Here is a 72,089-nt window from a genome sequence, read left to right on the forward strand (position 1 = left end):
ATGTCTACGAATTCCCACGACTATTTCGACGCCCTCCTCTCGAGTAAAAAGTTGCAATTTCTTTCATCCCGACCATTTTTTTACTCGTGGACATTTTTATCGGGCTGGAAAAGACGTCCCGACTTAGCTGATGCCACGAGTACCTACGGCTGGCATAACGAGCCGCTACGATATATCTACAAACTCCTACGATCTCCTACGGACTCGTTACGAACATTCTGCGAGTTTGAATCAAGGGGAAAACTCGGGAGAATTCGTGAATTACCTCGTGAAAGTGGGACAGGCCCTTAACACCACCCTACACACTAGGGACAATTTACAATCTTTACTGAAGCCAATTAACCTACAAACCTGGCCAACACCCTTCCTCAGACTGGAGGTGGACTTCTCCAAGTGAGGGCAAAACCTTGAGGAGATTTCACAGTGGAGCAGTCAACATGTAGAACTCAATCAAAACGATAGCAGGCAGCCTTGGAAGCCTTACCCCATTACTCAAACCTCACGTCAAAAACCTTGGCGTGATATTTGACTCAGCACTGAAATTTGACAAACAAGTCAATGCCGTGGTAAAAGCTAGCTTCTTTCAGCTTCGGACGATAGCTAAAATAAAACAATTCCTCCAGTTTGATGACCTCGAAAAGACCATCCACACATTTATCTCCTCCCGCCTCGATTACTGCAACTCCCTTTACACTGCTTTCAGCCAATCTTCCCAGTCCCACCTGCAACTGGTCCAAAACACTGCAGCACGACTCCTGACGGGCACCCGAAAAAGGGACCACATCACCCCGATTCTGGCTTCTCTCCACTGGCTCCCTGTGCGGTTCCAAATAACTTTCAAGATCCTTCTTTATGTTTACAAAGCCCTTAACGGGCTTGCCCCCACCTACATCAAAAATCTGCTAACCCACCACACCACCTCCAGGTCCCACAGATCGGCCAACTTGGGGTTATTGAACATCCCGCGGTCTAGGCATAAGCTCAGGGGCGACCGCACCTTTGCGGTTGCAGCTCCTAGACTGTGGAACAGCATCCCCCTTCCCATCAGAACTGCCCCCTCCATCGACTCTTTTAAGTCTAGACTGTATGTGTTTATGTATGTACTTAATCTATGAACCAATGTTGTATAACATTAGTACCTCCGCCAATGTAAAGCACTTTGGTCGACGAGAGTTGTTTTTTAAATGTGCTATAGAAATATAAGTGACTTGACTTGACTTGAACAAAGCAACCAAACAGGGTATTATTATTGTGTATTTTAGTGTACCTTCGATTTTCCAGCATCTGCAGTTCCTTCTTAAACACAAGGTATTATTATTGTATGTAGAAGAATGAAAGAACTGCAGATGCTGGTTAATACACAAAAGGACACACACACACACACACACACACACACACACACACACACACACACACACACACACACACACACACACACAAAGCGCTGAAGTAACTCGATGAGTCGGGCAGTATCTCTGGAGAGAAGGTGCGGGTGATGTTAGGGGTGGAGACCTCTCTTCACACCATTCTTTCCAATTCCTTCCATTCTATTGCTATGGCCCCAAACGCGCAAACAAGGGACAGGCAGGCAGGGTCCTGACACTCTCTACATCAGAGGTAGACACAAAGCGCTGGAGTAACTCAGCGGGTCAGGCTGCATCTCTGGAGAGAAGGGACGGGTGACGTTTCGGGTCAATAGACAATAGACAATAGGTGCAGGAGTAGGCCATTCGGCCCTTCGAGCCAGCACCGCCATTCAATGTGATCATGGCTGATCATCCCCACTCAGTACCCCGTTCCTGCCTTCTCCCCATATCCCCTGACTCCGTTATTTTTAAGAGCCCTATCTAGCTCTCTCTTGAAAGCATCCAGAGAACCTGCCTCCACCGCCCTCTGAGGCAGAGGATTCCACAGATCCTAAAGCGACTCCAGTATTTCGTGTCTACCTTCGGCGTAAACCAGCGTGTGTAGTAGCTTCCAACACGCTCTCTGCATCAGCCCAGGCAACTGGAGTGCGCCAGGAACAAGACGTGTTATGGAACATCTGAACACACACACACACACACACAGTTTGGAACCAGTAGGGACATTCATTCCAAAAAATGTTTCAACATACAAACGATGGTTGTGGAGCTCAGATGGGAGGGCTCATGATTTGGACGGGGGAGGCGAGGTTCTCGCCGTCTTCCCGGCTGATGCAATTGGAGGCAGGTCGGATCCACCTTAAATAGAAGAGCGAAAGGCAACACACAACAAACGCTGCAAACGTGTCACCTATCGCTCGCCAGCCCGTCCGCTCGCTCGCTCGCTCGCTCGCTGCCGCACCGCCAGAGAGGGAGCTCTGTCTTGCAGTCTGTCTCGCAACTGGTCGTTCCGTTCTCCAGCTTCTCCACAGCAACATGGAGGTAAAGACCAGTCGTGCTGGCTACGCGCGGTTTCAACAAAGCCTTCCTTGCCTTAGCACCGCTCGGCTTAACGCGAATGAATGTCAGATGCATGTTGTTGCAATCTGCAAGGGAGCCGCAGTAATTGTACTGTAACTAAAAAATTGTAGAATTCAAAACAATCGAATCGTTTTAGGCGCTAACATGCAAAATATAAAATTGCAGGATTAAAAATGATTGCACAGTTTTAAAGGCGAACATGCAAATATATAAATGGCAGGGTTCAACGTTATTGCATAGTTTTAGACGCTAACATGCACAAAATAACATTAAATTGAAATGTTAAAAATTGTTGCATAGTTTTAGACTCTATGGTGCAAATAAATAATATAAAATTTCAGGGCTTGAAAATTATTGCCGTTTTAGGCGCTAACATGCCCAATATAACATTAAATTGAAACGTTAGAAAATAATATAACGTAATAACGCAGGGTTACGAATTATTGCATCGTTTTTAGGGGCTAGGGTGAAAAATATAACGTCAAATTGCAGGGTTAGAAAAAAAGACTGCATGTGTGAAATATAGAATGGGCTCATTTTAATCCCCCTCCTAATCATCTCCATTGGTGTGTGGCAGTGTGCCTGGAATGCATGGTTCCAGATGACGTTAGGATGTTGTACTCTTATCCACTCTGCTGTGCGCCATCCGCCTCTGACAGCTGTGTTTTCGCAGCTCCGTGAGCTGGCCAAGCATATTACGCCTGGGCAGCTCACAAACAAGTAACCCTTGCTCTCCCTCTCTTTCACCATCCCAGTTCTCCGACTATTTTGACTGACCCCCCGATTACATTTTACTTGGTGTGTCTCTTTGTCAGCTTCCCCGAGCTAACAATGAACCATTCCACATGTTTCATGATCCCCCCTCCCCTTTGATCTCACGTTTTCACGCCTTACCCTTCCATATCTCTGTGTCTCCCTATCCCCTGATTCTCAGTCTGAAGAAGGGTCTCGGCCCGAAACGTCGCCCATTCCTTCTATCCGGAGATGCTGCCTGTCCCGCTGAGTAAAGGGGCTGTCCCACTGCGGCGACCTAATCAGCGAGTTTAGAAGAGTTTAGGAGAGTTTGAAAAAGTGTCATGTTGAAGACCTCCTTCAACCTCCGTCGACTATGTTGAAGACTAGCTACGACTACTAGGCACTAGCTAGGGACGTGAGACTAAACAGGTAATTCCCATGAATGAAACATATCTGGGTTGTAAAATTAACTTTGTTTTAATTTCCTTGCTTTAATTAGTTTGTGTGTCAGGGGTTACGGGGAGAAGGAGAATGGGCTTGAGAGGGAAAGATAGATCATGCATGATTGAATGGCAGAGTAGGGCCGAATGGCCTAATTCAGCTCCAATCACATGAACTTCTGGACTTTAACAAATACCATTCCCTTCCCCCTTCTTTCCGTTGCCACTTGCGACCATTCAAGTCAATCTTTTACCCAGGATAGGGGAATCACAAATTTAACATGAGCCTGAGGGGTAATTTATTTCATTCAGAGAGTGGTGTGAATTTGGAATGAGCTGCTAGAGGAGGTAGTTGAGGCAAGTATTATAACATCATTTAAAAGGTTGACACAGTGGCACAGCGGTAGAGTTGCTGCCTTACAGCGCCAGAGACCCGGGTTCATTCCTGACCACGGGTGCTGTTTGTACGGAGTTTGTACCTTCTCCCCGTGACCGGTTGGGTTTTCCCCGGGTGCTCCAGTTTCCTCCCTCACCCTAAAGACGTACAGCTTTGTAGGCTAATTGGCTTCGGTAACAGATCGTAAATTGTCCCTAGTGTGTCGGATAGTGTGCATGTAAGGGGGATCGATGGTCGGTGCGGACTCAGTGGGCCGCAGGGCCTGTTTCCACCTTAAAAAAAGACACTTGGCAAAGTGCATGGATCGCAAAGGATTTAGTAAGTCTTCCTAAAGATCAAGTTTTTTTAAAGAAATGATGAAAGTGAGTGATACTGGTCGGGTGGTTGGATGTTGTCTACATGGATTATGGTAAGGCATTTGATAAAGTTCCCCATGGTAGACTGTTCCAGAAGATTACAATGATCTAATTCATAGTGACTAGGTCACATGAAAGGACCTACCTTTAGAAAGGAGATGAGGAAGAATTTCTTAAGCCAAAGGGTGGTGAATCTGTGGATTTTGTTACCACAGATGACAGTGGAGGCCAAGACAAGGGCCAACAAGGTTATGTGGAGAATGGGGATGAGATGGATAAGTAGATCAGCCATGACTGAATGGCAGAGTAGACTCGATGGGCCGAATGCCCTAATTCTACTCCTATGTTATATGGAATCAGAATTGGCTTGCTGATAGAAGACAGAAGGTTGTGGTGGAAGGACAATATTCAGGCAGGAGGTCCGTGACCAGTGGAGTCCGGCAGGGGTCTGTGCTGGGACCAGGGTTGCCACCTGTCCCGTATTAGCCGGGATATCCCATATATTGGGCTAAAATGGTTTGTCCCATACGGGGCTGCCCTTGTCCTATACGGGGCTGCCCTAATCTGTAATCACCAGAGGGGACACTTACAGACAGATCCTAGATCTGATACAACAGTGTGCGTGCGTGTGTGTTGCATGTGCCGTTGATGTCATGCACGAGTGATTCACCTGTCATTCAATCACAGGCCCCCTTACGCGCATCAGTTGTACGCTATATTTTGCCCGTCCCTGTAACCCCCCCATCCAGTCACCCTCCCCTCCACTCCCCCCCCTCCATGTTCCCTCCCCATCCCCCTCAATATCCCCTCCCCTTTAATGTCCCCTCCCCCCCCCCCTCCCGTCCCCTCCCCCCTCAATCTCATCCCGTCACCTCCCCGTCCCCTCTCCTCCACTCATCCTACCCACTGTGCCCCTCACGGCCCCGTCCCATCTCCCAATCCCCCCTCCTCTCCGCCCCCTCTCCCTGAATATCCCCTCTCCTCCATTCTCCTCCTCACCACGCCCCTCACGGCACTGTCCAATCTCCCCCCCTCTCTCCTCTCCTCCCCAGCCTTCCCGACCCTCTCTCCCCCATCCCCGTAACCCTCCCTCCCTCCACGTCCCCTCTCCCCCACCCCTCGCATTCCCTCCCGTCCCATCGAATCAGTCCTGGGATACAGAGTCACACAGAGTGGAAAGAGGCCCATCGGCCCAACGTGCCCGCAGCAACCAACATGCCCTGTCTACACCAGTCCCTAATTGCCCCTTAGATACGCCGTTCTTTTTGCCCCTTATTTGGGAGTTAGAAAGTTGGCCGCTCTAGCTGGGACCTCTGCTGTTTGTGGTAACATGGAAATGACTTTGCAGTTGACGCCAAGATTGCTGGGGTCACAGACTGTGTGAGGAAGGCTGTCAACGTTTACAGCGGGATATAGATCAGCTGCAGAAATGGGCGGAGTAATGGCAGATGGAGTTTAATCCGAGCAAGTGTGAGGCGTGGCACTCGGGAGGTCAAATGTAAGGAAAAAAATAAACAATTATTATTAAGACTCTGAACAGCATTGATGTACAGAGGGATCGTGTGGTCCAAGTCCATAAGTCCCTGAAAGTGGCAACACAGGTAAATAGTGTGGTAAAGAAGACATGTAATATGTTTGCTTTCATAGGTTGGGCCATTGAGTACAAGAGGCAGGAAGTTACAATGCAGCTTTGGTTAGACTGTATTTGGAGTATTACATGCTGTTGTGGTTACCCCATTTCAGGCTTTGGAAAGTCGTTTAGTCAGAATGGTGCCTTAATTAGGGGGTATTATCTACTGGGCCAGGTTGGACAGACTTGGATTGTTTTCTCTGGAATGTCGGAGTGTATGGGGAGACCTGATAATGCAGGCACTCCCCGGCATGTGTAATATGTGACTTACATAAACTCTAACTTGCCTAACCAATTCTATAATCGCACTAATGCCTCGTGGTCCCCACCTCGGAGCTCCTCCTGTGGTCTCCACGTTGGAGCTCCGTCGTGGGCTCCACCTCGGAGCTCCCATCCCCCGTGGTCTCTGCCTAGGAGCTCATCCCCCTGGTCTCTGTGTCGGAGCTCCCTCTGTTGTCCCAGTGTCGAACATTAAACTCACGCTTGCACATTAGGGACTTCCGTTTCTGAGTTACGTAACATATAACTTACACAAGGGTCCGTGGAACGTATCCCTTACGTAAGTCGAGAGCGTCTGTATATAAAACTATGAGAGGCATAGATAGGATGGACAGTAGACAATAGGTGCAGCAGTCGGCCATTCGGCCCTTCGAGCCAGCACCGTCATTCAATTTGATCATGGCTGATCATCCTCAATCAGTACCCCGTTCCTGCCTTCTCCCCATATCCCCTGACTCCGCTATTTTTAAGAGCCCTATCTAGCTCTCTCTTGAAAGCATCCAGAGAACCCGCCTCCACTGCCCTCTGAGGCTGAGAATTCTACAGACAGTCAAAATATTTTTCCCACGATTAAAATAATCAAAGACCAGAGGGTATGGCCTTAAGATGAGAGGGGCAAAGATTAAAGGAGATGTGTGGGGCAGGTTTTCTTACACAGCGCTGCCAGGGGTGGTGGTTAATGCAGGTATGTAAGTAATATTCAAAGGACTTTTGAAAAGACACATGGATTTACCGTGTACGGAGGGATATGGATTATGTAAAGTACAAAATGCTGGAGTAACTCAGCGGGTCAGGCAGCAGCTCTGCAGAGTAGGAATGAGTGATGTTTCTGGTCGAGACCATTCTTCAGTCAGCGAGTGAGAGGAGAGGGAAGCGGGAGATTTGGAAGGAAACGAGAGATCAAAGGGGACTTAGATCAAGGAAAATGTAAAGTGGATCATTGTGAACACGGGGAAGGTGACAACGAGGCATACAAAGATAACATTTAATCAGGAGGACAGTCAAACTATTCGGAGAACTAGGATGGAGGAGGGATGGAGGGGGTGGGGGGGGAAAACAAGTTAGAGAAGTCAACACTGAATGGATTGGTGATGTTTCACGTCGGGATCCTTCTTCAGCTCGCTGAGTTCCTTTCCATAAATTGGAGTCGGGTAGCAGTCTCATCAGAAGGTTATTATTTCTTTTAGACATAGGGAGACATTGACTGGTGGAGATGCCGGAATAATAAAATAGTTTTAAATGTTTTTAAAAAAAGTTTATTTATAAAATCTGCAAAGATACCTCACGTGTCCCAGTACATCACATCAACCAGCCTGCTTAGGTTATCTGAAGGAGGGTCTCGACCCGAAACGTCACCTAATCCTTTTCTCCAGAGATGCTGCCTGACCCGCTGAGCTACTCTAGTTTTTTGTGTCTACCTGAGGTGTCTTAACATTGGATCCAGCCCCTCAGTGTGCAATGGGAGGAGGATCAAGTGAAAAGAGAAACCTGGACATTCTATAAAGGGGGCGCCACACTGGCGCAGCGGGTAGAGCTGCTGCCTCACCGCGCCAGAGACCCAGGTTCGATTCTGACTTCGGGTGCTGCCCATATGCGGGATTTGCACGTTCTCCCTGTGGACCGCGTGGGTTTCCTCCGGTTGCTCCGGTTTCCCCCCAACATTCCCAAAGACTGCTGTAAATTGTAAATTGTCCCTCGTGTGCAGAGAGTGGGATAACACAGAACTAGTGTGAACGGGTGATCGATGGTCGGCGTGGACTCGGTGAATGAAGAAACTGGTTCAATGTTGTATTTTTGTTATTTAAAAAATATATATAACGAGCACAGGAGTTTCCCTTTGAGGATCAGGAGGAGATCAGAGGATCAGAGTGAGCGGAATGGTAGAAAATGGTTATTGTCATCTCAAGATTCAAGATTCAAGATTCAAGAGATTCAAGAGAGTTTATTGTCATGTGTCCCAGATAGGACAATGGAATTCTTGCTTTGCTTCAGCACAACAGAATATAGTAGGCATGAATAAATACAGAACAGATCAGTGTGTCCATATACCATTGAATATATATATATACACACACACACATAAATAAACAGATAAAGTGCAATAGGCTATTAAATTTCAGATTTTTGTTTGTGTTGAGTTTAATAGCCTGATGGTTGTGGGGAAGTAGCTATTCCTGAACCTGGATGTTGTAGATTTCAGGCTCCTGAAGGCAGCGGGGAGATGAGTGTGTGGCCAGGATGGTGTGGGTCCTTGATGATGCTGAGCCAGCGACTGTGATAGATCCCCTCGATGGAAGGGAGGTCAGAGCCGATGATGGACTGGGCAGTGTTTACAACTTTTTGCAGTCTTTTCCGCTCCTGGGCGCTCAAGTTGCCGAACCAAGCCACGATGCAACCGGTCAGCATGCTCTCTACTGTATTTGCTGGAGAGAGGGACATGGAACAGACGGGATGCGAGGATGGTGTGCTGCCTTCCCGGTGCCAGGATCCAGGATGTCACGGACAGAGTGCAGAAAATCCTCAAGGGCGAAGGTGAACATCCGGAAGTGGTAGTGCATGTCGGCACAAACGATGTCGGAAAGAAGGGGATGAATATTCTGCAGCGTGACTTTAGAGAGCTCGGAAAAATGTTGAAAAGCAGGACCTCCAGGGTTGTTATCTCCGGTTTGCTTCCAGTTCCCCGTGCTGGCGAGAGCAGGAACAGGGAGATACGGGACCTGAACGTGTGGCTGAGGATCTGGTGCACGGGGCAGGGATTTAGATTCTTAGATCACTGGGATCTGTTTTGGGGTAAGGGGGAACTGTACAAAAGGGACGGATTGCATCTTAACAGGTGTGGGACCAGCATTCTGGCAGGCAGGTTTGCCACTGCTACACGGGTGGCTTTAAACTGAATAAGGGGGGTGGGGTGTTGAATGGGACAGTGGAGGATGGAGTTAAAGGGAAAGGGTTTCTTAAAGGTGTGAGCGTAGAGACCGGAGGGTGTAAAATGAGGGTAGAAGAAATAGGTAGCAAGGTGAAAAGTAAAAGTGGCAGGCAGACAAAACCAGGGCAAAAATCAAAAAGGGCCACTTTTCAACATAATTGTGTAAGGGGTAAGAGTGTTGTAAAAACAAGCCTGAAGGCTTTGTGTCTCAATGCAAGGAGCATTCGTAATAAGGTGGATGAGTTGAATGTGCAGATAGCTATTAATGACTATGATATAGTTGGGATCACGGAGACATGGCTCCAGGGTGACCAAGGCTGGGAGCTGAACATGCAGGGATATTCAATATTCAGGAGGGATAGACAGAAAGGAAAAGGAGGTGGGGTAGCGTTACTGATTAGAGAGGGGATTAATGCAATGGAAAGGAAGGACATTAGTTTGGAGGATGTGGAATCGGTATGGGTAGAGCTGCAAAACACTAAGGGGCAGAAAACGCTGGTGGGTGTTGTGTACAGGCCACCTAACAGTAGTAGTGAAGTTGGAGATGGTATCAAACAGGAAATTAGAAATGCGTGCGACAAAGGCAAAACGGTTATAATGGGTGACTTCAATCTACATATAGATTGGGTGAATCAAATTGGCAGGGGTGCTGAGGAAGAGGATTTCTTGGAATGTATGCGGGATAGTTATCTAAATCAACATGTAGAGGAACCAACGAGAGAGCAGGCTATTTTAGACTGGGTATTCAGTAATGAGGAAGGGTTAGTTAGCAATCTTGTTGTACGTGCCCCCTTGGGCAAGAGTGACCATAATATGGTTGAGTTCTTCATTAGGATGGAGAGTGACATTGTTAATTCAGAAACAATGGTTCTGAACTTACAGAAAGGTAACTTTGAGGGTATGAGACGTGAATTGGCCAAGATTGACTGGCAATTAATTCTAAAAGGGTTGACGGTGGATATGCAATGGAAGACATTTAAAGACTGCATGGATGAACTACAAAAATTGTTCATCCCAGTTTGGCAAAAGAATAAATCAGGGAAGGTAGTACATCCATGGATAACAAGGGAAATCAGGGATAGTATCAAAGCGAAGGATGATGCGTACAAATTAGCCAGAAAAAAGCAGCATACCGGAGGACTGGGAGAAATTCAATGACCAGCAGAGGAGGACAAAGGGCTTAATTAGGAAAGGAAAAATAGATTATGAAAGAAAACTGGCAGGGAACATAAAAACTGACTGCAAACGTTTTTATAGATATGTGAAAAGAAAGAGATTAGTTAAAACAAATGTAGGTCCCTTGCAGTCAGAAACAGGGGAGTTGATCATGGGGAACAAGGATATGGCGGACCAATTGAATAACTACTTTGGTTCCGTCTTCACTAAGGAAGACATAAATAATTTGCCGGAAATAGCAGGGGACCGCGGGTCAAAGGAGTTGGAGGAATTGAGTGAAATCCAGGTTAGCCGGGAAGTGGTGTTGGGTAAATTGAATGGATTAAAGGCCGATAAATCCCCAGGGCCAGATAGGCTGCATCCCAGAGTACTTAAGGAAGTAGCTCCAGAAATAGTGGATGCATTAGTAATAATCTTTCAAAACTCTTTAGATTCTGGAGTAGTTCCTGAAGATTGGTGGGTAGCAAACGTAACCCCACTTTTTAAGAAGGGAGGGAGAGAGAAAATGGGGAATTACAGACCAGTTAGTCTAACATCGGTAGTGGGGAAACTGCTAGAGTCAGTTATTAAAGATGGGATAGCAGCACATTTGGAAAGTGGTGAAATCATTGGACAAAGTCAGCATGGATTTACGAAAGGTAAATCATGTCTGACGAATCTTATAGAATTTTTCGAGGATGTAACTAGTAGCGTGGATAGGGGAGTACCAGTGGATGTGGTGTATCTGGACTTCCAGAAGGCTTTCGACAAGGTCCCACATAAGAAATTAGTATACAAACTTAAAGCACAAGGCATTGGGGGTTCAGTATTGATGTGGATAGAGAACTGGCTGGCAAACAGGAAGCAAAGAGTAGGAGTAAACGGGTCCTTTTCACAATGGCAGGCAGTGACTAGTGGGGTACCCCAAGGCTCAGTACTGGGACCCCAGCTATTTACAATATATATTAATGATCTGGATGAGGGAATTGAAGGCAATATCTCCAAGTTTGCGGATGACACTAAGCTGGGGGGCAGTGTTAGCTGTGAGGAGGATGCTAGGAGACTGCAGGGTGACTTGGATAGGCTGGGTGAGTGGGCAAATGTAATGCAGATGCAGATGCAGTATAATGTGGATAAATGTGAGGTTATCCATTTTGGTGGCAAAAACAGGAAAGCAGACTATTATCTAAATGGTGGCCGATTGGGAAAGGGGGAGATGCAGCGAGACTTGGGTGTCATGGTACACCAGTCATTGAAGGTAGGCATGCAGGTGCAGCAGGCAGTAAAGAAAGCGAATGGTATGTTAGCTTTCATTGCTAAAGGATTTGAGTATAGGAGCAGAGAGGTTCTACTGCAGTTGTACAGGGTCTTGGTGAGACCACACCTGGAGTATTGCGTACAGTTTTGGTCTCCAAATCTGAGGAAGGACATTATTGCCATAGAGGGAGTGCAGAGACGGTTCACCAGACTGATTCCTGGGATGTCAGGACTGTCTTATGAAGAAAGACTGGATAGACTTGGTTTATACTCTCTAGAATTTAGAAGATTGAGAGGGGATCTTATAGAAACTTACAAAATTCTTAAGGGGTTGGACAGGCTAGATGCAGGAAGATTGTTCCCGATGTTAGGGAAGTCCAGGACAAGGGGTCACAGCTTAAGGATAAAGGGGAAATCCTTTAAAAAAACCGAGATGAGAAGAACTTTTTTCACGCAGAGAGTGGTGAATCTCTGGAACTCTCTGCCACAGAGGGTAGTTGAGGCCACTTCATTGGCTATATTTAAGAGGGAGTTAGATGTGGCCCTTGTGGCTAAGGGGATCAGGGGTATGGAGAGAAGGCAGGTACGGGATACTGAGTTGGATGATCAGCCATGATCATATTGAATGGCGGTGCAGGCTCGAAGGGCCGAATGGCCTACTCCTGCACCTAATTTCTATGTTTCTATGTTTCTATGGAAGCTGGTATGTTTAGGAGAGGGGACAGGGATATCCTGGATCATATCAACATTAGGAGGAGGTGTGCAGTGTTTTCAAGTGCATACAGTTGGGTAAATCCCCTGGGTAGGTGTTTCCTAGGATGTTATGGGACTCAAGAGAGGAAATTACTGGAGCCGAGGGACAGATCTTTCTATCTTTCCATCTGCCTGACACACAAAGTTACTCCAGCACTTTGTGACTATCTCTACCTGACCCGCTGAGTTACTCCAGCACTTTGTGTCTATTGGTATAAGCCAGCATCTGCAGTTCCTTCCCACACATCTCTCGATCTTTGTTAGCCACTTCGTTAGATGAGGTACCAGAAGACTGGGGGGTGGCTAATGCTGTTCCTTTGTTAAAGAAGGGCAGCAGGGATAAGCCAGGGAACTATCGGCCGCTGAACCTTGCGTCAGCGATGAGAAAGTTACTGATTGACAACATTTATTTGCATTTGTAAAAGCGAGTTCTTGGGGTGAGGAGGGTACAGGGGGGAAGGTCAGACGTGTGTGTATGAGGTGGAAAAGCAAGGACAGATTCGGGATGTCGGCTTGGCTTTGTGGTGGGGGTAATGACACATTTGATTGATACAGTGGGGCAGTGACATCAGTGTGCTGCAGTTCCTCAGAGCTGTGTCTTTGGGCAAGGTCACTGACATATTTGGGTCTTGGCATGGGTACTTGGACTCAGTCCCACTCTGCACTCAGTGTTTGGCTCAGCTGACTCTCTGAGCAGCAGACCCGGGCTTCTGCAGTTGTTCTGCTCATCTAGTGCCAGCATGTGACGTCTCCGCGTCTCTGCCGCCATCTACCGAGAACCCTCGCGCTGAGAACCGCCTGCCGCAGACAGAAAAAAGCCGGCCGCCATCGCCGTCTCCTGCGCACAGCGGCGGCGCAGCAGCGCAGCGGGTAGAGCCGCTGCCTCACAGCGCCAGAGACCCGGGTTCCATCCTGACCTCGGTGCACTGTCTGCGTGGAGTTTGGGAACGCACTATGGGAACTTCACTCGCCCCCTCTGCAGGAACTATACATCAGAAGGTATCACTCGAGAGCCAATAAGATCATGGGAGACCCCTTCCACCCCTGCAACAGACTGTTCCAGCTGCTACGGTCAGGCAAACTCTGACCCTAGTGTGTGGGACAGGCATGGGTTGGGCACTGGGTCTCTGAACCTAGAGTTGAGCTGGCATAAAGTGGGCACATGGTCCCTGACCTTTGTGTTGAGCGGGCATGAACTGGGCACTAGATCTTTGACCCCAGTGTGGGACAGGCATAATGTGTAGGAAGGAACTGCAGATGCTGGTTTAAACCGAAGATAGACACAAAATGCTGGAGTAACTCCGCGGGTCAGGCAGTATCTCTGGAGAGATGGAATGGGTGACGTTTCGGGTCTAGAGACAGGCATGGGTTGGCAGTGTGCCTCTGAGCCCACTGTTGGACAGGCATGAAGTGGGTACTGGGTCTCTGACCTGATGTTGAGCTGAATACGAGACAGCCACCCACCCATTGAAACAAACACCAGATCTCTTCCTTTCCGTCAGTTCTTGATGCCTCTTCCATTAGATCAATGTCTGCTCATCTTGCAGAGGGAAGAATAGCCAGAGGCTTTTAGATAGGCACATGGATAATGTCTATGATTCATTCCGTGTCTATGATTCGCTGAGTTACTCCAGCACTTTGTGGCTATATTCTGTACTATGGTGTGTTATGTTCTCTTGCACCCACCCATAATGGAATAATTGCTACTGATTGTAATGCCCTCAACACTGAAGGGCAAGTGATGGTACAAATCCTTGTTCGGGTTATTTCATCAGTACGTAGTGTATGCATTTCATGGCCAGAACATGATGAACAAGTCCTTTCTCATGTGAAGGATGCAAAGAGAACATTTATTATCTCTGCGCCACCGAATTGAGCAAGAAAATGTAATATAATAATTAGGGTCGGCACAGTGGCCCTCCGGTAGAGTTCCTGCTGCACAGCGCTTCACTTCGATGCTGACTACGGGCGCTGTCTGTACAGAGTTTGTACCTTCTCCCCGTGACCTGCGTGGGTTTTCTCCGGGTGCTCTGGTTTCCTCCCACACTCCAAAAACGTACAGGTTTGTAGGTTGATTGGCTTCGGTAACATGGTAAATTGTCCCTAGTGGGTGTAGGTGAGTGCTAATGTACGGGGTGATCGCTGGTCGGCACGGTCTCAGTGGGACCGAAGGGCCTGTTTCAGCGCTGTATCTCGAAACAAAACTTATTTATTTGAACACTGTGAGCATGGGTGGATGTTTTGAAGCCGGTCAGACAGTTTTGGGTGACAGTGAATCTTGAATCAGCCCTTTGAACGGTTTCTGAAAGTTCCATAAACGCACCCAGTCCCCTTCCATCTACTCCTCGGGGCGGCACGGTGGCGCAGCGGTAGAGTCGCTGCTATATAACGAATGCAGTGCCGGAGACCCGGGTTCGATCCCGACTGCGGGTGCTGTCTGTACGGAGTATGTACGTTCTCCCCGTGACCTGCGTGGGTTTTCTCCGAGATCTTCGATTTTGCTCCCACACTCCAAAGACTTACATGTTTGTAGGTTAATTGGCTTGGTAAAATGGACAAATTGTCCATGGTGGGTGTAGGATAGTGTTAGTGTGCGGGGATCGCTGGGCAGCGCGGACCCGGTGGGCCGAAAGGGCCTGTTTCCGCGCTGTATCTTTAAACTAAACTAAACTAAACTTACATACTGGGGCAAGGTGGTTACATGGACAGTTGGTATTAACTAATCTGGTTCGGTAATATGCTGACCATGCATTTTCCAAGGTGGAGGGTACAGCTGTTTTATGCATTGCCCTGAATGTGAAAGCAGATATTTTATCTAAAAGAACACACAGTGCTGGAGTCACTCAGCAGGTCAGGCAGCATCTCTGGAGAACATAGATCGGTGATGTTTTTGGGTCAGGGCCTTTTTTCCCCTGAAACGCCACCTATCCATGTTCTCCGCAGATGCTGTCAGACATGTTGAGCTATTGCAACACTTTGTGCCCTTTTGTGTATTAACCAGCATCTGCAGTTCCTTATTTCCACACAATTTGCCTAACTCGATTTCAGATAGCAGTGATCAGATAACTAATCTCACATGCCCTTGCCTAAATGTGTTTCTGTGCTGTCAGATGTAATCTCCCCAGATGCCCTTGATGTTAAATTTCATACAGAAAGTGGCATTGTTTAAATGGTAACGGCCAGATCTGGGTCTCCTTCATAACGTCCATAATCAGTAATCAGATTAGTTAATGTTAAAGGGAAACAAAATCAGCGTGAGTCTAATAACACAGGAGATATTTTTAGGTCACATCAAGTAGCCACGGTGGATAGGCAATCTCGGGGTAGACTGCAAGGAGATGTTGAGAGTGTGGGCGTCTTAATGTTCCGTGACTCAGTGGTTCATTCACAGAACAGATATCACATCAGCAAAAACCACTGAGCTATGGGTGTGGCTAATCGGAGAGGGACTTCAGTATCTATTTAGCAGGAAGACTTCAGGCTTTAGAGATTCAACAAGGAAACAGGCCCTTTGGCCCACCGAGTCCACGCCGACCAGCGATCACCCCGTACACTAGCACCATCCTATATACAATGTTGAATAATGAATCTGGGGACAATTTACAATTCACCTACAAACCTGAACGCCTCTTGGATGGGCGAGGAAACTGGAGCAGCTGGAAAAAACCCACGCAGGTCGCAGGGTGAACGTACAAACTCCACAGAGACAGCACCAGTGGTCAGGGTCGCACCCAGGTCTCTGGCACTATAAGGCAGTGACTCTACTGCTGCGCCACCGTGCCACCAATGAATGAATGATGAGGGCAGGTCATTGATTCATTCAGCATGGAAATAGGCCCTTCAGCCCATCTTGTTTCTGCTGACCTATATAGGCCATCCAAGATAGTCCCATTTAGCCCATATCCCCCTAAGCCTTTCCTAGTATCTGTCTAAGTGTAGTTCTAGTACCTGCCTCAACTACCCCCTCTGGCATCTTGTTCCATATATCCACCACCCTCTGAGTGGAAATGTTACTCTTCAGCTTTCTATTAAACCTTGTCCCTCTCACCGTAAACCTATGTCCTTGTATTTTTGAATCTCCCACCCTGGGTAAATGTGGAACTGTTTCAACTTGCATGGAGATGCAAGTTCTGAAATAGTCACAGTGGTGGAGTAGCTCAGCTGGTCAGGCAGCAACTCTGGTGAAAAATAATAGGTGACGTTTTTGTGTTGAGACCCTTCCTCAGAGTCAGGGGAGAGGGAGCCGAGAGATATGAAATGCTGCATTGTGGAAATTAATGAAAATATATGCAAAAAGACAGATCAAAGCCAGCTACAATGATCAAGGAATGGTGGAGCCCACAATGATCCATTGTTGGCTGCGGAGAAGGTTGAGCGATACATACAGTGAAACACAGCAAGACGACAGTGAAACTAGTACGACAACTTGGGTGGGGGAGGGACGGAGAGAGAGGGGATGCAAAAGGTTACTTGAAGTTAGAGAAATCAATATATCATACTGCTGTGGTGTAAGCTGCCCAGGCGAAATATGAGATGCTGTTCCTCCAATTTGCGTTTCGTGGTGGAGGAGGCCCAGGACTGACAGGGGAATAGGAAGGGGAGTTAGTGTTTCAGTTCAGTTTACTGCAGAATTACAGCTACAGAATTTCTGATAAGAAATATTACCCAATGGAAAAACTAATGCGAAGGAGAAGTGAAATGGAAATCAGTCGTTAAATAATAAGCATTATTGGCACCTGGAGGAAACCCATGCAGGTCACGGGGAGAACGTGCAAACTCCGTACCGACAGCACCCGTAGTCTCTGGTACTGTAAGGCAGCAACTCTACCGCTGCGCCACCGTGCCGCCCTGGAATGGTGTGGAACCAAGGGTATTCGGTAAAATAAAATCAACGAGTGTGGCCACGCCGCCTTACAGCGCTTGCAACGCCGGAGACCCAGGTTCAATCTCGACCACAGGTGCTGTCTGCACCGTGTTTGTACGTTCTCCCTGTGACCACGTGGGTTTTCTCCGAGATCTTCAGTTTCCTCCCACACTCCCAAGCCGTACAGGTTTTGTAGGTTAATTGTCTTGGTATAAGGGTAAATTGTCCCTAGTCTGTGTAGGATAGTGTTAATGTGCGGGGATCGCTGGTTGGTGCGGACCTGGTGGGCCGAAGGGCCTGTTCCTGCGCTATATCTCTAAACTAAATGAAACTAAAGGTCCCCCCTCATTAGGTCCCCTCAAATAGAGTGATTGACTTTACTGCTGTATGTGTATACAGTGTTAATGCTTGATGCGTCTCTAATGTTCCTCTGTGGTTGTTTGTGCATGTCGTTACAAAATGCCTGGTGCAATGTGTGTTGACACATGCTCTCCTCCAGCCAGTGAGAATCATGCATTTCAGTCCTCTTCTGAGATGCAGCATTTACGTTGCCCTGGGTGAACGAGTTTAAAGAAATTGTGAGTGACGGAGACAGTAAATTGTCAGCAGATCTCGGTGAAGTGTCAATTGGACTTGACAAGGCTTGTTGCAATAGCCTCAGAATTTAGTTTTGAGATACAGCATAGAAACCTGCCGCTTCAGCCCACCGAGTCCACGCCGATCTTCGATCACCCATCCACATCAGTTCTATGCGTAGGAAGGAACTGCAGATGCTGGTTTAAACCGGAGATAGACACAACAGCTGGAGTAACTCAGCCGGACAGGCAGCATCTCTGGAGAGAAAGAATGGGTGACGTTTCGGGTCGAGACCCTTCTTTAGACCTTTTTGTGTCACACTCGCTCCATGTTCATTGTCACAGGGAAAAGTGTTTGTTGAGTGCTAACCAGTCAGCAGCAAGATGTTATATGATTACAATTGAGCCATTTACAGTGTATAAGGGGATACATGTAAGGGAATAACGTTTAGTGCAAGGTAAAGTCAGCAAAGTCTGATCCAGGATAGTCCGAGGGTCACCAATGAGGTCGATAATAGTTCAGCACAGCTTTCTGGTTGTGGTTGGATGGTTCAGTTGCCTGATAACAGCTGGGAAGAAACTGTCCCTGAATCTGGTGTGCGTTTCCGCACTCATCCACTCTGTACATTCACCGTATCTTTTTAGTTTAGTTTGGAGATAGAGCATTGAAGCAGGCCCTTCGGCCCACCGAGTCTGCACCGACACGCAATACACTATACACTAGTTCTATCCGACACACTAGGGACAATTTACAGGAACCAATTAACCCGCAAACCTGCACGTATTTGAGATGTGGGAGGAAACCGCAGCTCCCGATAAAAGTTCCACGTGATCACGGGGAGGATGTGCAAACTCCACACAGACAGCTCCCGACGTCAGGATCGAACCTGGGTCTCCGGCACTGTGAGGCTGCAACTCTACCGCTGCGCCACCGTGCCGCCCGAATTACTTCCTCTTTAATTTAGTTTAGTTTAGAGATACAGCGCGGAAACTGAAGATCTCGGAGAAAACCCACGCGGTCACGGGGAGAATGTACAAACAACTCCGTACAGACAGCATCCATCGAACCCAGGTCTCTGGTGCTGCAAGTGCTGTAAGGCAGCAACTCTACCGCTGCGCCACCGTGCTGCCCTCTTGAAAGCAAGATAGAATTATTGAAGTGTATTTTCCAACTATTTACTGATTTATTTTCTTCTCTGCAGACCACCAAACTCCCACAGACTGCTGCTGACACGTTCAAGGTATGGATTGAATCTTAGTCACCATATGTATTCAGTGTGTAAGAGTCAGAAAGTCATGATCCAGTTTTTACAGGACTTTGATTAGATGCCATTTGGAGTTGACAATAGACAATAGACAACAGGTGCAGGAGTAGGCCATTCGGCCCTTCGAGCCAGCACTGCCATTCAAAGTGATCATGGCTGATCATCCCCAATCAGTACCCTGTTCCTGCCTTCCCCCCATATCCCCTGACTCCGCTATTTTTAAGAGCCCTATCTAGCTCTCTCTTGAAAGCATCCAGAGAACCTGCCTCCACCGCCCTCTGACGCAGATAATTCCACAGACTCACCATTCTCTGTGAGAAAAAGTGTTTCCTCGTCTCCGTTCTAAATGGCTTACTCCTTATTCTTAAACTGTGGCCCCTGGTTCTGGACTGTGGCCCCTGGTTCTGGTTCTGGACTCCCCCAACATCGGGAACATGGTTCCTGCCTCTAGCGTGTCCAAACCCTTAACAATCTTACATGTTTCAATGAGAATCCCTCTCATCCTTCTAAACTCCAGAGTGTACAAGCCCAGCCGCTTCTCTCAGCATATGACAGTCCCGCCATCCTGGGAATTAACCGAGTATTGCGTGCAGTTCTGGCAGCCCCCATACAGGACGGATGGGGAAGCTTTGCAGATGTTGCAGAGGAGGTTGGTGATGTCTCGGGTCTGATCTCTTCTTCAGACTACAGAACAAAACAGCGCCGGCAACAGATGACCTCTGTCAGGATGGAGTCCATAATGGCCCATTGTTTGCTGGGGAAGATGTGCTAATGACAGGGAAACAAGGATGCGGCAGTGGAATTAGTAGGACGACTAGGGTGGGGGACATAAGGGGAGGAAATGCAGAAGTGGCTTGAAATTATAGACATTAACATTAACTCCACGGGTCCGCCTGCCCTGGAAGACATCTATAGCTCCCGTTGCCTGCGGCAGGCAAGAGTTGCTGCCTTACAGCACTTGCAGCTCTAGAGACCCGGGTTTGATCCCGACGACGGGTGCTGTCTGTACGGAGTTTGTATGTTCTCCCTGTGACCGTGTGGGTTTGTTCCAAGATCTTCGGTTTCCTCCCACTCTCCAAAGACGTACAGGTTTTGTAGATTAATTGGCTCGGGTTTGTACACGTGGTATAAGTGTAAATTGTCCCCAGTGTGTGTAGGCTTGTGTTAATGTGTGGGGATCGCTGGAAAGCTAGAAGGCATAGCTATACGGTGAGAGGGGCAAAGTTCAAAGGAGATGTGTGGGGCAGGTGTTTTTGCACAGAGAGTGAATGAATGAATGAATGAATGAATGTATGTATCAATGAAATGTATGTATGAATGAATGAACGATACTATATTGTCACATGTGGCAAGTGACAATGTTATTCTTTGTTTTGTGTACCCAAGGTATGCAAAGAGTCGCTACATAAAGGGCACCGACAAAGTCACAAAGTATCCCGTGCCTGGTCCTCCTTTGTTTCCCCGCCTCTCACGGCAGAATGAATGAATGAATGAATGAATGAATGAATGAATGAAAGTATTGGGTTCCTGGCATACGATGTAGTGAGTGCGGTGGATGCAGGTGGCGGTGATGGGCCGAATGGCCTGCTCCTGCACCTATTGTTACAATAATGGCGTTGAAGAGGCTTTTAGATAGGCACATAGAAATGGAGGAATGTGGGACACATGCAGGCAGTGGTGATTAGTGTAATTTACTTTAGATACTGTGTGTAGCGCGGAAACAAGTCCTTCCACCCACCAAGCCTGCGCCAACCAGCGATCCCTGCATAATAACACTATCCTACACACACCATGGATAAACTGCACGGTGACACAGCGGTAGAGTTGCTGCCTCACAGCGCCAGAGACCCGGATTGGATCCTGATTATGGATTCTGTACGGAGTTTGTACGTTCTCCCCACGTGGGTTTCCCCGGGTGCTCTGGTTTCCTCCCACATTCCAAAGACATTAAGGTTTGTTGGTTAATTGGCTTGGTATAATTTGTAAATTCTCCCTAGAGTGTAGGATAGTGTTAGTTTGCGGCATGGTCTGCATGGACTCGGTGGGCCGAAGGGCCTATTTCCGTGCTTTATCTCTAAACTAACCTGAAACTAAAGCATGGGCCAGTGGGCTGAAGTGCCTGTTTCTATCCTGTGCTTTCTCCGTTGTGTTACACACCAGCTCAGTTTAGTTTAGTTTGGTTCAGAGATACAGCGCGGAAACAGGCCTTTTAGCCCACCAGGTCCACGCCGACCAGTGATCCCCGCACGCCGACAGTATCCTACACACACCAGGGACAATTTATACATATATCAAGCCATTTATTTTACAAACCTGTATGTCTTTGGGGTGTAGGAGGAAGCCGGAGATCTCGGAGAAAACCAACGCTGGTCACGGGGGGAACGTATAAACTTGCGTTCGCATGCGCTGAGAGGCAGCACCTCTACCGCTGCGCCACTGTTTCGGCCTTTTGTTGAGTCGAAGCTTTTCATATTTCTGATTGTATGTGTCTTATGTCTTGTAGGCCTCGGACCTGGATATTGAGTTGGTTCAAAGTGTGGCGGAGAAACCGGATGTGAAGCACCTGGCGTTTGGCACGGTGTTCACTGACCACATGCTCGTCATTCACTGGACGTTGGCAGGAGGCTGGGAGAGACCACGCATCCAGCCGCTGCAGAACCTCTCGCTGCATCCCGCCACCTCCGCCCTCCATTACTCAGTGGAGGTGAGTTAGACTCATACGGTCATAGAGTGACCCAGCGTGGAAACAGGCCCTTCAGCCCAACTTGCCCACACAGGCCAGCATGACCAGCGACCCGCGCACATTAACACTATCCTTCACCCACTGGGGACAATTGTTCCATTTACCAAAGTCAATTAACCTACAAACCCGTACGTCTTTGGAGTGTGGGAGGAAACCGAAGATCTTGGAAAAAATCCACACAGGTCACGGGGAGAACGTACAAACTCCGTACAGACAATCATTTACAGTCAATGAGAAAATCAGTTTTTACATAAGAGAGTGGCGAATCTGTGGAATTCTCTGCCACGGAAGGTAGTTGAGGCCAGTTCATTGACTAGATTTAAGAGGGAGTAAGATGTGGCCCTTGTGGCTAAAGGGATCAGGGGTTATGGAGAGAAGGCAGGTACGGGATACTGAGTTGGATGATCAGCCATTATCATATTGAATGGCGGTGCAGGCTCGAAGGGCCGAATGGCCAACTCCTGCACCTATTTTCTATGTTTCTATGACAGCACCCGTGGTCGGGATCGAACCCGGGTCTCCGGCGCTGCCTTTCGCTGTAAGGCAGCAACTCTACCGCTGCGCCACCGTGACCAGGGTTACTTGAAGTTAGAGAAGACTCATGGTTTGAATTTGTTAGTCTTCTGGTTTAGGAGTCCCAGTAAGTTAGTCTAACACACAGTGATCAATGATACTAGGGCAGTTACAGGGTATGATGAGACAACTGTTGGTCGGTGTGGGCAAGATGAGCCAAAGGGCCTGTCTCACGTTGTACAACTCGATGCCTGTATGACTTTGAGATTCTGTGGCTCACTGCATCCTCTAGTGGCTATTAGCAGGCAGTGCAAGAGTGCTGCTCTCCTGAAGGAAGAGACTTGTCATAGAGTCATACAGCATGGAAACAGGCCCTTCGGCCCAACTTACCCACGCCAACCAACATGCCCCATCAATACTAGTCACACCTGCCCACATTTGGCCCATATTCTGCTAAACCTAGATGTAGAAACAAAGAACTGCAGATGCTGGTTTATTTCAATGATATCCATAAAGTTTGTGAAGAATTGTCCCGACCCGAAACATCACCTGTCCATTTCCTCCAGAGATGCTGCCTGACCTGCTGAGTTACTCCAGCACTTTATGTCTATTATCCCTCTAAACCTATCCTATCTATGTACATGTTCAAATGTTTTTAAACGTTGTGTTAGCTCCTTCCTCAACTGCCTCATAGAAACATAGAAATTAGGTGCAGGAGTAGGCCATTCGGCCCTTCGAGCCTGCACCGCCATTCAATATGATCATGGCTGATCATCCAACTCAGTATCCCGTACCTGCCTTCACTCCATACCCTCTGATCCCCTTAGCCACAAGGGCCACATCTAACTCCCTCTTAAATATAGCCAATGAACTGGCCTCGACTACCCTCTGTGGCAGAGAGTTCCAGAGATTCACCACTCTCTATGTGAAAAAAGTTCTTCTCATCTCAGTTTTAAAGGATTTCCCCCTTATCCTTAAGCTGTGACCCCTTGTCCTGGACTTCCCCAACATCGGGAACAATCTTCCTGCATCTAGCCTGTCCAACCCCTTAAGAATTTTGTAAGTTTCTATAAGATCCCCTCTCAGTCTCCTAAATTCTAGAGAGTATAAACCAAGTCTATCCAGTCTTTCTTCATAAGACAGTCCTGACATCCCAGGAATCAGTCTGGTGAACCTTCTCTGCACTCCCTCTATGGCAAGAATGTCCTTCCTCAGATTTGGAGACCAAAACTGTACGCAATACTCCAGGTGTGGTCTCATCTGGCAGCTCGTTCCGTTTACCCACCACTCTTTGGGTGTAGAAAAGTTGCCCATCAGGTTTCTATTAAATCTTTCCCTCCTCACCGTAAACATATGTCCTCTGGTTCTCGATTGCCCTACTCTGGGTGAAAGAGGAAGGTTATCACAAGTGCTGGAGAAACTCAGCGGGTGAGGCAGCATCAATGGAGCGAAGGAAATAGGCAACGTTTCGGGCCGATACCCAAAGACTCTGAGCGTCTGTCTTATTAATTCCCCTCATGATCTATACACCTTTATAAGATCACCAAAGATACACCTCTGTAGATAGATCTCTATAAGATCACCCCTCATCCCCCTGCGCTCCAAAGAATAAAGTCCTAGTCTGACGAACCTCCCCCTATAGCTCAGGGCCTCAGGTCCTGGCAACATCCTTCTAAATCTTCTCAGTACTTCTCTGTTCCAGCTTAACAACATCTTTTCTATAGCAGGGTGACCAAAACTGAACACAATCCTCCATGTGCATCCTCACCAACCTCTTGTACAACTGTAACATAACATCCCAACTCTGTAGACAATAGGTGCAGGAGTAGGCCATTCGGCCCCTCGAGCCAGCCATGGCTGATCATCCCCAATCAGCACCCCGTTCCTGCCTTCTCCCCTTATCCCCTGACTCCGCTATTTTTAAGAGCCCTATCTAACTCTCTCTTGAAAGTATCCAGAGACAGAGAGTTGTGAGTCTGTGGAATTCTCTGCCTCCACACCACTCTCTGAGGCAGAGAATTCCACAGACTCACAACTCTCGGTGTGAAAAAGGTCACTCAGTACCCTGACTGAGGAAGTGCCAAAAACCTTCTTGATGACCCTATCTATGTGACTCCACTTTGAAGGAACTAAGGCGCTGGACTCCCCAGACACTCCCCAGAGCCCCGCGATTCACTGTGAAGGTCCTGCCCTGATTTGACTTGTCAAAATGCAACAACTCACACTTATCCTATTGACCCGAAGAGCTAAATCTAACTCCCTCTTGTAAACTCCATTGACCATTCCTCAGCTCACTTGCCCATCCTGCTGCAAACTGTGATAACCATCTTCACTATCTACAATACCTCCCACTTTAGTGTCATCTGCAAACTTACTAATCATGCCCTGTATATTCTCATCCAAGTGGTTGATAAGAAACAGAAACAGCAATGGGCCCAGCCCTGATCCCTGAGGCATAGCACTAGTCACAGGCTGAAAGCAGAGCTCATCACAACCTCAGCTTCACCCCCCCCTGAAGCAGCCTGTGACAGGTAACATTGGAAGTGGCCAGTTTGTGCAGGGCAAGATCCCACAGTCAACTTACCGAATAGTGAAAGGCCTGGATAGAGTGGATGTGGACAGGATGTTTCCACCAGGGGGAGAGTTCAGGACTAGAGGTCATAGCCACAGAATAAAAGGCCTTTGGGAAGATGAGGAGGATTTTGTCAGAGGGTGATGAATCTGTGGAATTCATAGAAACATAGAGAATAGATGCAGGAGTAGGCCATTTGGCAATTCGAGCCAGCACCGCCATCCAATATGATCATGGCTGATCATCCAAGATCATCCAATTCTGCCTTTTCCCCCATATCCCATTGACTCCCTTATCTCTAAGAGCTAAATCTAACTCTCTCTTGCAAACTCTCTCTCTCATTGCCAAGCCAATGGATATTTTTAAGTCAGAGATAGATAGATTTGTGATCTGTAGGGGTGTCAGGGGTTATGGGGAGAAGGCAGGAGAATGGGTTTTTGAGAGGGAGAGATAGATCAGTAATGATTGAATGTTGTAGTCGACTTGATGGGCCAAATGGCCTAATACTGCTTCTATCACTTAGGAATGTGAAAGGAGATGAGGAGGAATTTCCTCAGCGAGTGGGTGGTGAAACTGTGGAATTCATTGCCACAGAGGCTACGAAGACCAAGTTAGTGGATATTCTGTACGTCCTGCCGGTCGGAAGTAAGCAGAAGGAAATGGGACTGGGGTGGGACAAGTCTTTGATTATGTTGGCTGCTTTTCCGAGGCAGCACGAAATGTAGATGGTGTTAATGATGTGACGTCTTGTCTGTGTGATGGACCGGGCCACGTGTACGACTCTCTGCAATCTATGTGAACACTTGGGAGATCAGCTTTTCTTGATTACGGTTTGTGGCTTTGACGTCATGGTTTGGATTCATATCTTTTTTAATTTTCTTTTATTTGAAGCAATGTACAGTCATATAAACCATGGTATACAACATAATACATTTTGTGTACATCTTCTGGTTTTAAATTTAACAATATAAAAATAATAGATGCAAGAAAAGAAGAAAGAAGAAGAGATTAAGGAAAGTAGTGATGTGTAGGCCCCAAAAGTTAACAATTGGTAATTTGTGGATAGATAGAGAGAAGGATAGCAACATAGAACATAGACAATAGGTGCAGGAGTAGGCCATTTGGCCCTTCGAGCCTGCACCGCCATTCAATATGATCATGGCTGATCTTCCAACTCAGTATCCTGTACCTGCCTTCTCTCCATGCCCCCTGATGCCTTTAGCCACAAGGGCCACATCTTAAATATAGCCAATGAACTGGCCTCAACTACCTTCTGTGGCAGAGAATTCCACAGATTCACCACACGAAAGAGCCCATAGAGATGTAGAAAAAAAGAGCCCAGAAAAGAGGAGCAAAAATAAGAAATATATAAAGATTAAAAAAAAGGCGAGAAAAGAAAAGGAAAAAAAGAAAACAGAACAGAAAAGAAAAGGGATATATATACCTACTTCATGTCTTTCCACACACCTCACCTAGATAATGGTTAATTACCAGAGTTATGTTGCACCATATTATACTTGTAATATATCGATGAAAGGAGACCATATCTTTGTTGACCATTGTTCTGATTTTCTGGATTCATATCTTACCTGGCAATATCTGCCCACAGCTCTTCGAGGGATTGAAAGCGTATCGAGGAGTGGACAGCAAGATACGGCTGTTTCGACCCATGCTGAACATGGACCGGATGCTGAGATCTACCATCAGGGTGGCTTTACCAGTGAGTACGTAGACCGATCATGTGAATCATCCCGGGAATGAGTGCGTTAACATAAGATGAGCGTTTGACGGCACTGGGCCTGTACTCGCTGGAGTTTGGAAGGATGAGGGGGCACCTCATTGTGATAATTGCTCGTTTGTAAGCTTCACCCCCAGTCTAGTTTCAGTAAAAACACCGAATCGAGCACTTGAATCAACTAGATTTTATTTTACCAAAAGCACGTCACAGATCACACACTGTACCTATCCCACCGCGGGTTCGATCCCTGCGTCTGCTTGTTCAAGCCCTCTAGGCCTCGCTCAAACAGAGACACTCCAGAAGGGTATGCGGTCCTGAGCACTCTTCCAGAAGATCGACGTTGAGCCTCGTGGTCTCGAGGGGCCGAACCACATGGGGTGGTCTCTTAATCACCCAATTACACATATCAACTAACCCCATACATATCAGGCATTCCGCTAACCCAATAATACAACAGTTCAACACATTGTATTCACAACGGACTTCGAGATGAAGTCAACTTGGAAAAATTAACCCGGATTAACAGAAAACCCACACAAGGCTCAACACTTCATCCAATCAACACTTAGCAGAGTCAGACTCTGCAACATTATTTACAAGCTATTTAAGGTATATGTCTGGTTTGCAGCCATCCAATCCATTCTATGCATTTTGCACCAGATTGACAGGGTTTGCAGGCATTCCCATTCTTTGCTTGCAAATTGTATCTAAGCTCCAGACTCCCTGCCACCTCTCTCAGCCTGTCCCAGCTCTGCAAAGAGTAATTCCAATTTGACCAAATATCCCAGCAACCCTGAAACGTAACCCCATTTTGAAGTCCGAGTTGGTCCAATTTAGCCAGGATTAACAATTGAAGCTTAAGAGTGAAAGGCCTGGATAGAGTGGATGTGGAGAGGATGTGTCCACTAGTGGGAGAGTCTAGGAACAGAGGTCAGAGCCTCAGAATAAATGGACACCTTTAGCTGATCTACATCGGTGAGACCATGTGTAGACTTGGCGATCATTTCGCCCAACACCGCTCAGTTCGCAATTACCAACCTGATCTCCCTGTGGCTCAGCACTTCAACACCCCCTCCCATTCCGAATCCGACCTTTCTGTCCTGGGCCTCCTCCATTGCCAGAGGGAGCACCACCGGAAATTGGAGGAACAGCACCTCATATTCCGCTTGGGCAGTCTGCACCCCAGCCGTATGAACATTGAATTCTCCAATTTCCGGTAGACTTCACTGTCTCCTCCCCTTCTCAGCTCTCCCTCAGCCCTTGGGCTCCTCCTCTTCCTTTCTTCTTCCCGCCCCTCCCCCGCCCTTAATCAGTCTGAAGAAGGGATTTGGTCCGAAACGTTGCCTATTTCCTTCGCTCCATAGATACTGAGTTTCTCCCGCATTTTTGTCTACCTTTGGAATGGAGATGAGGAGCAACCTTTTTATTCGGAGGGTGGTGAATCTGTGGAATTCGTTGCCACAGACGGCTGTGGCAATGATTTTAAGGCGGTTTGTTGATTAGTAAGGGTGTCGAAGGGGAGAAGGCTGGAGAATGGGGTTGTGGAGGAAAGATAGATCAGCCATGATCTCCACACCGACAGCACCCAAGGTCTGGATTAAACCTGGGTAGTTAATTTAATTTTGTTTTGTTTATTGTCATTCACAAAAGGTGCGGTGAAATTCCTTGTGAAGTCATGTGGAGTTTATTGCCACATATACAAGTACAGTGAAATACAGGTTCAATGGACATCTTGCTTGCAGCAGCAGCAGCACAGACACATAGACTCAGACAACACACAAAACCATAGCTTACACCTAAATTCCACAAGACAGTAAAAATAAAAAAAAGACAGGAGCTAGAAACAAGACATTAGCGAGAAAAACACAATTAGAAACCAACTCCAATAAAATCACGAGAGGAATAGATTGGGTAAAAGCACAGAGTCTCTCACCCAGAGTAGGGGAATCGAGGGCCAGAGGACACAGGGTCAAGGTGAAGGGGAAAAGATTTAATAGGAATCTGAGGGGTAACTTTTTCCACACAAAAGGGTGGTGGGTGTATGGAATGAACTGCCAGAGGATATAGTTGAGGCTGGGACTATCCCAATGTTTAAGAAACAGTTAGACAGGTACATGGATAGGACAGGTTTGGAGGGATATGGACCAAGCGCAGGCAGGTGGGACTAGTTTAGCTGGGACTATGTTGGCCAGTGTGGGCAAGTTGGGCCGAGGGGCCTGTTTCCACACCGTTTCACTCCATGACTAAGTTGGAAGGGGGGGGGGGGGGGGCAGAGAAGGATGTGGCCATGACCCGAGGGCTTCAGTTACAGGGTGAGGTTGAGCAGGCTAGAAGTTTATTCCTTGGGGCACAGAAAGCTTTTCCCTGTACCTCTGTGCACGTGACAATAACATTAGTAAACTAACTGAATTAAAACAAATGTTTCTTTGCCTAGACTTTTGATCGGGCCGAGCTGTTGGAATGCATCAAAAAGCTGGTGGAGGTGGACAAAGAGTGGGTGCCGTACAGCACCGAGGGAAGCTTGTACATTCGTCCGACGTTTATTGGGACAGAGGTGTGAATTTATGGTCGCCCGCGCACGCATGTGTGCGTGTATGTGAGTGTGTGCTCACAAGTCTGTGTGCACTTGTGCTTGTACCTGCATGCTTATCTTGGTGCGCCTGTATGTGTGTGTTCGCACACACCCGTATATTTGTTTCTCTACATGTTCAGGTGTGTGTCTGCTGTGCACGCGCCCCTGGGTGTGTACGGAACCGCAAATCACGAAGTGCTGGAGGAACTCAGCAGGTCAGGCAGCATCTGCGGAGGGAATGGACAGGCGACGTTCTGGGTCAGGACCAAAGGTCCTACAGCGAGCAAGATAGTCGACTCAACGAAAAAGACGTAGTACGGTCATGGGCAGATTCATGGGTAATTTTCGGCCCCATTTCCGTAACCGGCTTCCGTCTCCGCACCAAAGATCCCGTAGGATACTAGTGCGGAGACGGAAGCCAGTTACGGAAACATCCTCGTAAAAATAAAAGTTATTTGGGAAAAATCTTCTCATTTTCAGAATTTTAATTTATGTACACAAACTGTTCTCCCGCAACAAAAGCTTTTCACTGCGAGTCGGGTCGGGTCGGGTCGGGTCGGGTCGCGTCGGGTCGGGTTACTGAAATGGATGAAAAAAAGGCCCATGTTCCACTCCGTTGCGTACTACACGTCAGCCCATTGCATTTAGCAGGAGTGGTCTATCTTGCTCCGCCATAGGATCTTTGGTCAGGACTGTCCGCACGCACATACACTTAGATGCGTACACGTGTGGGGTTTTTTTTAGTTTAGAGATGCAGCATGAAAACAGGCCCTTCTACCCACCGAGTCCACACCGACCATCGATCACCTCTTCACACTAGTTCTATGTTATCCCACTTTCTCATCCACTCCCTGCACACCAGGGGCAATTTACAGAGGGCCAATTAACCTACAAACCCGCGTGACTTTGGGATGTGGGAGGGAAGTGGAGCACCCGGAGAAAACCCACGCGGTCACAGGGAGAACGTGTAAACTCCACACACACAGGCAGCACCCGAGGTCAGGATCGAACCCGGGTCTCCGGCGTTGTGAGGCAGCGGCTCTACCAGCTGTGCCACTGTGCCGCCATTGTATAAATGCATGTCTCTTACAGGTTTGTCTGTCAATTCTTGGAGAGCAGTCTAGCAGAGTGTTGCTGCTAGTAAACCTGGATTCAATCCTGACCTCTGACACTGTGTGTGGAGTTTGCATGTTCCCGTGGCCTGGGTGCTCCGGTTTCCACCTCATCCCAAGGGATTAATAAATCAGCCCCTGGAGTATAGGGGGAACTATACGATCTCCTCCATAGTTTAGTTTATTGCCATGTGTACTGAGGTACAGTGAAATGCTTTTGTTGCGGGCTTTTTCCCCCCACGCAGCAACAGGGAGAGCGTGCAAACTACACACAGACAGCACCCGAGGTCAGGATCGAACCCGGGTCTCCAGCACTGTGAGGCGGTGGCTCTACCAGCTGTGCCACATGGGCCCCATATCTGATGAGGAAGGATGTGCTGGCTCTGGGGAGGGCCCAGAGGAGGTTTACAAGAATGATTCCAGGAATGAGTGGGTTAGCATATGATGAGCGTTTGTCGGCACTGGGCCTGTACTCGCTGGAGTTTAGATGGTTGAGGAGGGGACCTCAGAAAGGCACATTATCCAGTGGATGTGGAGAGGATGTTTCCACTGGTGGGAGAGTCTAGGACCAGAGGTCACAGCCTCAGAATTAAAGGGCGCTCTTTTAAAAAGGAGATGAGGAGGAACTTCTTTAGTCAGAGGGTAGTTAATCTGTGGAACTCATTGGCGCAGAGGGCTGTGGAGGCCAAGTCAGTGGATATTTTTCGGGCAGAGATGGACAAATTCCTGATTCGAACGGGTGTCAAGGGTTTTGAGGAGAAGGCAGGAAGAGGGATTGGGTGGCAGAGGTCAGCCATGATAGAATGGCTAAGTTGATTCGATGGGCCGAATGGCCTAATTCTACTCTTGTAACTTGTGTGAACTTGTGAACATGTCTCCCCTGGGCTCCCCCAGTGTCTGCAGCGGCCAGCTCTGAGGGAGATAATAAAGACTCAACTGCAGGGCACGTTTTCCTCAGTTCCTTATCCCGCTCTCATTAATCCAGAAATACAGACAGTAACGCCATTTGAAGAAGGGTCTCGACCCGAAACGTCACCCATTCCAAAACTTCCAGAGATGCTTCCTGTCCCGCTGAGTTAAGGGCCTGTCCCACTGTACGAGGTAATTCAAGAGCTCTCCCAAGTTTAAAAATAAATCAAACTCGTGGTAAGCACGTAGAATGTACGTAGCGGGTACGTCGGAGCTCGGGGACGTCTCTTAGCGGCTCGTAACGCTAACGACAGGTACTCGGGAAATGCGGTAAGCTCGTGAAGACTCGTGAAGATTTTTCAGCATGTTTTGTTGCGGGCTTGTTGAACACGTTGAAAAATGTCCACGAGAGCCCCGAGTACCGACGAGCGGCCATTACCGTAAATCTCCGAGTTCGAATCAGGGCAAACTCCGGAGAGCTCTTGAATCAGCTCGTACAGTGGGACAGGCCCTTTACTCCAGCTTTTTGTGTCGATCTAACGCTGTTTAATTGACCGGCAATGGCCATCCGATCTCCACAAATTCTATTAACACAAAGATTGTTCAAACTTAATCACAGGGTTTAGATTTGCATCGACTGAATTTAGCGCTCAGTGGCGCCACCCAAAGGTCGGTGTGAACAATTACCACTAGCTGGAATATTGGATCAGCAACTTAAGAGCACAGTGTCATACAGCGTAGAAACAGGCCCTTCGGACCAACTCGTCCCTGCCGACCAAGATACCGCATCTATGCTAGTCCCACCTGCCCATGTTTGGCCCATATCCCTCTAAACCTTTCCTATCTATCTACCTGCCCAGATGTCTTTTAAATGTTGTTATCATACCTGCCTCAACTACCTCCACAGGGCAACTGGCTCCATATACCCACTACTCTATGTGCTAAAATGTTGCCCCTCAGGTTACTCCAGCACTTTGTGTCTATCTTTGGTATAAACCAGCATCTGCAGTTCCTTCTGACACATTACCTAGGGATGCTGCCTGACCCGCTGAGTTACTCCAGCTCCTGTGAGTCCTATCATTCTCGTTAATCTCTCCTACGCCCTCCCCCAAACCCCAGCCTGCTTACTTTAGTTTAGTTTAGAGACACAGGGCGGAATCAGGCCCTTCGGCCCACCGAGTCCCTGCCGGCCAGCGATCCCCGCACACTAACACCAGGGACAAGTTACTATTTTACCAAAGCCAATTAACCGACAAACCTGTACGTCTTTGGAGTGCGGGGAGGAAACCGGAGATCCCGGAGGAAAACCCACGCAGGTCACGGGGAGAACGTGCAAACTCCGTACAGACAGCACCCATTGTCGGGATGGAACGCGGGTCTCTGGCGCTGTAAGGCAGCGACTCTACCGCTGCGCCTCCGTGCCGCCCACTCACCATTTGACTCTCATTCCCTTCAGGCTTCCCTGGGCCTGAAGAAGTCGACCAAAGCCATGCTCTACGTCATCCTGAGCCCAGTCGGACCGTACTTCAGCACGGGCATGTTCAATGCCGTGTCCCTCTGGGCCAACCCAGAGTACGTTCGTGCCTGGAGGGGAGGAACCGGAGACTGCAAACTCGGCGGGTACGTACACAGATACATATATACAATAGGTGCAGGAGTAGGCCATTCAGCCCTTCGAGCCAGCAGCGCCATTCAATACGATCATGGCTGATCATCCACAATCAGTACACCCGTTCCTGCCTTCTCCCCATACCCCTTGATTCCCCGAAGAGCTCTATCTAACTCGTAGGTCAACTCAAGGTCACTCAGGTCAACTCACGGCAAGCACGAACACAGGACTTGCTTCGACCCTTCGACCCCGATGTTTCCACTAGTGGGAGAGTCTCAGAATTAAGGGGCGCTCTTTTAGAAAGGATGAGAAATACTTAAATAACTTCTTTAGTCAGAGGGTAGTTAATCTGTGGAATATACATAGTATAGGATGGCGAATCTGTGGGACTCATTGCCACAGAGGGCTGTGGAGGCCAAGTCAATGGGTATTTTTAAGGCAGAGATACACAAATTATTGATTAGAACGGGTGTCAAGGGGTATGGAGAGAAGGCAGGAAAATGGGATTAGGAGGCAGAGATCCATGATTGAATGGCGGAGCAGACTCGATGGACTGAATGGCCTGATTCTACTCCTATGAACTTGTAAACTGAATTAAATGCGGGCAGAAACTAGGTGGAAGACATCACAGGCACCAGTCACCAGTCAGGAAGCGTGTAGAGCACGGAGAGTGAGCTGCAGAGATAAGCACTAGTGGATAAGCAATGAGGGCAGGATGAGACAGCGACAATCAGATTACAGCGTGGAAACAGACCCTTCACCGGACCGAGTCCTCGCCGACCAGCGATCACCCGCACATGAACACTATCCTACACAATCGGGACAATTTACAGAAGTCAATTAATGTACAAAACCTGACACCGTGGCACAATGGTAGAGTTGCTGCCTTATAGCACCAGAGACCCGGGTTCGATCCTGACTACAAATGCTGAGTGAATGGAGTTTGTTTGTTCTCCCCGTCACCCCATGGGCTTTCTCCGGTGCTCCGGTCCTCCTCCCGCACTCCAAAGATGTGCAGGTTTGTAGGTTAATTGGCCTCAGTAAGAATTGTAAATTGTCCCTAGTGTGGGATAGCCCTGGTGTACAGGGGGATCGCTGGTCAGCGCGGACTCGATGGGCCAAAGGGCCCGTTTCCACGCTGTACCTAAACTAAATAATTAAACTAAATTAGACAAAGGTAGACAAAAATGCTGGAGAAACTCAGTGGGTGAGGCAGCATCTATGGAGCGAAGGAAATAGGCAACGTTTCGAGTCGAGACCCTTCTTCACACTGATGTGAGGGTGTGGTGAGGCGGGGGGGGGGGGGGGGGGGGTGGAGGGAGTGAAGAAGAAAGGAAGAGGAGGAGCCAGTGGGCTGAGGGAGAGCTGAGAAGGGGAGGAGAAAGCAGGGACTACCTGAAATTAGAGAAGTCAATGTTCATACCGCTGGGGTGCAAACTGCACAAGCGAAATATGAGGTGCTGCTCCTCCAATTTACGGTGGTCCTCACTCTGGCCATGGAGGAGGCCCAGGACAGAAAGGTCGGATTCGGAATGGGAGGGGGAGTTGAAGTGCTGAGCCACCGGGGGATCGGGTTGGTTATTGCGGACCGAGCGGAGGTGTTGGGCGAAGCGATCGCCAAGCCTGTGCTTGGTCTCACCGATGTAGAGCAGCTGACATCTAGAGCAGCGGATGCAATGGGTGAGGTTGGAGGAGGTGCAGGTGAACCTCTGCCGCACCTGGAAAGTCTAAAGTAAAGACAAAACTACTTAACTGAGTCCCCCACGTACTTGTCAACTCCTCAGAGATTCTACCACTCACCTACACTCTCGGGGTAATTTAACACTGCCGATTAACCCAACCAAACTTGTACGTGTTAGGGGTGTGGGAGGAAACCGGAGCACCCGGAGGAAACCCACGCGATCACGTGGAGAACGTGCAAACTCCACACAGGCAGCACCTGTCGTCCGCTCGTGCCCTTGCGCTGCCCTGCCCTGTAATTTATGGGCAACAGTGAAAGCCAGGTTGTAACACCTTATTCTCTCTTGTTTTAGGAATTATGGAGCCTCACTATATGCGCAGTCTCAAGCTCTGAATGTTGGCTGTCAACAGGTCCTGTGGCTCTACGAAGATGATGAGAAGATAACAGAGGCAGGAACAATGAATCTGTTCCTTTACTGGATAAACGAGCAAGGAGGTGCAGTAATGCCTAAATCAAGCTTTATTCTCACGGTGTTACATATGTTTATACAGTCACCCCTTAATATTGTGCGGCACAGTGGTGCAGCGGTAGAGTTGCTGCCTCACAGCGTCAGAGACCCAGGTTCGATCCTAACCTCGGGCGCTGTCTGTACGGAGTTTGTACGTTCTCCCCGTGACCTGCGTGGGTTTTCTCCGGGCGCTGTCTGTTTCCTCCCACAATCCAAAGACGTGCAGGTTTGGAGTTTAATTGGCTTCGGTTAAAAACTGTAAATTGTCCCTCGTGTGTGCTGGATAGTGCTGGTGGTGCAGGGATCGCTGGTCGGCGCCGACTCGACGGGCCGAAGGGCCTGTTTCCGCACTGTCTCCAAACTAAATATGATAGGCGACTTGGCGTAAACTTGCACTTACATCAGCAATTGTTGAAGTTCACAGCTTTCTTTCCCAGTTGTGGGTCTCTGGGGAGCTAATGTATACCTTGCCCGTCAGTCCGATGGTGTGCACGCTGTCTCAGGTTCACTGCAGAGCGACACTTCGGATTAACCTCTGTGTGGAGTTGGCAGGTTCTCCCTGTGACCCGATGGACGTTCACCCCCCTGGTGCTCCTGTGTCCTCCCACATCCCCAGACTCTGTCAGTAGGTTCTTCTTCCTGTCGTGTCGCTGCACTTTCCAAGCCACTGCGTAACGCAGGCTCTGGCACGTGGGTTGACGACCTTGAGATCTTCTGGTTTGCAGGGCTCTGGGAGGAAGGGGAGGGGAGTCGGTGCTCCATAGTTTGGGTTGTCTCCCCTCAGTCACGTTCAGTTGGCCCATCGTTGTTGTACCCCCACTTCTGCATGAGGGCTTTGCACCGTCTGACCCGTGTTCTGAGGCGGCTGAGGCAGAGCCAGACTGGCCATGTCTCTTCCGCTCCCGATGGAAGGGACTCGTCAGGATATAATGTCAGTGCGTGGGGTTTTGCTTGTAGGTGTGTGTCACCCAAGCATCTATCCTACAGGCACAGGGGTTATCATCCAGGGGCTGAACCTCCTGTAGGAAGCTATTTCTGGATTTTAACCCCTGTGGTGCCTGGACGTGTTGGAAGAGTGGGTAGGTTGAAAGTGTCCCTAGGTTAATTCTTGCAGTAGGTGAATAATGCAGGAGTGTTGCAGGGAGAATCAGTGTGAGCTCATGGATCAGTGAGAGGGAATAGGTTGCAGTAAGACTGATACAGTGTGTAGCTCTGAGAAACGGCAGAGGCTCAATGGGCTGAATGGCCTTCTGCCTTCAGAAAAAACAGGGAAAATATCAGTTTTCCTTGCCTACTAAATAAATCATAAACATATTAGAGTCATAGAGTGCTACAGTGTGGAAACAGGCCTTTCGGCCCAACTTGCCCACTCAAGCTAACATGCCCCAGCTACACTAGTCCCACCTGCCTGTGTTTGGTCCATATCCCTCCAAACCTGTCCCATCCACGTACCTCTATATCTGTTTCTTAAACGCTGGGATAGTCCCTGCCTGGACCACCACCTATGGCAGCTTGTTCCATACACCCAACACCCTATGTGTGAAAACATTACCCCTCAGATTCCAATGAAATAATTTCCCCCTTCACCTTAAACCTAAGTTCTCTGGTCCTCGATTCACCTACTCTGGGCAAGAGACTCCTCTATCTATTCCTCTCGTGATTTTATACACCTCTATAAGATCAGGCCTTCGGATTTCTTTATAGCTGAGATGAGGCTTGCCAGATTTCTTTATGCAGAGGTCATTCACTCGGTGATTAGATTTCTTTACCATTTCCTGGTTGTGGCTGGTTCTATTTTTTCTTTAAAAAAAAAAAAAAATTACTTCCAGTAATTTCGCTCCTGGAAGTGTTGTAAAAGGCAATTTAATCGCACAAAGTGCGGAGGGAGATGTCGGTATGGCTTCTCTCCACTTCATTATGAAAGTGACCGTTCTCTTAAAGTCCACCACCCCCCCCTGGCCGTGCCTTTAATAAACCCCGCTTGATCCTCATAGGTAACACAGAAACATAGAAACATAGAAAATAGGTGCATGAGAGCCAGCACCGCCATTCATTGTGATCATGGCAGATTGTCCCCTATCAATAACCCATGCCTGCCTTCTCCCCATGTCCCTTGACATGGCATGATTTAAAAAAAAAGCACATTCCCTGAACTGACGGCAAAGATTTTTACTGAAAGTCGGAGCTGATGTCGGGGTGTGAGAGAAGAGTGTGTACGGAAAGCTGTACCTTGCCAGAGATTAATGGCTCGCCCTGCTCCTGAGCAGGCTGCCTTTCTAAGGCTTAATTAACAGTGTGGCAGGGATTGTTTCATTAACGCGAGGAAGAGAGAGGCCCGGACAATTAGTTGGTGGGAGCCATTCAAAGGCATCACGCCATGGTTTGCTCTCCATTCCCCCTGCCGCACGCAGGGAGGTGCCTGAAGTCACACTTGTTACACTTATTACGATAGCAGCATGCATTTTTTTTTTGGTAGCGCATTTTATGAAGTCCCGCAGCACTTTGCAGCCAATGAGGTACTTATTCTGAAGTGCGGCTGCCACAGTAATGCGATGAGAGAGGCAGGTGATCTACCTGTAGCGACCCACCTGCAATCAGCGGCAGATATTACAGTGAGCGAGTGCCGTTTCTACCCGCTACCCACCGCTCTTTTGCATTGAGGTCATACGACGTGGAAACAGGCCCTTCAGCCCGACTTGCCCACACCGGCCAACATGTCCCAGCTACACTAGTCCCATCTGCCTGCATTTGGCCCACATCCCTCCAAACTAGGAGACTGCAAGGTGACTTGGATAGGCTGGGTGAGTGGGCAAATGTTTGGCAGATGCAGTATAATGTGGATAAATGTGAGGTTATCCATTTTGGTGGCAAAAATGGGACAGCAGACTATTATCTAAATGGTGGCCGATTGGGAAAGGGGGAGATGCAGCGAGACCTGGTTGTCATGGTACACCAGTCATTGAAGGTAGGCATGCAGGTGCAGCAGGCAGTAAAGAAAGCGAATGGTATGTTAGCTTTCATTGCAAAAGGATTTGAATATAGGAGCAGGGAGGTTCTACTGCAGTAGTACAGGGTCTTGGTGAGACCACACCTGGAGTATTGCGTACAGTTTTGGTCTCCAAATTTGAGGAAGGACATTATTGCCATAGAGGGAGTGCAGAGAAGGTTCACCAGACTGATTCCTGGGATGTCAGGACTGTCTTATGAAAGAAAGACTGGATAGACTTGGTTTATACTCTCTAGAATTTAGGAGATTGAGAGGGGATCTTATAGAAACTTACAAAATTCTTAAGGGGTTGGACAGGCTAGATGCAGGAAGATTGTTCCCGATGTTGGGGAAGTCCAGGACAAGGGGTCACAGCTTAAGGATAAGGGGGAAATCCTTTAAAACCGAGATGAGAAGAACTTTTTTCACACAGAGAGTGGTGAATCTCGGGAACTCTCTGCCACAGAGGGTAGTTGAGGCCAGTTCATTGGCTATATTTAAGAGGGAGTTAGATGTGGCCCTTGTGGCTAAGGGGATCAGGGGGTATGGAGAGAAGGCAGGTACGGGATACTGAGTTGGATGATCAGCCATGATCATATTGAATGGCGGTGCAGGCTCGAAGGGCCGAATGGCCTACTCCTGCACCTAATTTCTATGTTTCTATGTTTCTAAACCTATCCTATCCATGTACCTGTCTAACTGTTTATTCAACGTTGGGATAGTCCCCAGCCTCAACTACAAAACCCAACCCCACTCACTTCAGAAACAAAGTGTGTGCTGAATCCAGCAGCCAGTTAAAAATTATAAACAGCTGGAGATGACAGTTAATTACTAATTACTAATTTCCTTTGCCACTCCATTCTCAACTGAAATGTGGAATAATAGAGTCATGGAAATTTATAGCATGGAAAGAGGCCCTTCGGCCCAACTTGCCAATGCCGGCCAACATGGCCCATCTAGACAAGTCCCACCTGCCTGCATTTGGCCCGTATCCCTCTAAACCTGTCGTATCCTTGTACCTGTCTAAATTCCTCAACTACCTCCTCCGGCAGCTTGTTCCATACACCCACCACCCTTTGTGTGAAAAGGTCACCCCTCAGATTCCTATTTAATCTTTCCCCCCTCACCTTAGACCTACTGTGTGTTCTCTTTTTCTCGGTTCCCCTGCTCTGAGCAAGAGACTCTGCATCTACCCGATCCATTCCTCTCATGAATTTGTACACCTCTATAAGATCATATCCCTCCCTACATCTTTCCAGTTGCCACATTTAAGATGATAAAAGACCACTTTTCTCGCCAAGCCTTTGCTCACGTCTATGGCAGTCTTTGTCTGAACAAGCTTCTGTGGGAGATTGTAGGCTGTTTTGTTGCATTGAGCACCACATAAAGACAAGTTGTTGTCGGTATGTGACAGTTTTATTAAAACTCTACACGACTGAACACAGCAGGGGTCATCAGTGACATTTTACATTTGATCTACTCAGCAGTTGTATTCTCCATTATAAGGGCAGTCAGTTTGCAGACACAGACACAGACAGACGCACACGGACACACTCACACACACAGTGAGACACACACACAGTCACACACCCAGTCACCCACGCACACAGTCACACACGCACACAGTCACACACGCACACAGTCACACACACACCCAGTCACACACACACAGTCACACACACAGTGAGACACACACACACACACACACACACAGTCACACATGCAGTCACACACCCAGTCACCCACGCACACAGTCACACACGCACACACAGTCACACACACACAGTCACATATGCACACAGTCACACACCCAGTCACACACACACACAGTCACACATGCAGTCACACACCCAGTCACACACACAGTCAGTCACACACACCCAGTCACACACACACCCAGTCACACACACACCCAGTCACACACACACCCCAGTCACACACACACCCAGCACACACACACACCCAGTCACACACACACACCCAGCCACACACACACAGTCACACACACACCCAGCCACACACACACCCAGTCACACACACACCCAGCCACACACACACCCAGTCACACACACACACACACAGTCACACACACACCCAGTCACACACACACACCCAGTCACACACACACCCAGTCACACACACACCCAGTCACACACACACACACACACACACACACACACACACAGTGAGACACACACACACACAGTGAGACACACGCACACACACACTCGCACACAGACACACACCAACACACGCACGCAGACACACACAAAGATACACACAGCCACATACACAGACAGACACATTCACACAGACACACATGCAGACAGACACACGCACATGCACACGCACACAGACACACATGTAGACAGACAGACAGACACACACACACACAGATACACAAACGCACACAAACGCACACAGACACACACACTGCAGAATAGAGAGCAAGGCTCCCCTTCCATTCTCTAGCTGAGGTTGAATGCATTTTAAATGAAGCTCAAATGGACCAGAAATGTTAATTTGCCACACAGGAGACTGGAGTATTTTACCCCATCACTGAATAAACGTAATCCTACTCTGATCACATGCCTCACCGTGATCATCTCCAGACCCATTTGAAATAAAAACTACTTGCTGAAAAGAAGGAACTGCAGATGCTGGTTAATGCACAAAGGGACACAAAGTGCTGGAGTAACTCAACAAGTCAGGCGAGAACGTGGAGAGGAGATGTTTAGTGTTGGGATCCTTACAGGAGAGTCTCGACCTGAAACAATACCTATCCATGTTCTCCAGAGATGCTGTCTGACCCGCTGAGTTACTCCAGAACTTTGTGTCCTTTTCTGCAAAGGCTGGAATTGTGCTCAGCAGGTCAGGCAGCAGCATCTCTGGAGAGAGGGTAGACAAAAATGCTGGAGAAACTCAGCGGTGAGGCAGCATCTATGAGCGAAGGAAATAGGCAACGTTTCGGGTCAAGATCCTCCTTCAGACTTGATGAGAGAGTCTGAATTCTTCAGACCCTGGAGAGAGAATCAGAGTCAACGTTTCATGCTGGTGACCTTCCATCAGAGCTAAACAAAGTTAGAAAACAGACATTGTCTTAAGTTAGACAAAATTGCTGGAGAAACTCAGCGGGTGCAGCAGCATCTATGGAGCGAAGGAAATAGGCAACGTTTCGGGCCGAAACCCTTCTTCAGACTGATGTAGCTTGGGGGGCGGGAAGAAGCATTGTCTTAAGTTGCAGATAGATACGGAGGGGTGGGGGGGGGGGTGCGAGGAGGGGAGGGAGTGTCTGTGATAGAGTGGAGACTGAATGGTACAATCGGTGGAACTTGCGGAACGGCTGGACAGCCTTGTTGCTCGCAGGTGGAGGTGATACTCGAGCAAGTGTGAGATGTTGAATGAATGAATAAGTGAAGACTTTATTGTCAAATGTGACAAGTCACAGTGAAATTCTTTGCTTGTATACCCGAGGTATGCAAGGAGTCGCTACATAAAGGGCACTGACAAAGGCACAAAGTATACACCGTATCCGAGCCAGGCCCCTCTTTGCGGTCTTCCCACGCCGGTCCCATATTGTCCATTGTTCTCCCCCCCTCTCAAGGCGGGCCCCCCATACCAGCCCCTCCTTTGTTCCTTCACTTGGTTCCGTCAAATCGTGGCAGGACTTCCGCGCTGAATGGAAGAGCCCTGAGGAAGAACAGAGAGATCTGGGCACACAGGTGCAAGTGGCGATTCAAGTGGACAGGGTGGTGAGCAAGGCATTAGGTATGACTGTCATTCACTCCTGCATTTTGTGTGTCTCATCGGCCGGTATATTGAGCAACGGGAGTTAGGACGTCATGTTATAGTTGTACAAGACTTTGGTGAGGCCACATTTGGTGTGGTGTCAAAAAAAGGAACTGCAAATGCCTGCTATCCAAGGAAAGGCACAAAATGCTGGAGCAACTCAGCGGATCAGGCAGCATCCCCAGAGATTAATGACAGGTGATGTTTGGGGTCGGGACCCTTGTTCAGTGTGTGCTGTTCAGGTCGGCCAGCTTAGTTTAGTTTAGTTTAGTTTAGTGATACACAGAGATTTGGAGATCAACATTGTGATGAATATAATGCCAAGATAAACTAATTTTAGTTATAGTTATTTTTTTGGTTTAACTATTTAGAGATACAGCATGGAGACAGGCCCTTGGGCCCATCGTCTGAAACGACCATTGATCACCTGTTCCCACTAGTCCCATGCCATCCACTCCCTACACACAATTTTACCCAAGTAACCTACAAACCCGCACGTTGATGCGAAACTCACGCGGTCTCAGGGAGAACGTACAAACTCCACACACACAGCCAACACCCGAGGTCAGGATGGAACCCGGGTCTCTGGTGGTGCTGTGTGCCACCACATTCTTTGCGTGTTCCCTTGCTCCACAAACAGCAGGGAACCCGTGTTGGTGAAAGATGGGCTTTACAGTTGGTGAGAGCAGGAAGCCACATTGTACATAGAAACATGGAACTGCAATTGGTAGTTAATATAAGAATAGAATAGAATAGAATAGTTTCTTTATTGTCATTGTAACATGGGCCATGTACAACGAAATTTAAAATGTCAGCCAGTCAGTGCAGCATTCAAACATTTCTAAAGCTAACGAAACATCCACGGTAAAATAATAAAGATAAGCAAATAAATAAAAAACACAGACAAAGCACGCATACACACCCAACCCTCCATCCTTCTGTCGATTTCACCGTTACCACAGTCCCTTAGTCTGTATCGCCCCTGCGTTCCTTGGCGGCCACATTTAGTGCTTTTATAGCAGTGGGGTAAAAACTGTTTTGTAGTCTATTTGTCCTTGTCCTTGTGGATCTGTACCGTCTGCCTGACGGCAACAGTTCAAACAGGGAGTGTCCGGGGTGGGAGATGTCCTTTATTATATTCTGGGTTTTTTTGGTGCAGCGGGAACTGTGTAGGTCCTCCAAGGTAAGGAGAGGGCAGCCGACAATCCTCTGGGCGTTGTCAATGGCCCTCTGGAGCGCTTTCCTCTGAGCCACTGTGCAGCTGGTGTACCACACGCATACACAGTATGTTAGTATGCTCTCAATGGAGCACCGATAAAAGGACAGCAGCAGCCTCTGAGTGATTGATGGCGCAGCAGCAGAGTTGCTGCCTTACAGCGCCAGAGACCCGGGTTCCATCTTGACTACGGGTGCTGTTCTGTGCGGAGTTTGCACGTTCTCCCCGTGACCGCGTGGGCGATCTCGGGTTTCCTCCCGCTCTCCAAAGGCGTTGTAGCTTTGTAGGTTAATTGGCTTTGGTAAAAATTGTAAAATTGTTCCTAGTGTTAGTGTTGGTCGGCGCGGACTCGGTGGGCCGAAGGGCCTTTTCCGCGCTGTATCTCTAAACTAAACAACAGTAGAAGGACAGGCTGATGCTGCCTGTCCCGCTGACTTACTCCAGCATTTTGTGTCCATCTTCGGTTTAAACCAGCATCTGGGGTTCCATCTTAAACTAAAAGGACGCAAAGCGCTGGAATAATTCAGCAGGTCAGGCAGCATCTCTGGGGAACATGGATTGGTGAGGGTTTGGGTCGGGACCCTTCTCCAGACTGATTGTATGGGGAAGAGAAGAATGGGGGAAGAGAGGAGAGGCAGAACAGAGGACAGAGCGTGGCAGGAAATAGGTGACGGGTGGTGGTGATGCTGAAAGGCAGATGGTTGCAACAATGGCCAGAGATAAAAGCAAAGCATGAGACGGGGAAGAAAGCAGGGATTTCAATAGTCAATGGAGCTTTATGTGTTACATTTGCAACTACGCAGTGAAATTATTTATGCATATATTACACACATGGGCGATGCCATGTTCTGGCTCCATTATCTAAAGTCCAAAGTCCGTGTGCTTGATGTACTGGAGCAGTTCCCGTGATCTGCATGTTTATTTATGAAAGTAAGCATGCAGGTACAGCAGGCAGTGAAGAAAGCGAATGGCATGTTGTTCCTTTATAACAAGAGGAATCGAATATAGGAGCAAAGAGGTCCTTCTGCAGTTGTACAGGGCCCTAGTGAGACCACACCTGGAGTATTGTGTGCAGTTTCTGCCCCCTAATTTGAGGAAGGACATTCTTGCTATTGAGGGAGTGCAGCGTAGGTTTACTAGGTTAATTCCCGGGATGGCGGGACTGTCATATGCTGAGAGAATGGAACAGCTGGGCTTGTGCACTCCTGTGTTTAGAAGGATGAGAGGGTATCTCATTGAATCATATAAGATTGTTAAGGGCTTGGACACGCTAGGGGCAGGAAACATGTTCCCGATGTTGGGGGAGTCCAGAACCACAAATTACGAATAAGGAGGAAGCCATTTAGAACGGAGACGAGGAAACACTTTTTCTCACAGAGAGTGGTGAGTCTGTGGAATTCTTTGCCTCAGAGGGCGGTGGAGGCCGGTTCTCTGGATGCTTTCAAGAGAGAGTTAGATTCAGAAACTGAGACCCTTCTTCAGTCCTCATCCTCCACGGTCGGTTCGTTGGGCCTGAATGTCGGGATTGTCCCGGCCCGCTGCTTTGGGGGAGAGCGGGAGGCGGGGGGGGGGGGGGGGGGGGGGGGAATTAGTCAGAGGTTACCTAAAGTCAGAGAAATCAATGCTCATCCCGTTGTGTTGTGAGCCACCCAAACTGTTCACGAGCTACTGGATTTCCATGGATTGTAACGTGTGAATCAGTCTTCCCACAATACGTTTTCCAAGTAGATTATTTTTTCTTCTCCCAGAGGAAGAGCTCGTGACAGCACCACTGGACGGCATCGTTTTACCCGGCGTAACGCGGCAAAGCATTGTCGACTTGGCACGCGAGTGGGTCAGTACACGTTACACCGCGTAACAACTTTAACCACACGACAATACCCCTGACTTGACTGGTCTCGCACTAACAGCCAATTTGCAGCTCTCAATGCAACTTTACAGCACGACTTTTAATTGTGATTTGACCATTAACTAGTTGTGTGTTTCATGTTTATCTCTCAGTCTCAATATTGTTATATTTCCTCAGTAATTAGAATCAATAGCTATTACCTTTAACTGCACCATCAACTTTATCTGAAGTATTTATTAAAGTCTTTGGGGATACATATTTGATCTTGTTCAGTGTCAAATATATTTTTTTAATGCCTGGTTAGATTCTGGAGATATGGAAACAAGCCCTTTCCTGCCCAAGAGTCTTTTAATTATTATAGTATTTAATATTATAGTATTTGCCTCCTCTGGCAGCTCATTCCATATACGCACCACCCTCTGAGTGAATGTGTTGCCCCTCAGTTTCATATCAAATATTTTATTTTCTCACCTTAAACCTATGTGCTCTTATTTCCGATTCCCCTACACTGGACAAAAGACAATAGACATTGTGTATTTACTATATCTATGATCCATTCATGATTTTATACACCCCTATAAGCACCCCTCATCCTCCTGCGCTCCAAGGAATAATGTCCTAGCCTGCTCAACCTCTCCCCATAGTTCAGGCCCTCAAGTCCTGGCAACATCCTCGTGAATCTTTTTTGCACTCTTTCCAGCTTAATGGCATTCTTCATATAACAGGGTGTCCAAAACTGAACACAATACTTGAAATGCGTCCTCACCGATGTCTTGTACAAATGTAACATAATGTTCCAAGTTCTGTACTCAATACCCTGACTGAAGACCAATGTACCAAAAGCCATCTACCTGTGACGGCACTTTCAGGGAACGATCTATCCGGAGATCCTAGATCTCTCTGCTCTACAACATCTTCAGGACCCTTCTATTCACCGTAGAGGTCCTGCCCTGGTGTGACGTCCCGAAATGCAACACCTCACACTTATCTGAATTAAACTCCATTTGCCATTCCTCAGCCCATCCAACGTGGCTGATCAAGATCATGTCGCAACGTCTGATAACTGTCTATGATACCACCTACTTTAGTGTCATTTGCAATCTTAAGGGCCTGTCCCACTTGGGCGTCATTTGCACGTCATGCAGATGGCGCGCAAAGATTTTGTACATCCCAAAATCCTGGGGGTGCCGCGTACGACCGCACGTCACTGCCTACGTCACCACGCACCATGCGCGTGTAATGCGCACCATGCACGTGTCGTGCGTCGTGACGCGTAAATGATGTAGCGTAAATTACGCGCAACTGACACCCAAGTGAGACAGGCCCTTTACTAATCATAGTTATAAATGATTGAAATGTGGGCCAGGCCGTTTTAGACCTACAGCTTTGCTGACGCATCTTATCGTTGATAAATATTGCTGATATGAACTGGATCTGATTATATTTTTTGTGGGGTCTTTCCTTTTGGGAACGAGAAGAAGAAGTTCAAAGTTGAAGAGCGCCCAGTGACAATGGCCCAGCTGGTCAAAGGTCTGAAGGAAAACCGGGTCAAGGAACTCTTCGGATCGGGAACGGCCTGCGTCGTGTGTCCGGTGGGTCGGATCTTGTACAAGGGAGAGGTGAGGATACCGAATATTGCATTATGTAATGAGAAGCTACCTCAACTAGACGCAAGGAACTGCAGATGCTGGCTTACCAAAAAAGGCATAAAGTGCTGGAGTAACTAAGTGGGTCAGGCAACATCTCGAAGAGGTGTGGGAAAAAAACTGCTGAGTTACTCCCGCTTTTTGTGTCTAACATCTCTATGAACAAGTGTAGGAAGGAACTGCAGATGCTGGTTTAAACCGAAGATAGACACACAATGCTGGAGTAACTCAGCGGGACAGGCAGCATCTCTGGAGAGAAGGAATGGGTGACGTTTTGGGTCGGGCGCCATCTTCAAACTGAACAAACCTTTTTCGACCCGTTTACCCCAGGCAACTTTAATAGCGCGTAACAATGTTATTTAACTTATTTATGAACAACTAATGATGGACAGATACCCGTATACCAGAACCAAACACACTCAGTCAATGAGAAAAAATATGTACAGATCCAGAATCAACAAATTTACCCCCTGGGTAGGTGAAATTTACCTCCTGGGGGTAAATTTACCCCAGGTTGGGAACCCTTGGTCTACATGGACTTCAACAAGGCATTTGAGAATGTTCTGCATGGCGAGCTGCTCTAGAAGGTTAGATTGCATGGGATCCAAGGAGAACTAGCTGACTGAATGGAGAATTGGCTTCATGGAAGCAAGCAGAGGATGGTGGTGGAAGGTTGCTTCTCGGACTGGAGTGCCTCAGGGTTCGGTGCTGGACCAGTTGCTGTTTGTGGTTTAATATCAAGGATTTGGAGAATATGTGAGGCATGATCAGCAAGTTTTCAGATAACACCACCAGAAGATGCATATCAAACATTTATTTCAGCAGAGTCTTGATGAGTTGGGCATGTGGGCTGAGGAATAGTTAATGGAGTTATACAGATAAGTGCGAGGGGTTACATTTTGTGAAGTCTGGCCAGGTTGGACCTACACAGTGAATGGTAGGGCTCTGGGGAGTTTTGTAGAGTAGAGGGATCTAGGAGTATAGACACAAAAAACTGGAGTAACTCAGCCGGACAGGCAACATCTCTGGAGCGAAGGAATGGGTGAGACCTCTCTTATGGCCCTGTCCCACAGTACGAGTTCATTCCAAAAGCTCTCCCGAGTTAAAAAAAAATCAAACTCGTGGTAAGCACGGAGAATGAGCGTAGCGGGTACGTCGGAGCTCGGGGACGTCGCTTAGCGGCTCGTAACGCTAAGGCAGGTACTCGGGAAGACTCGCTAACGGCAGGTAAGCACGGGAAGACTCGTGAAGATTTTTCAACATGTTGAAAAATGTCCACGAGAGCCCAGAGTACCGACGAGCGGCCATTACCGTAAATCTCCGAGTTCGAATCAGGGCAAAACTCTGGAGAACTCTTGGAATGGGACAGGGCCATAAGGCTGAAGAATCAGGGCAAACTCGGGAGAACTCTTGGAATGTCATCCATTCCTTCTCTCCAGAGATGCTGCCTGCCTGTCCCACTGAGTTACTCCAGCTTTTTGTGTCTACTGTTTATACCAGCATCTGCAGTTCCTTCCTACTGATCTAGGAGTGTAAGTATATAATTCCTTGAAAGTGGTGTCAAAGGTGAAGAAGGCTTTCAGCACATTGGTATTCAGCCAGAGTATTGAGTACAGATGTTGCGATGTCATGTTGCAGTTATACAAGATGTTAGTGAGGCCACATCTGGAGTATTGTGTTCCGTTTTGGTCACCTTGCTATAAGAAGGATGTTATTAAGCTGGGAAAGAGTGCAGAGAAGATTTACGTTGTCAGGACTTGAGGTCCTGAGCTGCAGAGAGAAGTTGGGTAGGCTAGGTTTTTATTCCTTAGAACGCAAGGGGATGAGGGGCGATCTTATACAGGTAGATAAGATCATGAGAGGAATAGATAGAGTAGATGCATAATGTTTTTCACCCAGAGTAGGAGAGTTAAGAACCAGAGAACATAGGTTTGAGTTGAGAGGGGAAAGGGGACATATAATCAGTCAAATGAATCAGGACAGTGAAACTAGTTGGAGATCTAGGGTGGGGGAGGGATGGAGAGAGAAAGAGAGAGGGAAAGCAAGGGTCACCTTGTCACCTTCCCTTCAGCTAACAATGAACCATTCAACTACCTTACCATCGTCTGCTTTGATCTGTCGTTTTCACACCTCACCGTTCATATCTCTAGACTCCCTCTCCCCTGAGTCTCAGCCTGAGCAAAGGTCTCGACCCAAAACGTCACCCATTCCCTCAGAGATGCTGCCTGACCCGCTGTTATTCCATCGTTTTGCGTTGATCGTTGCTGTTTCACCAGCATCCGCCGATCCTTCCTCCACAAGGTTTAGAAGGATCTGGACCAAAGGCGGGAAGGTGGGACTAGTACAGATGTTGGCCGGCACAGGCAAGTTGGGTTGAAGGGCCTATTTCCATGGTGTATGAGTGTATAATTCTATGACTCCAGCGTCCGGCCACCTCCTGTGTTTGAGATGCCAATGTCCTTGGGAGATCATCCTTGCCCTTGAAGTCAGCAGTGAATGGAAAATCACCAGTGGATTCAAAATGGCCGCTGCGTAATTCCACAATGGATACTGATAGAAGTGATAGTGCTTCAGTTCTCCATGCCCACAGCAGACAAATGCCAGAATAAAGCAGAATGAACGAGGGGCTGAGGTTCGGGGACAATGTCAGTGGCTGGTTGTGCTAGAGGTAGTCTATGGTGTTGCATTATCAAGGTAGGATTAGAGTTGTGTAGGAAGGAACTGCAGATGCTGGTTTATACCGAAGATAGACACTAAATGCTGGAGTAACTCAGCGGGACAGGCAGCATCTCTGGGGAGAAAGAATGGGTGACGTTTATTGGGTCGAGGCCCTTCTTCAGACTGAAAGTCACGGGAAAGGGAAACGAGAGATATAGACGGTGATGTAGAGAGATATAGAACATTTAATGAAAGATATGCAAAAAAGTAACGATGATAAAGGAAACAGGCCGTTGTTTGGTGTTTGTTGGGAGAAAGCGAGAAGCTGGTGCTTCTTCGGTAGGGGAGGGATGGAGAGAGAGGGAATGCCGGGGTTACTTGAAACGTCCCCTATTCCTTCTCTCCAGCGATGCTGCCTGTCCTGCTGAGTTACTCCAGCTTTTTGGTTTAAACCAGCATCTGCAGTTCCTACCAACACTAGGAGAAGTGTAGATGAGTAATTGATGATCAGTATAAACTCGGTGGGCTGAAATTGTTTGTGTGCTGTATTACTCTTAACTCCTAACTAGCATTGCACATGTCGGGATCTGTGCTACGGTTTCACAGACTGTTTATTCTCTTATTCCAGAACTTGCAAATTCCAGTCTTGGAAAACGGACATAAGTTGGCAAAACAGCTCATGGATAGCCTCACTGATATCCAGGTGAGTGTGAAGTTTAGGAAGGAACTGCAGGTGCTGGTTTAGACACAAAATGCTGGAGTACCTCAGCAGGACAGGAGCATCTCTGGAGAGAAGGAGTGGGCGAGGTCTTCTGAAGAAGGGTCTCGACGAACGTAATTCCATTTGAAACTATGTTTAAATGACAATAAACGTCATTCTGATTCTGATTCTGATTCTGACCCAAAACGTCACCCATTCCTTCTCTCCAGAGATGCTGCCTGTCCCGCTGAGTTACTCCAGCATTCTGTGTTTATCTTGAGTATGAAGTTTAGTTTAGAAATACTGGGCAGAAACAGACCCTTCGGCCCAGCGAGTCTACGTTGACCAGCGATCCCCGCACCCTAACACCATCCAACACACACTAGGGACAATTAACAATTTTTACCAAATCCAATTAACCTACAAACATGTACGTCATTGGGGTGGGGGAGGAAAACCGGAGCATTCGAGGGAAACCCACGCGGTCACGTGGAGAACGTGCAAACTCCGCACAGACAGCACCAGCAGTCGGGATCGAACTCGGGTCTCTGGCGCTGTAAGGCAGCAACTCTACCGCTGCTCCACCGTGCCGCCCATCAATGTGTTTAAAATGAGTTAATGACCACGTTCGGAGGCTCTTGCCTCCAGTGTGAAGGATGGGAGCTGAGGACATGAGACTTTTTCAGAAAAGGGAAATTGAATCGTACTAGACAGAAAAACCAAGCCCACCAAATATTTTGCTTATTTACACTCATGCAATTTGCCCACAATAGGACTGTATCCATCTATGCCTTGTCTATTTAAATGGCCATTAAACATAGATGTATTCAAGAGAGAGTTAGATTTAGCTCTTAGGGCTAACGGAGTCAAGGGATATGGGGAGAAAGCAGGAACGGGGTACTGATTGGGGATAATCAGCCATGATCATATTGAATGGCGGTGCTGACTCGAAGGGCCGAATGGCCTACTCCTCCACCTATTTTCTGTTTTCCAATGTTTCACTGACGCCAATTAACCTACAAACCTGCACGTCATTGGAGTGCGGGAGGAGAGCGGAGCTTACCGGAGAAAACCCACGCAGTCATGGGGAGAACGTACAAACTCCGTACAGGCAGCACCCCTAGTCAGGATCGAACCCGGGTCTCTGACGCTGTGAGGCAGCAACTCTACCGCTGCGCCACCGTGCCTCCATGTAACAGACCTTCACTCATCCATGTAGGGATGTGGACCTAGAACTCGCCAGATCCAAGGATCAGGCAGCATCTCTGGAGAAAAGGAATAGGTGACGTTTCGGGTCGAGACCCTTCGTCAGACTGAGAGTCGGGGGAATGAGAAACGAGGGATATAGACGGGGTAACAGAGAGGTATGGAGCAAATGAACGAAAGAAATGCAGAAAAGTCACGATGATAAAGGAAACAGGCCATTGCTAGCTGTGGGATAGGTGAAAATGAGTTACAGGCAATGAAACTCAACAAGATGACTTTGACGGTTACACAAAAATGCTGGAGAAACACAGCGGGCGCAGCAGCATCTATGGAGCGAAGGAAATAGGCGACGTTTCGGGCCAAAACCCTTCTTCAGACTGATGGGGTGTGGGGGGGAGAAGGAAGGAAAAAGGGGAGGAGGAGGAGCCCGAGTGCGGGGGGATGGGAGGAGACAGCTCGAGGGTTAAGGAAGGGGAGGAGACAGCAAGGGCTAGCAAAATTGGGAGAATTTAATGTTCATGCCATCCGGACGCAAGCAACCCAGGCGGAATATGAGGTGCTGTTGCTCCAATTTCCGGTGATGACTTTGAAGCTGGTTACATTGACTTGGGTGGGGGAGCGATGGAGAGAGAGGGGATGCAAGGAATTCTTGAAGTAACCCTTCAACCAGAGAAAGTCTGGAGCAACACTGAAGTGCACCCCATCACACCCCCCAACATCTGGCAAAACCCAGGGCAGAGCTCTGCCAGATGTGACAGCTGTACAGCATCTTACAAGCATTTAGATCTCCGACATTCAGAGATGCTTAAAAACTCATAAAAATTGAAATAAAAAAGTTAATTAAGGCACTTAAATATAATTCAGAACATTAAACCCAATGTAAAATTAATCTCTGAAAATAATCTTCTTTCTCTCAACATCAGTGTCTAATGATGATTTCTCAGTAAAGCTGCTTCTCATAGATACATAGACAATAGGTGCAGGAGTTGGTCATTTAGTCCTTTGAGCCAGCACCGCCATTCAATGTGTTCATAGCTGATCATCTACAATCAGCACCCCATTCCTGCCTTCTCTCCCTACCCCTTGATTCTCCTCAGTCATCCATCCCAGAAACGGGCCCTTCGGCCCACCTTATCCATGCTGATCATAGTCATCCAGCACGGAAACAGGCCCTTCAGCCCAACTCGTCCATGCCGACCAGGATGCCCCATCTACACCAGTCCCGTTTGCCTGCTATTTCTAAACTGTTGGTACACACAAAATGCTGGAGTAACTCAGCAGGACAGGCAGCATCTTTGGAGAGAAGGAATGGGTGACGTTTCGGGTCGAGACCCTTCTTCAGACTGAGAGTCAGGGGAGAGGGAACAGAGATATGAAAGGCTATAAAGAACATGTAAGGCGTGAAAAGGACAGATTAAAGCAGACGATGGTCAAGGAAATGTAGAACGGTTCATTGTTGGCTGAAGGGAAGGTGACAACGAGGCATGCAAACAGTAAAATTAATCAGGAGGACAGTGAAACTAGTCGGAGAACTAGGGTGGGGGATGTACAAAGAGAGAGGGAATGCAAGGGTTACTTGAAGTTAGAGAACTCTTCCTGTCCAAATGTAATTTAAAGCTGTTATAGTACTCGTCTCAACTATCTCCTCTGGCAGCTCATTCCATATACCCACCACTCTTTGTGTGAACAAGTTGTCCCTCAAGTTCTACCTAAATCTTTCCCTTCTCACCTTAGAAACATAGAAAATAGGTGCATGAGTAGGCCATTCAGCCCTTCAAGCCAGCACCGCCATTCAATATGATCATGGTTGATCACACAAAATTAGTATCCCATTCCTGCTTTCTCCCCATATCCCTTGTTCCGTTAGCCCTAAGATCTATATCTAACTCTCTCTTGAAAACATCCAGTGAATTGGCCTCCACTGCCTTCTGTGGCAGAGAATTACACAGATTCACAACTCCCTGGGTGAAACAGTTTTTTCCTCATCTCATTCCTAAATGGCCTACCCCTTATTCTTAAACTGTGACCCTGATTCTGGACTCCCCCAACATTTTGTCTGTCCAATCCCTTAAGAATGTTATATGTTTCTATAAGATATCGTCTCATCCTTCTAAATTCCAGTGTATATAAGCCCAGTTGATTCAATTTTTTCATCATATGTCAGTCCCGCCATCCTGGGAATTAACCTTGTGAACCCACGCTCTGCGCCTAATGACGTTGAAGAGGAGACGTTGTTACTTCCACAATAGCAAGAATGCCCTTCCTCAAGTTCGGAGACCAAAACTGCCCACAATACTCCAGGCTTGGCCTCACCAGGGCCCTATACAACTGCAGTAGGACCTTCTTCCTCCTATACTCCAATCCTCTCGCTATGAAATCTATGTCCACCGGCTTTTGATTCTTGTACCCTGGGTAAAAGATCAGTGCATTCACCCTATCTATTGCCCTCATGACTTTGGACTATCTGTGTTTTCTTTTTTGAGCCATTTTAAATGGCGGCAAAACTGTGTTGACTGTGCATTTATGGTTATGTAAAAGAATGTCACTGTGCTGTATATAAGCGGCAATAAAGAACCCTGGAACCATAGGTGGAAGCAAATGGATGTGGGGATGGAAATTCACAAGATAGGAAAATGTCGACATGTTGCACAATACAGCAAACCCTCGTTATAACGGACCATGGGGAGGTGGGGGGGAATAGTGTCCATTATTGCCGATTATCCGCTATAACAGAGTGTAGGATCCGCTCCAACCGCCTAGTGGTCACTCCGTGAAACAACGGGTTGCCTTCAAATACAAAGTTCTTTTGACAACTAAAAATGCATTTTTATTTCTACAAGCTAAACATACTAAAGGCTGTGCGTTACATTGTTTAATTGAGTTAAGTGTCGATTGGATCGTTTGCTTGTCAATGCCAATGCCTTGTCAATTCCAATGGCTTGTCAATTCCAACGGCTTGTCAATTCCAACGGCTTGTCAATTCCCACGGCTTGTCAATTGCAATAGCCTCCGCAGTGGGACTAACTAGCAGCTTGGTTTCTTAAACAAACAGTCTGCTATAACCAAAACCAATTTTAAAGAGGTCTGTAATAACGAGGGTTTAGTGTAGAGGAATTACACAGAGGTGATATGTTGATGATTGTGCCTCCCCCATTGGTAAGACGTGAGACTTGATGCTTGTGCATTGCTTTAACTTTGCCATTGTGTTAATCGGATGTTCATATCCCTGACAGTACGGGCGTGAAGCGAGTGACTGGACCTGCCAGGTGGCATGAAGCTGGACGCCTCATCGTGAGCAGTCCGACTGAAGGCCCGGGCGGTCGAGTGGGTGCAATGCCTCAAAGTAACAACGACTCCTCTTCAACGTCATTAGGCGCAGAGCGAAGGGTGTCTGGTCTTCTGCCAGCAGTAGAATAAAGCACAAATCATCTTGTAATATAAACCTGATTTCCAATGGTGTTGAATGGCAGTAGTTTTGTGTCCGGCAGCAGAGCCCGCAAGAGCTACTTCTCCTCAGGTCCCTATTTGGTTCTGCCGAACATCCCTATTTACACGTCTCTCGTATAGTAACTGTGTGTGGTGCTACCTCCTGACGTACAGACATGTTGTCACCTAGTGGTGTTCCCCATACCCAGTGACTCCTGTGTAGGCAGACAGCAATACTACTAAGCATACATTTGTGTGCAAGTCTTTATTAATTGGGTTAGTGACTTCCTATGTAGACAGCAATAGTACCAAGTATACATTTGTGTACAAGCCTTTATTAAATAGGGTTAGTGGTCCCTTCAAAGTTTGATAGTTTCCTCAACCAACGTAATATTGGTGAAGGTCTAGAATTGAGGTCAACGTTGTATAGTTTACGCTTGTAAAATCCTACCTTCCTCAGGAAGTATTGGCATTGCTTTGCAATGGTCATGTGTACCGCGATGTACTTTTGTGTGCTACCCAGGCAAATCATACCATCCTCGAGTACAATCAAGCCATAAGCAAGTACAACAGGTAGTGCAGAGAAAAAAATACCAACGTGCGAAGTATAGTGTTACAGACTCAGAGAAAGCGCAATTTTTTTTTAAAGTGCAAGGGCCGCAAAGAGGTAGGTTGGAGGATTGGGGACTGAATCCTTAGCTTATTAGTGCACTGTTTAGTAGTGTGTAAACAGTGGGGAAGAAGTACTGTATTAGTAAATAGTGGCGCCTACAATGTGTTTCAAACGTAAAACTATACCAGTTGAACATGCCAAATAGTAGATTTCTACACGCTGCGTGCCAAACTAAGACTCATGTGACATTATGTGACCATTTGATAATTTATATACAGCATTTGGTAAATTTCTGATACAGGTCCAACACCGATTTTCCGGCAACTGGCAGTCTTTAATGCAGACAAAATTATGAGAGTACATTAGAAATCCCCCCCACCCCCCCCCCCGCCCCGGAAGTCCCCCCGCCACTGTCGCACCTAGGCTAGGTGAGGCAACTGATCGCGACCTCATCGAGACTTCCATGGATCTATCGCTGGTCGAATTTGTCGTCTGCGGCCAGGCCTCTGGAACTCCGGTCCGGCCAGAGTCGGCAGATCCGTTCTCATAGTCGACTTCCGAGGCCGACTTTGTGGGCCGGTATCTCGGCCCTCTCTCTGAGGCCGAGACCTCTGTTGGTCCGGGAAAACGGATAAAAGGGGCAAAGCTCTGGAACCAAACGTGTTGGAAAATCAGTGGTGGACCTGTACTGTTAAATAGATGCAAGATGTATCATGGTGTTGAGATTTAAAAGAGAAAATATCAATAATAGCTGTTCCTGTGATGTATTTCTTCTCTATTGTTTTCCTACATTGTGAAGACGATGACTTAGAAAGGCATGCTTGAATTGGAAGAGTGAACGGGTTATATAACGTGTATGAATAGTAGAACGTATATTACATTCTTCCTCCACAATTCTTTCAATAAATAGCTTTAAGGTGAAAGGGGCAAAGCTTAAAGGGAATATGCGGGGTAACTTTTTTGCACAGAGGGTGGCGGGAACATTAAACACACTACCAGAGGTGGTGGAGGCAGATACGACACTGCGTTTAACAGACTTTTGGATATGGAGGTACATGGATTTTTGACTATGGAGGTACATGTGCAGGTAGATAAGAGTTGTTCTTGGCATCGACATTCAGCACAGACATTGTGGGCTGAAGGTCCTGTTCCTGCATCGTGCTGGCCTATGTTCTAAAACACACTGAAGTGCTGGAGGAACACAGCGGGCCAAGCAGCATCTGGGGAGGCAATGTTTTGGGTCAGATCCCTTCTTCAGATAGGGGGTCAAAGGGACCTGATCCCGAAACGTCGCCTGACCATTTCCCTCCATAGATGCCGCCTGACCCTCTGAGTTCCTCCAGCACCTCTGTGTGTGTTTTGAACCAAGATCCCAGCATCTGCAGTCTTCAGTAGGATGAGCTTCGGAGGTCAAGTTGGACACACTGTCCCGACAGTGTAGCTCATTTATCACTCCCCACACACACTGAGTTGTTGCCACGGTACGATTGAAGTGTAAAGGCATGGCAGTAATCAAAGCCACTCATAGCCAGGATTGGATTGCATACATGACAACAGGTTGTTTTTAAGGTGGGCATTTTAAAGCGGGCAGGCAAATAGAGCTCAGATGCAGGGCAAGTTGCAGTGTTGTTTCAGACTCAAAGGACTTTCTACAACATGAACATTGACGCAGCTTACAGATCCAGAGACCGCGGGGTATGTTTTCTAAACAGAGGGTGGTGGGAGCCTGGAACACCCTGCTGGGCGAGGTGGTTGAGGCAGATACGACAGTGGCTTTTAAGAGACTTTTAGATAAGCACATGAATGCGCAGGGAATGGAGGGACATGGACACTGTGCAGGCAGATTAGCAGAAACTATCGCAGTGTTTAAGAGACATTTGGACAGATACATGGATAGGACAGGTTTAGAGGGATATGGGCCAAACGCAGGCAGGTGGGACCAGTGTAGATGGGCCATGTTGGTCGGTGTGGGCAATTTGGAGCGAAGGGCCTGTTTCCACGCCATATCACTCTATGACATTAGACCTGTCCCACTTTCCCGACCTAATTCACAACCTTTTTTACTCTTGGACATTTTTCATCGCCCCGACCTACTTGATGCCACTGGTACCTACGACTAGCATCACGACCTGCTACGACCTACCTACGACCTACCTACGACCTCGTGACGACCATGCTGCGAGTATGAGTCAAAGACAAACTTGGCAGAGGTCATGATGTTCCCGATGTTGGGGGAAGTCCAGAACAAGGGGTCACAGTTTAAGGATAAGGGGAAACATTTTTTACACAGAGAGTGGTGAATCTGTGGAACTCTCTGCCACAGAAGGTAGTTGAGGCCGGTTCATTGGCTATATTTAAGAGGGAGTTAGATGTGGCTCTTGTGGCAAAAGGGATCAGGGGGTATGGAGAGAAGGCAGGTACAGGATACTGAGTTGGATGATCAGCCATGATCATATTGAATGGCGGTGCAGGCTCGAAGGGCCGAATGGCCTACTCCTGCACCTATTTTCTATGTTTCTATGTTTCTATGAATTAGGTCGTGAAAGTGGGACAGGCCCTTAAGATAGAGTTAGTCTTGACATCATATTAGACATTGTGGGCTGAAGGACCTGCTCCGATTTTACCCTGAACGCTCTGTCTAAGATGTGTGGGAAGGAACTGCAGAGAGTGGTGAATCTCTGGAACTCTCTGCCACAGAGGGTAGTTGAGGCCAGTTCATTGGCTATATTTAAGAGGGAGTTAGATGTGGCCCTTGTGGCTAAGGGGATCAGGGGGTATGGAGAGAAGGCAGGTACGGGATATTGAGTTGGATGATCAGCCATGATCATATTGAATGGCGGTGCAGGCTCGAAGGGCCGAATGGCCTACTCCTGCACCTAATTTCTATGTTTCTATGTTTCTATGCAGATGCTGGCTTAAACCGAAGATAGACGCAAAAAGCTGGAGTAACTCAACAGGTCAGATAGCGTCTCTGGAGAACAGGAATAGGTGACATTTCAGGTCGAGACCTTTCTTCAGACTGGGAGTCAGGGGAAAGGGAAAGGAGAGGTTTAGACGGTGGTGTAGAGAGATATAGAACAAATGAAGGAAAGATATGCAAAAAGGCAACGGTGATCGAGGAAAGGTGGAGCCAACAATGGTCCATTGTTGGCTGTGGGCTAGGTGATAATGAGTGATGCAGACCTTTCAAAGACCAGTGTTTACAAGGAACAAGTCCTTGTGCCCATGGTGAATTCTTGGAGATCCTGTACCATACTTGTATAACAAATACTGTTGCGGAGTGTGGAACTGTGCAGGGCTGTTGTGCGAGTTATATTGGTGTTTCTATCTACACCCTCACATTAGCTCAATAAAATATTTAAGAAGGAACTGCAGATGCTGGAAAATCGAAGGTAGCCAAAAATGCTGGAGAAACTCAGCGGGTGCAGCAGCATCTATGGAGCGAAGGAAATAGGCAACGTTTCGTGCCGAAACGTTGCCTATTTCCTTCGCTCCATCGATGCTGCTGCACCCGCTGAGTTTCTCCAGCATTTTTGTCTAGCTCAATAAAATATTGTGTTGGAATCCTTTTACATTTTTGTACCGTCTTCAATACTCAGACTTTGTCCTAAGAATGCATTGTATTAAAAATCAGTTGTGATTTTCAATAAATAAAAGACGTGATACTTTAAAATGTGTGAGTCGGTCATCAGATATAAAACTCTGGCAATCCTTTCACATTAAAGAATGTGCATGGGCGCAGCGGTAGAGTTGCTGCCTTACAGCGCCAGAGACCCGGGTTCGATCCTGACTACGGGTGCTTGTCTGTACGGAGTGTGTATGTACTCCCTGTGACCGCGTGGGATTTCTCCGGGTGCTCTGGTTCGCTCCCCACGCACGAAAGGCTTGTAGGTTCATTGGCTTCTGTAAATGGTCTCTGGCTGGGGACATGTCGAACCTCCTAAGCCTTCTAAGGACGTGGGTGAATAGCCTTGAACTGACCTGAACAACCATGATCCTATATCGGCAACAGAGCACAGCGGCCCACCACTTGCTCTGCTAAGAGTTTCGTTGTCTCTGTACTGTACTAAATGCTAAATGCATTTTGTTGTCTCTGTACTGTACACTGACAATGACAATTAAAATTGAATCTGAATCTGAATCTGAATCTGAAGAGTTGCGGTATTTAGTTGTAGTTCTTATTTACTTCATTCCCTGAGACTTATTCACCCTATCCCTCTCACACTCTGACATGTGACTGGACTCTTCACGCAAACCAACCTCCCTTCCATTGACTCCATCTACACCTCACGCTGCCTCGGCAAGGCCAGCAGCATAATCAAGGACCAGTCTCACCCCGGTCACTCCCCTCTTCTCCCCTCTTCTCCCCTCTCCCATCAGGCAAGAGGTACAGAAGTGTGAAAACCGTACTTTAGACTTTACACTTTGGAGTTTGATTTTTTTTCTTAACTAGGGAGAGCTCTTGGGTGAACTCGCATCGTGGGACAGGCCCTTAAAAGTTCCTGACGCTGTGAGGCAGCAACTCTACCGCTGCGCCACCGTGCCGTCTGCTAATACCTTCAGGTTCAGGGACAGTTTCTTCCCAGCTCTGATCGGGCAACTGAATCATTCTATGACTGCGCCTGGCCAACCATCTACCTCACTAGACACTCTTGGACTATCTATAATTGGACTTTATCCTTATTAAACTAAACATTATTCCCTTTATCCTGTATCTGTTCACTGTGGACGGCTCGATTGTAATCATGTACATTCTTTCCGCCGACTGGATACCACGCAGCAGAAAAGCTTTTCACTGTACCTGGGCACACGTAACAACAAAGTGAACTAAACTGAACTAGCGAAAGGCCAGTGCTTTGTCCAACCTGCTCCTTCATGCCCCAGCTGACGATGAACTGATGAGATGATGATCGTCCCACTCACAGACTCCCACACACACACATGTCCTTTTTGTATATATTTTCTTTGGAATTGCTTGCGATGCTTGGCATCTTTTTGAAACAAGTGTGGGAAGGCATCATCGTCAGGCCTTGATGCTCTGTGGCAGACTATTCAGTCTATTCCTCCCCTTTTGCTTGCCCTTATGCTGGCATCAAGAGTGGCAATAAAAGAGGCTTTTCCTGGCTGGCTGCCAGTGTTGAGCAGAGTTCTGCAGGTCTTACGGTAAGCTGTCTGCTCCTTATGTGATGTGGCTAACTGACTTCTGTGGGGATCTAGAGACCATTCAGTAGTGACGTTATTGGCAACATGGCCTGCAGAATTGATTGATTGAAAGATACCACTTGGAAACGGGCCCTTCGGCCCACTGAGCTCATGCCTACCGTCGATCGATCTCCCCTTCACACTTGTTCGATGGGATCCCACTTTCTCATCCATTCCATGGACGTGTGATGATGACAAACTAAACTAAACTGCATGCTGGTGGCAATTTACAGGGGCCAATTAACCCGCCTGTCTTTGGGATGCGGTCAGGGGGAGTACGTGCAAACTCCACACAGACAGACAGCACCCGAGGTCGGGATCGAACCCAGGTCTCTGGTGCTGTGAGGCAGTGGCTCCACCCACTGTACTGCTGTGGTAACCATATAACATATAACAATTACAGCACGGAAACAGGCCATCTCGACCCTTCTAGTCCGTGCCGAACACATAATCTCCCCTAGTCCCATATACCTGCGCTCAGACCATAACCCTCCATTCCCTTCCCATCCATATAACTATCCAATTTATTTTTAAATGATAAAAAACGAACCTGCCTGCACCACATTCACTGGAAGCTCATTCCACACAGCTACCACTCTCTGAGTAAAGAAGTACCCCCTCATGTTACCCCTAAACTTCAGTCCCTTAATTCTCATGTCATGTCCCCTTGTTTGAATCTTCCCTACTCTCAGTGGGAAAAGCTTTTCCACGTCAACTCTGTCTATCCCTCTCATCATTTTAAAAACCTCTATCAAGTCCCCCCTTAACCTTCTGCGCTCCAAAGAATAAAGACCTAACTTGTTCAACCTTTCTCTGTAACTTAGTTGCTGAAACCCAGGCAACATTCTAGTAAATCTCCTCTGTACTCTCTCTATTTTGTTGACAAGAGTGGGAAGGCATCTATATTAAGGAGAGTAGGGAGAATTTCTCATGACGACAACGGAACAATGAAATGGCGGCACGGTGGCGCAGCAGTAGAGTTACAGCCTTACAGCGCCAGAGAAACTACTGGTGCTCTCTGAATGGAGTTTGTACGTCCCCCCCCATAACCACGTGGGTTTTCTCCGGGCGCCTCAGTTTCCTCCCACACTCCAAAGGCTTGCAGGTTTGTAGGTTAATTGGCTTCTGTAAATTGTCCCTAGTGTGTAGGAAAATGCTAGTGTATGCGTGATCGTTGGTCAGCGCGACCTCGATGGGTCGAAGGGCCTGTTTTCACGCTGTATTTCTAAACTAAAGTAATATTCTTACCCGCAGGAGTTTCACAAGCCTGTAAATACAACAAAATTAACAGGAAGAAGATGGCTGTGTGAGTTACGGTGCTCAAAAGGAACAGGCAACAGGATTTGAATGTTAGCAGGCCTATGGATCACTTGAAGTTTACTTCATGGTCAAGGTGGCACGGTGGTGCAGCTGTAGAGTTGCTGCCCGACAGAACCCAGAGACAGGGGTTCAATTCAGACAATGGGCGCTGCCTGTATGTTCTCCAGAGATGCTGCCTGACCTGCTGAGTTACTCCAGCACTCTGTGCCTTTCTTTTTGTAAACCAGCATCCGCAGTGCCTCATTTTGTGAGTTACAGAGGGGGGGGGGCAGTTTACCTTGTCAGGTTATGGTACAAATCCACTCAATGGACTCTGAAGAAAGGTCCCGACCCGAAACGTCATCTGTCCATTCCCTCCACAGATGCTGCCTGATTCGCTATGATCCTCCAGCACTTTGTCTTTTGCTCAAGATTCCAGCATCTGCAGTTCATCGTGTCTCCATTGGATGTTACAATGGGAACAGAGGCGGCACGGTGGCGCAGTGGTAGAGCTGCTGCCTTACAGCGCCCAGAGACCCGGGTTCGATCCGGACCACGGGTGCTGTCTGTACGGAGTTTGCACGTTCTCCCCGTGACCATGTGGGTTTCCTCCGGGTGCTCCGGTTTCCTCCCACATCCCAAAGACGTGCGGGTTTGCAGGTTAATTGGGCCCTCCGTAAATTGCAACGTGTGTGTAGGGAGTGGATGAGAAAGTGGGATAATGCAGAAATAGCGTGAAAGGGTGATCGCCGGCCAGCATGGGCTCGGTGGGCCGAAGGGCCTGTTTCCATGCTGCATCTTTAAGGAAAGATTACTCCTCGCACTAAATTGCAACGGGTAGGAGAGTGGTTGTGATGCTGCTAGAAGCCTCAGCTGTCTGCTCTTGATGCTCAGTCTGAACATGTGTGACACTGATGGACAGGCAGTGAAGTAATACTGACTGCCTGCCCAGGCAATCAGTTAGCAAGAAATAAACTGTTTAATAGAGTGTGGAAATGTACACCTGACAGCTATTACAAGTCAGGAATCCATGAAATTCATCAACCATGAGAGGCAGACTAGAAAGGGCCATGAAGATTAAACGATTAAAAGAAATGCATAGGAGTGTGCATGAAGGAACTGCAGATGCTGGTTTACACCGAAGATAGACACAAAGTGCTGGAGTAACTCAGCGGGACAGGCAGCATCTCTGGGGAGAAGGAATGGGTGACGTTTTGGGTCACCCACCTGGAATAGAGGATATCAGCTATAAGGAAAGATTGGACAAACTTGAATTGTTTTATTTGGTGTGTCGCAGGTTGAGTACAGACATTTTGACTCTCTCTTCTATATAAAAGAGAATCCAGGTTGTCTTAGGTAGCAGAGATAATGGGCGGAAGGATGGGCAGAACAAGGGGAATACCTCTGCTAGGATGAGAGCAGATTACATACATGACATTTAACTTCAGCTAGAGCGCTTTGTGTAATTGTTGCCAATAATGAGACTATGTGACAAAAAATAGCAACATTGAGCTAAAATAATACCAGGTAGAAAAAGCCAGTTCCAATAAAAAAATAAGAAAGACACAAAGCACTGGAGTAACTCAGTGAGTCAGGCAGCATCTGTGGAGAGAAAGGATGGGTGATGATTCGGGTCGGGACTCTTCTTCAGACTGAAAGCAGAGGGGAGGGAACTGGAGGTAAGAAAAGACCCGATCTGAAACGTCACCCGTCCTTTCTCTCCACAGATGAAGCCTGACCCGCTGAGTTACGTCAGCATGTTGTGTCTACCTTTGGTATAAACCAGCATCTGAGGTTCCTTTCCACCCATTTCTAATAGAAGGCTGGCATGGTGGCATGGCGGGAGACTTGCTGCCTTAAAGCCCTGTCCCACGGTACGAGTTCATTCCAAGAGCTCTCCCGAGTTTTAAAAAATCATTTGTACGTTCTCCCCGTGACCTGCGTGAGTTTTCTCCCAGATCTTCGGTTTCCTCCCACACTCCAAAGACGTACAGGTTTGTCGGTTAATTGGCTTGTTGTAAATGGAAAACTGTCCCCAGTGCGTGCAGGGCCGTGAAGATTTGTGCGGGGGGGGGGGGGTGGTCACGAGAGTCGTACCGACGAGTGGCCGTGCCGAAATCTCCGTTTTCCTCGCTGTAAACTAAACTAAACTCTTGGAATGAACTTACCTAAAATTGGCGAACTGGATATTGAGTCCTGACAAGCGAGTACTTTCAGTGGTTCCTGCTTCTGTCACAAGGGGCCCCCACTGGCTCACTCACATCTGACAACATTGGATGACTTGGAAAAACACAGGCAGATAAAACGTCACCTTCTCCTGACCCGATATCACTGCAGAACCTGTGGTGTTTTATTTATTTAGGGACACAGTGTGGAGACTGGCCCTACGGCCTCTTCGATGATCATAAGAATCATAATCAACTCCTATTTTTATAATTTACTTGGGCAGCTTATAACGTGGCAGTCTGAATATTGATTTCTCTAACTTGAAGTAATTCCCTCTCTCTCTATCCCTCCCCCACCCAAGTCGCACCAGCTTCTCGTTATCACCCAACAAACAGCCAACAACGGCCTTTCCTTTATCATCGTTACTTTTTTGCATATCTTTCATTCATTGTTCTTTATCTCTCTACATCATCGTCTATGTCTCTCGTTTTCCTTTCTCGTGACTCTCAGTCTGAAGAAGGGTCTCAACCCGAAACATCACCCATTCCTTCTCCCCAGAGACGCTGCCTGTCCTGCTGAGTTACTCCAGCTTTTTGTGTCTATCTTCGGTTTAAACCAGCATCTGCAGTCCCTTGCTAAACAATGGACCATTGTGGGCTCCACCTTCCTTTGGCCATCGGAGCTGAACCTTTTCATACCTCTAGTTTCCCCTCTCCACCGACTCTCAGTCTGAAGAAGGGTCTCGACCTGAAACGCCACCTATTCCTTTTCTCCAGAGATGCTGCCTGACCCGCTGAGTTCCTCCGGCACTTTGTGTCTACCACCAGCAGCTGCAGGCATCTTGTACTAGGAAGATTTAGGAATGATGTTACGATGCCTCTTGTTATGTAACAGCTGTCAGCTCAGATGCAGAGCATTAAACGGACACCAGGAGAATCAAATATTTTTAAGAACACAAATTGTCAGCGCAGCAAAGATACATGGCTTAGTGGAGACTCGGGGGAAATCAGAAGCAACATCGCTGCGACATAATCATCTCGTCATGTTTATGCGAAAGTTACCCATTTACAGATAAATTAAGCTCAAATTGCGAAGTCAGTCGCTTAATTATAGCAAACTCTCTTTTCTTCCCAGTCTTCCCCATGACCTTTTGTGGCTATGATTAGGTTAATTGTCTGTTTTACCCAATTTGATTAGCATGTTATTCTTGGCTTTAGATGTTAGACTTTAGAGATTCAGCGCGGAAACAGGCCCTTCGGCCCACCGAGTCCGTGCCAGCCAGTGATCTCCCCGTACACTAGCACTATCCTACACACTGGGGATCATTTACAATTTTCTTTAACAAACGCCAGTTAACCGTTTTGGAGTGTGAGAGGAAACCCGGAGCACCTGGACTTTGTGTCCCACCGGTCACAGAGAGAATGTATAAAAGATCCATAATGGCACGAGTAATGTTATGTAACAGCTGCAAGCTTGGTGAGACCAAAACGGGAGTAGGGTGTACAATTTTGGTCGACCTAATTATAAGTAGGATGGCAACAGAATAAAGAGAGTACAGAGGAGATTTATTAGAATGTTGCCTGGGTTTCAACAACTAAGTTACAGAGATAGGTTGAATAAGTTAGGTCTTTATTCTCTGGAGCGCAGAAGGTGAAAAGGGGACTTGATAGAGGTCTTTAAAATGATGAGAGGGATAGACAGAGTTGATGTGGAACAAGCTTTTCCCTTGAGACCTTTTCAAACAATGAGGACATGACTGTCTGTTTTACCCACAGAAGATTAGCATGTTATTCTTGGAACTTCTTTACTCAGAGAGTGGTAGCGGTGTGGAAACAGGCCCTTCGGCCCACCGTGGTGGTGGCAGGCCATTGATCTCCCCGTACAAAGCACTATTGGATAGGCATATGGGGATAAGAAGGGAATGGAGGGTTAACAATGCCAGTTAAGGCAGGTTGGACTAAGTGAGAGGAAAAACCGGTTCGGCACGGAAACCCAGTGGCCACAGATGGAATGTTAAACTCCGTACCGGTAATTGCATTAGCAGTAGTCAGGGTCGAAACCGAGACTCTGGTTCTGTGGAACAGCAACTCTACCGCTGCACCACTGTGATTTGCAAAAAGAAAAGAAGCTGAAAGATGTCAATTAAAACTGCGCTCTCTGTAAATCCAGCTCTAAGTATGTCACGCAGTTGAGGTGACTGCTATTGAGACATGAGGAACTGCAGACACTGGACTCATGAGTAAAACACAAAATGCCAGAGTCTGAAGAAGGATCATGACCCAAAAAGTCGCATATCCATGTTTAAGTTTAGGTTAAGGCTTATTATTGTCACAGTATTATTGCCAAGGTACAGTGAAACACTGTGTTTTGTATGCTATCCAGTCAAATCTTCTTCTTGTTTAAGAAGGAACTGCAGATGCTGGAAAATCGAAGGTACACAAAAATGCTGGAGAAACTCAGCGGGTGCAGCAGCATCTATGGAGCGAAGGAAATAGGCAACGTTTCGGGCCGAAACGTTGCCTATTTCCTTCGCTCCATAGATGCTGCTGCACCCGCTGAGTTTCTCCAGCATTTTTGTGTAACTTCAAATCTTCTTCTTCTTGCGTATGGCATTCACAGCCTAAAGTTGTCGGACAACAACTTATTCTATTTGATCTTATTTGATTGTGCACGCCAGGTTGATTGCATTCGTCGAAACAGGGCGGACCCCGTGAAGGTTGCAATCTCCCACCCCTCCAGTCAAATCAGATAATATTATAGACACAAAGGAACTGCAGATGCTGGTTTGCAGAAAAAAGACACAAAGTGCTGGAGTAACACAGTGGCTCCACAGAACTTGGATAGTTGATGTTTCCGCTCGGGAAGAAGGGTCCCGACACAAAATGTCACCCATCTATGTCCTCCAGGGATGCTGCCAGACCCACTGTGCTACTCTGCACTTTGTGTCTCTGTCAGATAATACTATAAACAAGAACATGTCGTTTGTGACGGGACTTTACATTAAGAGTTGTGATTTTACATTAAGAGTGAAAGGAATGCAGAATATAGTTCTCAGCATTGGGGCGGCACGGTGGCGCAGCGGTAGAGTTGCTGCCTTGCAGAGCCACAGACCCGGGCTTGATCCTGACTACGGGTGCTGTCTGTACGGAATTTGTACGTTCTCCCCATGACCTGCGTGTGTTTCCCCCGGGTGCTCTAGTTTCCTCCCACACTCCAAAGGCGTACAGGCTTGTAGGTTAATAGGCTTGGTAAAAATTGTAAATTGTCCCTAGTGTGTGTGTGTGTGTGGGGATAGTGCTAGTGTGCGGGGATCGCAGGTCGGCGTGGACTCGATGGGCGGAATGGCCTGTTTCCGTGCTGAATCTCTAAGTTGAACTAGACTAAATTTATTCCGCGTAGGTTCGGGGGGCAAAGACAATGGCCATCCAGAGATGCTGCCTGACCCATCGAGTCACTCCAAACCACCGTGTTATTGCTATTGAGGTGGACTCGTGAAGGGATGGAGCATTACTTTGCAAGCTGTCTTCCTGGTCGAAGAGGGAGAAAGCCGTCAGACATGAGCACTTTTGGTCACAAGAATAATTGAAAAAGACCAAAACGCTAAGAAGAACAACAGTGAACAAGGCGACACATGCGGAGAACAAGCAGTAAGCATTTAATGGAAGCACAGACAATGTCACTTGGGACCAGTTCTGCTTTAAGAGGCACCATTCCTTTTGATTAAAGCTGAGGTCTTTCTGTACATTACATGGGAACACAGTGGAAGGTTCATTATTTCAATTACTCCGAGGAGACTGTTTATAGGAAGGCTATTTAAGGTCACCGCTGATGGAAAGCAATATATATAACTGTGTTTTATCTTAATCGTCCCCAAAAGTAGTCTTTCACATCAGGTAGATTGAGGCAGTCATTTCAATTCTACCTGCGTTAGAGATATGAAGATCTAGGCAAAGCCTGAAGTGACATTTATTTGCAACGAAACAACACTGATGAGGTGCATTCCAAAGACGTACAGGTTTGTAGGTTAATTGGCTTGGTATAATGTAAATTGTTCCTAGTGTGAGTAGGATGGTGTAAGTGTGTGGCAATCGCTGGTCAGTGCAGCCTCGGTGGGCCGAAGGGCCTGTTTCCGCGTTGTATCGCGAAACTACACTAAACGTCTGGGGAACATATGACATCACAAGACGCTTTGTGTTACGTTGACAATAAAATGTTGACACTGCTGCCGCACAAGAAAGGTTTACACGTTTGGTCAAATGGGTGGACATTCGGGAGTATGGAATTATGGAGCCGTATGGAATGAAAACATTCCCTCCAGCCCACTGATCATCAAGTAACTATTAACTAATCCTACACTATAAAGATGACGCAAAGTGCTGGAGTAACTCAGCGGGTCAGGCAGCATTTCTGCAAAACATGGATAGGTCGGGAACATTAATCTGAAGAAGGGTCCAAAGGGGCTGCAAGGTGGCGCAGTGGTAGAGTTGCTGCCTCAAAGCGCCAGAGACCACAGTTCGATCCTGACCACGAGTGCTGTCTGTACGGAGTTTGCACGATCTCCCCGTGACTATGTGGGTTTTCTCCGGGTGCTCCGGTTTCCCCCCACACTCCAAAGATGCACATGTTTGTGGGTTAATTGGCTTTGGTAAAAATTGTAAATTGCCCCAGGTGTGTGTAGGATCGTGCTAGTGTGCGGGGGCCACTGGTCGCCACGGACTCGGCAAAGCTTTTCACTGTACCTCGGTACACTTTCGAATAAACTAAACTAACTAGTGCTTCCATGCTGTATCACTAAACTAAACTAAAAAGACGAAATGCTTGCCACGTAATCTCGGAAAAACCTAAGCCTTTAGAAAGGATGATAAATACCAATGACCAGTCTCCATTAGTGAGAGCTAGGGACCTCGATCAGCGCCTGAGTCCTCTTGCTGTTTGAACGATAGGTCACAGCCCTGGTGGCAGGGCAGCGATGAAGTATGTATTAAAATGTTGTTGAAGGCATATTCATGTAAACGCTTGTTTGTGACAGCTTTACTCTGCCTCATTCTCTGTGTCTGGCCATGGGCGGCTGATCTATTATTTTCCCTTCAATTGTCCTCCCCCACCCCCGTCCCCGAAAGCGAGATCTTTCTCAGAAGACCGCCGTCGTCTTTGCATATTTGCATATTTTTCCAACTTCCAGGGGAATTGACTACCTCCATGTGGAGCCTGGCTTCACTTGCAGATTTTGTTTATCGCCGTGCGGGCGGGCTGGCTGCCGGTTTTAAATGCGCCACATAGTGTTTTCTCATTGTGCTGGCGCAGAAATGGGAAGAGGGCTACGTTTAAAACTTAATGAACTGATGTGATGCAGCTCGCTCTCAAGTGGACTTTAACAGTGGGAGATGACACTAAAAAGCCTAAAGGCCATTTGTCAAGCATACTGACTCAAATTAATTAAGTCGCTGACAACACCCATTTAGGTTCTTAAAGGCAATATCATTATCTCATCCACAGTCATGCTGTCAAGTTCTTTGCCTGTGTTGTTTTGGGGTCATTTGACAGATGGTATTCAACAGATAGCGAACTAAATTAGGTGGGACAGTTATCTCATCTATTCTCACATCAAAGTCTATTTACATTCCTAAACTGAGGGGCCATTGTAGATTTAAGTGTACATTCACCAATATTATGCACTATTATCGTTCTTTTTTGTGTGTACATATGTGTGCGCATATATATATATATATATATATATATATATATATGTGTATATATATATATGTATATATGTATATATATATATATATATATATATATATATATATATATATATATATATATATACATGATACACCAGTGTGATATATGTAGATATGAAATATATACATGATACATTGTCAAGCATAAGGGTTAGCACTACACGCTACGAATCCTAGCTGTGGAGACACTGGTATCGTTGTCTCGTTGTAGGACACTGATCATCTTTTAATCTGGATTTTTAACTTATGTATTGTGTTTTTTTTAAATATATAAATGATGATGTTTTTATAAGTGATATACCAAGATTTTATATGTATTTATGATATTTAATATGCAATGCATTTTTAATGTAATATTGCCCCTTGCCTGGACCTTGAGTCTGTAATAAACTTTATTATTATTATTATTATATATATGTGTATTTTTGAGTGTATGAATATATATACACACACTGAACTTTTTTCTCTCTCGTTTATTATATTGTTTACAGCGTTCTATGTTTACATATGATGTTACAAATAAAAATGTCATCGTTCTATCTGAGACATTTGGCAATAAAACACTTGACTCTTGACTCAATACATCACATGTAACCACTGTCCATTTGCATAGATAGTTTATGAAGCTACATTGCCCTCCATAATGTTTGGGACAAGGACCCATCATTTATTTATTTGCCTCTGTACTCCACCATTGGAGATTTGTAATAGAAAAAAATCACATGCGGTTAAAGTGCACATTGTCAGATTTTATTAAATACCATTTTTATACATTTTGGTTTCACCACGTAGAAATTACAGCTGTGTTTATACATAGTCCCCCCATTTCAGGGCACCATAATGTTTGGGACACATGGTGTCCCAGGTGTTTATAATTGTTCAGGTGTGTTTAATTGCCTCCTTAATGCAGGTATAAGAGAGCTCTCAGCACCTAGTCTTTCCTCCAGTCTTTCCATCACCTTTGGAAACTTTTATTGCTGTTTATCAACATGAGGGCAAAAGTTGTGCCAATAAAAGTCAAAGAAGCCATTAGAGACTGAGAAACAAGAATAAAATTGTTAGAGACATCAGCCAAACCTTAGGCTTACCAAAATCAACTGTTTGTTTTAAGAAGAGAGCACTGGTGAGCTTACAAATCACAAAGGCACTGGCAGGCCAAGGAAGACCTCCACAGCTGATGACAGAATAATTCTCTATAATAAAGAAAAATCCCCAAACACCTGTGTGACAGATCAGAAACACTCTTCAGGAGTCAGGTGTGGATTTGTCAATGACCACTGTCAACAGAAGACTTCACGAACAGAAATACAGAGGCTACACTGCAAGGTACAAACCACTGGTTAGCTGCAAAAATAGGATGGCCAGGTTACAGTTTGCCAAGAAGTACTGAAAAGAGCAACCACAGTTCTGGAAAAAGGTCTTGTGGACAGATGAGACGAAGATTAACTTATGTCAGAGTGATGGCAATAGCAATGTATGGAGGAGAGAAGGAACTGCCCAAGATCCAAAGCATACCACCTCATCTGTGAAACACAGTGGTGGGGGTGTTATGGTCTGGGCATGTATGGCTGCTGAAGGTACTGGCTCACTTATCTTCATTGATGATACAACTGCTGATGGTAGTAGTATAATGAATTCTGAAGTGTATAGACACATCCTATCTGCTCAAGTTCAAACAAATGCCTCAAAACTCATTGGCTGGCGGTTCATTCTACAGCAAGACAATGATCCCAAACATACTGCTAAAGCAACAAAGGAGTTTTTCAAAGCTAAAAAATGGTCAATTCTTGAGTGGCCAAGTCAATCACCCGATCTGAGCCCAACTGAGCATGCCTTTTATAAGCTTAAGAGAAAACTAGCCCCTAAAACAAGCATAACGACTAGCCCCTAAAATAAGCATAAGCTAAATATGACTGCAATACAGGCCTGGCAGAGCATCACCAGAGAAGACACCCAGCAACTGGTGATGTCCATGAATCACAGACTTCAAGCAGTCATTGCATGCAAAGGATATGCAACAAAATACTAAACATGACTACTTTCATTTAGATGACATTGCTGTGTCCCAAACATTATGGTGCCCTGAAATGTGGGGACTGTGTATAAACACTTTTTACATGGTGGCAGTATTTCCAAGATAATAACACATTTAGGTTTGGATTTATTGGACTCCATGGAACTGATACACCATAATTCTGAGAGCTATATCCTGCACATTGTATCTCTTTAAGAAGGCTCTCGACCCAAAACAACGCCTATGCATGTTCTCCGGAGATGCTGCCTGACCTGTTGAGTTGCTCCAGCACTTTGTTCCGTCTATTGTACTTGAGTTTGACTTGATTGTATTTCTGTGCAGTATTATCTGATCTCATCGAATGCCGTGCAAAACAAAGCTTTTCCCTGTACCTCAGTACATGTGACAATCATAAACTTAAAACCAAGTTTAACTACATCCAGGTTAAAACCTTTTTTTGGGGGGATGAAGGTATGGAAGGGGGGAAAGAACACCATCTCTCACCGCAGAGCAGATGTTGACAGCCTTCAAATGGACTCTCTGAA

The 72,089-nt window shown here is 47.2% G+C and overlaps 1 protein-coding gene across 1 annotated transcript; it reads left to right on the top strand.

Moving 5' to 3' along the window:
- The first annotated feature begins 1,967 nt into the window (after positions 1 to 1,967).
- On the top strand, positions 1,968 to 57,781 carry bcat1 (branched chain amino-acid transaminase 1, cytosolic). Its single transcript, XM_055652826.1, has 11 exons — positions 1,968 to 2,405; positions 19,014 to 19,052; positions 21,580 to 21,780; positions 26,514 to 26,624; positions 29,077 to 29,196; positions 32,692 to 32,855; positions 34,878 to 35,020; positions 44,773 to 44,858; positions 46,352 to 46,492; positions 49,806 to 49,880; positions 54,317 to 57,781. The coding sequence occupies exons 1-11, from the start codon at positions 2,400 to 2,402 to the stop codon at positions 54,356 to 54,358; spliced, it is 1,128 nt and encodes a 375-aa protein (XP_055508801.1). The 5' UTR covers positions 1,968 to 2,399; the 3' UTR covers positions 54,359 to 57,781.
- The last annotated feature ends 14,308 nt before the right edge of the window (positions 57,782 to 72,089 follow it).

The sequence above is a fragment of the Leucoraja erinacea genome, chromosome 22, assembly GCF_028641065.1.
Source record: "Leucoraja erinacea ecotype New England chromosome 22, Leri_hhj_1, whole genome shotgun sequence".
In the NCBI taxonomy this organism is placed as follows: Eukaryota; Metazoa; Chordata; class Chondrichthyes; order Rajiformes; family Rajidae; genus Leucoraja; species Leucoraja erinaceus.

What these genes read in the sequence shown, in the direction of transcription:
- bcat1 (XM_055652826.1), top strand. An exon ending in CTGCTGCTGACACGTTCAAG is followed by an intron (nt 19,053 to 21,579) that starts GTATGGATTGAA and finishes TATGTCTTGTAG; the next exon opens with GCCTCGGACCTGGATATTGA. An exon ending in GGATCTTGTACAAGGGAGAG is followed by an intron (nt 46,493 to 49,805) that starts GTGAGGATACCG and finishes CTCTTATTCCAG; the next exon opens with AACTTGCAAATTCCAGTCTT.